The sequence below is a fragment of the Tasmannia lanceolata genome, unplaced genomic scaffold (genome assembly GCF_043159265.1).
Source record: "Tasmannia lanceolata isolate RefF3 unplaced genomic scaffold, GAP_Taslan_0.1 ptg000012l, whole genome shotgun sequence".
NCBI classification, from domain to species: domain Eukaryota; kingdom Viridiplantae; phylum Streptophyta; class Magnoliopsida; order Canellales; family Winteraceae; genus Tasmannia; species Tasmannia lanceolata.
In genome coordinates, this window is record NW_027518689.1 from 31,590,364 (window position 1) to 31,662,452 (window position 72,089).

A 72,089-nucleotide genomic window follows, 5' to 3' on the forward strand; every position below is an offset into this window, starting at 1 on the left:
TTCACTCTCCTATTCCCACATTCTTTCTTGTTCTACAATGACAAGTGCAAGTGCTGATTCAAGCTCCCAATCCCTCATAAGCAATGGAAAAAGAAGCAGTAGCAAGGGCAAGAAATGTTGCTTAATTGGATCAGCGGCTATTCGGCGTGTGATCGGTGTTTTTCGATGCCGATCCTCGGCTGAGGCAGCCGAAAAGAAGCCTATATCGACTTTCCGGCGTCTTGGGTCCTCTTGATCTTCTGTGAAAATCTATAAGGCCTGAGCAAATTCTGATATATTTCTGTAGATTTTTCTTCATATATGAAGAAAGGTAGATTGTCAAAATACCCACACACGGGAGATATGTGTAACAAAAGCTTCAACATTGGTTTTGAAACTGTGAAATGCCAATGAATTAATCGAGTTGAGGTACTGGAAAATAGTCATGTTAATGTTAGTGCCATGCAAGTATGCAACAATGTTATACGAGCAATGATATTTCCACCCCCTTTTGCAGCATTTTAAACCCCTTTTGTTTGTCCTTTCCTAAATATGGTTTCACATTTCAACCCCTTTGGACTCCTCTTTTCCTGGAAATGAAGACGTGTGCAGGAAAATACAAACAAAAGAGGGTGGAAATGCTGCGAAAGGGGGTGGAAATATCATTTCAAGTGTGTAGGAAAAAATATAGGTAGTGGTATGGTGAGAAAAATAATCACTTCCATTTTTGGCTCTTCTCAACAAAAGCGATAATTGTGCAATGGTGTTAGATGTTTTTGGTTCGTTCCTTGTTATGATCTCCAATTTGTTTTGCCTGAGAAATGATAAATGTGTCCCCTTGTTTTACTAAGAATACCCCCTTAATAAGTGGGAAAGTGAGATACAATTTGTCATATTGCTCCATTTATTTCTTTATCCCCTTCTCATCTCCCTGATTATCATATGCCAGTGTCCATGTAAGAATATGTGAGATTTTACCCTTAGATTGGGTTGAAATAAACTGTTGGTTCATCTTAGTGGCAGATTAGGCAAGTGGGTCAAATGAGGTAACCTAAATTAGATTAAAATAGTAATTAGGTTATTATATTCTTAATCATCTCTTTCTATCTTTATCATAATCTTTCTTTCTATGTTCATCATGTAAGTGCTAAGTTCTCTTTGTAATTCATCCAAGAATTAGTCAAATTCCTAATTTTTATCAGTCGAACTACACCACTCTTGGTTCCCCATCATAACCTATCTGCAAACAAAAGTGGATAGCCAATTATCCAATCCTAATATCTAATAATTTTGAGGATAGGTTATGCTGGAAAAGTCACATTCCTGATAACAGGCGAGAATCCAGCCATCCCTGAACTTTCATATGCCAGTGTCAAATAGGGCCATGCTTGCTGGTAGTTTTGCTTGCCAATAATACACATGTTCCATGCTAAAGAGAGCTCACCCCTTGCTTCAATTTAACCCTTCTCGGCAGCAATCTGGTGGTTTTTTGTTGAAGTAAAAAAAGAGAGCAACCATCTGATTAGTGACTAAGATTATCTGACATATTCCAATCGGCTTTATTCATATCAGTTACATAAATTATCCATATCAGTTACATAATCTTCATACTCCCTCTCTACTCTTACAGAGATAAACACTCCTAGCTGCTGCTTCACCTCAATCTTGTGCTCCTTCAATTTCCCAAGGCATCATACAAGATGGATAAACCATATACTCTGCCTTAACAAGAATGAGAGTTACTGAGACTAATTCCAAAGCTAAAAGGATTCCATTTCAATCATGTCGTAAATCTGATGTGTGGATGTCTTGTATTCTGATTTCTAAACCCGACTTGGGTTCTCTTCCATGGGGGAGATGGGGGATGCAACCAAAAATCAGGAGAGAATTTCTGGTATAAAAGGAAGATGGGCATTGCCGAATTTTGTGGGGGTAAACAGGAAAACTCGACCGAGTGAGAGACCCATTACTAGAGAAAGGCAACATCACGAGATGGATGTAAACGGCATAATTTTCGCTGAAGCCATTTTCTACGTAATGTAGGATCTAGTAGGATAAATGCTTCCCTTGCGCCCGGATCCTCGAGCAACTCCACAACATCTAGATACATCTCGCTATCAATTGAGATGTCCTCCATCTCTTTCAAGCACTTTAAAGCATCAGACAAACAACTTTGCACTGGTAGACGGGCAGCTTCCTTAGCAGCCTCTCTTTCTAATCGATCTTTCTCCTTAGCAGCCTCCCTTTCCAATAAAGCTTTCTCCCTTGCAAACTCCCTTTCTAATAGCGCTTTCTCCCTCGCAAACTCCCTTTCCAAACGCGCACTCTCTCTTTCCAATAGAGCTTTCTCCCTTGCAAGCTCCCTTCTTAGTCGAGCCTTCTCCAGTACAGCCTCCCTTTCCAATTGAGCCTTCTGCCTAGCTTGCGTATGGTCAAAATAATTGTTGAAGCAATTGCCAGGTTCCGATGTCCTACACTCCCTCCTTATCCCAGTTCTAGAACTCGGTGACTGAGAGCGCTGTCTAATTGTAAGTGGTGCGTCCCCTTCAACCGCACCTCCTTTATCATCATCATCAAGTGGCATGACAGTTCCCTCCAAAGGAGTCTCAGGATCGCCATCGTCCATACCCGGTGATGAGGATTCCACATGATGTGCGTCATCCATAAAAGCCCAATCTGTTTTAGTATAATGCAATTCCCCTTGCGCAGATGCTCCACCAAATATAATATCCAACTCCGTGACATTTTCCAGTGGTTTCGAACGAAACTGGGCTGCTTTTGAATTAGTCTGCATTGGACACAACATTATATTTCTAAAGTAGAGCTTGGGTTTAACTATATTACTACAATTGTATAAGAAATAGAATGGAATGATCTAGAAGCTACCTTCACATAATCCTCCCACTGCTTATCACTTGCTGTAATAGTCTGCTGCACCGGGTCCCATCCTAGTCCAGTGGTGTTCGAAATGAGCTTCTTCCAAGCACTCCACTCTTTCTTCAATTGTGCATGATAATTCTTGAATTTCATTCGTTCATAGTTCTTTTTTGTCCTTTGGTTGAACGTGTCTCTGATGGTTTTCCATCCAATTTTATTAAATGAAGTTGTAGGCCTGTTACCGGATAGGGTTTGCTCTAGCATCAGTTCAATGAAAATTTTCCTATGCACTGGGTTCCAAGTAGCCTTTTCTTTGCATTCGTAACGGTGAGCACTTGAACTGGCCATCTGATGATCATGGAATCGCATTACAAAAACAGACTAGAAACCAATGCAAGCTAGACATGTCAATGCCATATAACTTTCGAAAAGAATAAATAGGATATGAAATTGTCAATAAAAAATAAATAGGAGATGAAAAGATTCAAACTAAAAGTAAATTCAGCTATTTAGCTACACCAGGAAGAATCTGACAGATAATTCTAACTTGAGCTAAATCCAACTTCAAAATAAAACTAAATTTAGTTATTTAACCACTGACTTGGCAACCATTTTATCGAAGGGTAACACTGAGCTGATCTGAGCTTTCCCAGTTCCAAATTCATTTGCTACACCAGGCCAAAGGGACGTAGATCTGTTCCAAAAAAGGGGTGTAGAACTACTGAACTATGCCTCATTTCTAGGTAAAAGCTCGAGCAAACCAGTAAAACCAAAACATATGAACTCAACAGAAAACATGGATCAGAAGCCAACACAGACAAATATGCTGGCTGAAGATGTTTCGGTGTTGGTGGTGTAGAAGTAGAACCACAAATTTTATATATAATGGCTATTTTTTGGATATATCAGTTGCTGTTTTTACAATTTTATGTTCTTTTGTTAAGGTCGGAAAAGAAAGGTTTTTGTATCTGTAATTTTGTAGATGTGGTTTACATGTTTTTAAGGGTTGCTGAAAGCCCACGCAAGACGCTTACCTGAAAAGAAGGTTTATGATTTTTGTTTTTGGGTATGAGATCAATTATAAATTATTTTATGACATATATTCATCAACATTATCACTGCTGTTACTTATTATTGTTTATTACTAATGTTATCATGGTCTGTTATGTGTATGGCACTCCAATTTGTACAAGTATTTTTACATTCCTACCTTGGCTTTAAAACCAAAGTCTTTGCCTTTGCCATTCTAAAAAAGACAAAAAACAAAAACAGAGTCATTTATTTCATTCTTTGGATTGTTTTCAGACATTGACTGCATAAAGATTGCTTTTGCTTTTGGTTCTTGTGATAGGCTATGAACCCATAGCCATATATATGACTCTTTTATCGTAGGGTTGCTCATAATTCTTCATCTTTTTGTGAGTACATCGCGAAATCATGTTCATGAATAAGATTTCAGATATGGCCATTTCATATTTTCATATTTGTCTGAGCTGGCTTCTGATCCATATTTTCTGTTTAGGTCGACTTGAATTTCCAGAAAAAAGGTTAAGTTGCCTTGACTCTAACCCCACAAATTTCAAACACTACAATTGATGCTTTGATACCAATTTAATATGCAACTTATTATAACAAAAACAGGGATCCAAGAGTCGATGGATAGTTGGTGGTTACAAATATCAAGATACTTCAAATCTGGAATCAATTAAGTAAAATTATAGCAGAAACAATTTCAGCAACTAGCCTTAAATTGATAACCAATCCAAAAGAATAAATTTATAGCAAAAATTTGATCAAATCTAGGTTGATTACAACTATATATCAAATCCAAAAAAACCAAAATTGTTGTAAAAAACCTTCACAATCTTAAAAGTTTTCTTCTCTAAGAAAATGCCATGAACAACAAATAGGCAGTAAAAGCCTAACTCATTTCTTAAGAAAAGAAGATAGAAAGCTCTAAAACCTAAAATAAAAACTCTTCAATTTTGACAAAAATACTATTGGTATTCTCTTTGCACTTTGCATAGCTAGCCTCAATGTTAGCTCTCTCTTATTCATAAAAATATATACCAAATCTTCTATCAGCTCATTTTCAAACACATGCCTCAGACTATTCTCTTTCCCTTTGTGAAATTTGAATCACCTTTGGAAGGCATCAAGTTGAACTTCTCACCAATCAAAAAAAGTATAGCCAACCTTTTTACCGTATGCATAGCATCCCTATAAAATTGCCAAGGCCTCCTAAGCAAAATGTGACATACATACATAGGTACTATATCACACCACACTATCTTTGTACATGTTTCCTAAAGAAAATACAATCAACCATGCTAGGTGTATTTCCATCTTCAAGTTGAACCTATTCACAGTTTCTTGAGAAACCACATTCTAGCAACTACCAGAATCACTTATTTGTTTGGTTCTATGTCCTACAATAGAACACATGGTAGAGAATAAGTTATGTTTCAGCCAATGTGCCTCCTTAAGAGTATATAGAAGTCTCCTCACCAAAATAAGGTCATAAGAGAGTTTTTAAAGAGTATTAACTTCCTCTCCTAGAACGCCTCCACTGCCTTGTAAAATTCTTCCTCAAACTCTCGTTCTCCCATGTCTACACCCATTTCTTCTTGCACAGGCAGTTGTTATTGAGCTTCAGGACATTTGAATGAAATGTATCCCGTCTTTCGACACAGAAAAACACTACCTATTGGCTTTACTTAGGACCTTTTTTGGATAAAGTCGCTTGTAGAGCCATGGAAGTATTAGTGTATGGTTTAGAGGCCTGAAAATTACCTTGATTTGCACCTTGTTGGTCCATATTTGAGACCAGAGAGAAATGTCTATTGTTATTGATTAATGGAGCTCTAAATGGCACCCTATTTTGGATTTCCTTGATAGCTTGAGCCTCAAAAATAGCTCCAAAACGTGTGGATGCGCAAATTGTCATGGATGGATGGCTTCAACTTGCTCGAGTAACCTTGCGATTAGCTGCTCTTGGGTGTCTCCCACCTGATTTCAAACAAGTAACTTGTACATTTCCTTTGTGTATTAAAAACTATCTTCGTATTGAGTAAGTTTATTGAGTCATTCGCATAATGCTTATTAATAATTTAAGGGTGGGAATTTCCAATTGGAAAAATTGAGCTCTTTGAATTTTTCTTGTTTGTCACCACGTCTTCGCATAACCTCTAAGTATCAAAGTAGCTTACGACACCCATTTATGCACTGGCACTTGCAATCAAGAACTTTCTCCAGCATGGGTACCCAATCAACATACTCTTTAACTTCTCATTCTCTATAAAATCCGAAATTTCGACCGTAATCCCTTGTTCCTATAAATAATTTTCTTGTGGAATTTGATTCATAAGTTGAAATTGTTTTCGACCGTAACCTCTTCTTCAACTCCTCGCAAGTTGGTCTCTACGTGTTCCGACGCACCCCAAAGTTTGATGCATCTTTTGAATGATAATGGAAGAGCATAGTTTCATAACTACCCACTTTGTTGTCAGTATCTGTGTTTTTCTATACATAGTCAATCAAAACTACTTTCACTCTCCTGAGTTATGATAGTCAATCAAAACTACTTTCACTCTCCCGAGTTATGACTGCGTCAATCGGGTACTCGCACCACACTGAGTCAACTAGGATTTGCGGGCTCGCCCGAGTCGACTCCCTTTTACCTTGACCGCGTTCTTGTCCGTATCTGTTTTTCCGTACATAGTCAAAACTACTTTCACTTTCCCGAGTTATAACTGCGTCAACCAGGCACTTGCACCACATCGAGTCAACTAGGATTTGCGAGCGTGTTTTGGCTCGCATCTGCATTTCAAAACACTAGTTAAGAAAATAAATTGTGCGAATTGCTCTCTCATCTCCTCTCTTGTTCATGTCTCTCCTTGCTGAATCAATGCCCCTTGTTGAATTAATATCCTAACCTCAATATTCTTGTTTTCTTGTACATCTTCACTAGAGTAAGAATTGGGTCCTTTTTTGGAGGCATCTTGGCTCTGATATCAAATTATGCAGAACAAAACTGCAATCGAAGCCCCGATATCAAATGATGTAGAACAAATCTACGATTGCTACTCTAATATCAACTTATGATGCAACTTATAATAAAAGTAAAAATCCATGAGTTGATGGGTGGAGCTTGCTTACATCTATGAACAAGATACTTCAAATTAATTAAGTTAAATTACTACAGAAAATTTAAGCAACTAACCTTCAATTAATAACCAGTGCAAAAGAATGAACATTGCAGCAGAAAATAGATCTAATCTAGGTTGATTACAACCACAGATTAAAACCACAAAATTCTTGCAAAAATCTTCGTAATATTGTAGTTTTCTTCTCCAAGAAAATTCCATGAAGAGGAAATAGGCAACGGAAACCTACCTCCTTTCTTATTCTAAAAGATGCAAAAACCATCTCTAAAACCCAAAGCAAATACACACATATATAATAGAGAGAGAGAGAGAGAGAGAGAGAGAGAGAGATGAAAAGAACCTAGAAAGATCCAAATTCCTTATAAATCCCTCTGAACAGTGACATGAAAGGTGTCGTGAATGTGAACAGTGATGTGAATCGTGTCATGGGAGTGGAGTGGGCATAGTGTCATGGGAGGGGAGTGGGCCATCTTTTATCCCTATTCACTTAGTGATTAAAGTGAAACTTAAAAAAATACCTATTACAATCTTATAACAAAAATAAAAAGTCAATTGGTACTAAGTATGGGGCCCATTTGCATCAAAACTAGTCTCACGGATAATAGCCTTTCCCTTATGTGGCTCATGTCCATAGTGCTATTCTGGGCCACGAATAATCCCATTTTCGCTCTCCTTCATAGCTTTTAACAACCTTTGGATGTTTCATTCTGCACACACTAAATTCACTTCATCTTCAACCTCAACATGACGTTGTACTTGTATATCACACTCTCCCAAATCACATCTAACTTGAAACAGTCACATCCAAAAGAAGTCTAAATCTTCAAAACTTATAGAAATAAAGCATGAAAACAAATAAAGCAGCGAACACCAATGGTGTTTTTGTAACTGCATAGTCAATTCTGAAAGGAGGAAGATTGTGTACTATATAAGATATCTTCGCTATTGAATTAAATATCCTATAAGTTTAAATTTATCTACCTATGTAGACATCTTTACTATATAAGATACACTTCAATTCGAGTTAGGTCATTTATTATCATTGGTTTCTGTTATGTTCTGAGGATTTTTATGTGAAGATGTTGGAGTCTGGGTATTTGGTGCTACTAAAGTCTTCTTTCTGTCGATTTAGATGTTGTTTGCAATTACATAGCTCAATTCATATAAATTGGGATTAAGGTAATACTTTCTTCATTTTGTTTGGTCGCTGTCAGATTGTATTTAGATTGTTCAGAGTATTATCTGTACTTATCTGTTCCTGTCAAAATTTCTATTTATTGGAGTCTGAATTAAGTTTATTTGATTTTATTATTCTCAATTATGAAGAGCTAGTGTAAAATCATGCCATGGATTGTCAAGTTGTTATTCATTGATTCATCAAAGGGCTGTAGTAGATTTTGTATTTTTCAAAATTTGTCATTTTCTTCTGGAAGTAAAATTTACCACTAACCTAATTTGATATTTTATGGTCATGCCCAGTTCATTCCACTTGTCATCCATATCTAAGGTTTTCATGTTTGGCTGCTTTGTAATTCCTTCTGCTCCTAATTCATAACTATCTGAAATAGGTTCAACTCATGAAGTGTGTGTTAGTTGATCATACATTCATCTGAAATGTAATCATTTTTCCGTAGGTATTTGCATTTCTAAAACAAAAGCATGGTATTATGTGTCGAGATTTTATATGATCTGTGGCCGAATAAACAAGTGTTTTTCAAAAAGTACTGCACGGACCGCCTGATAGGATGATCCAAAACCGTTCATAGGTTGTGCCCCAAAAATCATCTCCATAGGATGATCCTAACCCACTGCTCTATATAGGGACTACAAATTATGGAAACATGTACAGATCAGAGGGTTAGATTCATCCTATGGAGATGATATTTGGGACACAACCAAGTTACGATGTGGCCCTACAAAGGAATGTTTTGGATCATCCTATGAAGTGGACCGTACAGTACTTTTTGAAAAACACTGGTTTATATGGCCGCACATCATATAAAATCTGTGTTGATTACCATTGTCTATAAACCATGCTTTTTGTTTACTTGCTTGATTTTATATCAGATCATTTTCATACCATTCATTTATCAGAAATGAACTAATGGATTTAGGTGTTTGAATTTGTGTGCAAGGAAGTTTGGTACGAGTTAGACATATCAATAAATTGTGATATAATTTTTGTGATGAAAAAGAATAGCTGATTGAAATCATGGTTTTAAATTTCCCCAAAATTTCCCCGAAATGACCGAAATGTTTCCATTGCCATCCCCATTGAAACAAAATCTACATGATTTCCTTTGACATCATTATTTCCCCAAGATTCAACCGAAATTCCCGAAATTCTCAAAATTTGACTCAAATGGTTAGAACGGCAAAAATAAAATAAAATGGAAAGATGTTATTATTTGAATTTCATTTCATTTCATTAATGTAGAGAATGATATTTGGTAGGCAACATCATTGAATTGCACAACAAAGTAACTGTATCTTATGCATGAAATGTCAGATCTACATGGGAAAAATAATACCTCGTGACTCTAAGTGGTATTGACATAGAGTTGGCGTCCTTGTAGGGGAGACTAAGCATTGTACTTTCTTATACTTTATTACAATGTACTTCTTTATGGGGGCTTTCCACTGTCCCTACCCCAAGTAGTCACCAACCAAATAGAGGAAAGTGGTCAATTATGGGGGCTTTCCTAGGGATTTCCCCAAAAGGATAGCAACCAAACTGTGCCAAATCTAAAGTAAGAAAGTAAAATTAGTGAAGACCAACTCGTGCCCTTATCTATATTCTTATTTATTTTTCTTATCAATAATTTTTAATGGTTAACGCAAATAGAAAAATAAAAATCATTGAGAGCATCTCATCCAAATTTGTCCTTATCTTTATTTATTCTGCTTATTAATATTTTCCTTATTTATCACTGACAAAAATTGAAGACCGAGATGGTGTTTTGGATGCTAAAGTGGGGACTTGTAACCAATTTCAAGCCAACTATTATTGAATCGAAATGTATATAAAGCTTCAGCATACGGATAGACCATAGAAACAGATATGCTACCATATAATACTTAATCTATAACACAAATGCCTGCCTAAATTCATCCTTCGAATAAATAAAATCATGCTTCTACAAATCTCATGACTTCATCTAAACGCCACAAACTTTCACTATCTAAAACAAGTTGTCCTTTCAGTTAATATAAAAGGCGCCTCCGGTGATATGCATATCAGAAAGTAATCAACACGCATAAATTTTCAAATAAACAAAAATGATGAGCTCAGTAAGTGCAATAACATAACGATACTGTTCCAGAAAGAGGGATCCTAATTACAAAATTTGAAATAGCAAGAAAATATATGAAAATTACCACCACAGCTTTGCAGAAAAGCTAATGCTATACCAATAAGAGCTCAATCAATGAAATAAGATCCTTGTTTCTAGATGGAAAACTAAACCTAATTCAACTCTCAAACACCTAAAATGAGAAATTTGCATCCATAACTCAACAAACACTCAAATGCAAAGGAATACACAAAGTCCCGAAAAATCCTACAGCATTACGACGATCTGGAAAAAGCAGATGACTCTGTTAAATGCTTAATTGGCCGTAACACAAATAAACAAAATAAAAGATAGAAAAAGAGAAGGTTAGGGTTGATTCGAGGCAAAAGGACCTCCCAACGGTTCAATTGGAGAGCAACCATGACTATCCTTTTCTCTTTTTTTATTTGTGTCACAGCCAATTAGGCACTTAATTCAGATAAAATACACAAGTATGAATCCAGTTTCCACTTATTCAACTGAAAAAATTAGGAATTTCACTAATTCTTGGATGATTTACAATTAGCTTAATGAGTGTTTATAAAAAAACACTCAAATGATAAACATAGAAACAAATCAAGGTAACAATGGAAAAAGATAAGTATGTAACATTCTATTCTAACCTAATCTACCACAAGAAAATCCAACAGTGAGATCACTCACACTCTAACAACAACATTGGAAGAATTAGAAAAAGCCTGAGAAACAAGCAATTTGATGGTGGGGAAATAGAACTTCATTAGAAAACCCTAAAAACCCTAATCCCGTTTTGAAATTTCGAAACAAAAATTTCCATAAGGAGGTGGTAAAGAAAGCATAAGCCCTAAACCACTCATCTGAGAAATCGGAAACGAGAAGGAAAGGTTTGAGTCAACTCACGTTTTAACTCTGCAAAAAGCGATCTCACAAAGATGGACTGTGATCTCCCCTTGCAGGCTCTATCTCTGCTTTGCCTTTCCGTTTGGATTGGGTTTCTCCGTGCAGGAGTACTTTATTTTTGGAGGAATGTTTTGGTGGCCCGCGACCTCATTGTAAGACTCTCAGACTCTTCACTATTATGCCAAAGTGGACCCCATCTTAGATTCATCCTAATCGTTCATCCTAAATAGTTCTACTAAGGGAAATGTTATCAGCACTACTGTATTTTGATGAGGGCACTCCTCACTTTATTAAAAGTACGGTATGGCTCGTACCATAGGATGATCCAAACCGTCCATTAGATGGGCCACAGCCTAAATAGGTTGTACCACAAAAATCATTTTCATAGGTTGATCCTAACCCTCCGATCTATATAGGGCTAGGATCAACCCAATCCGAGTTTTTAAGCTTACAAAAACAAATTTCATAAAAAAATGTCGGGTTTCACTCGTCAGGTTGCTCAAACCCTCAACTCGAGCCCAAACCTGAACTCAACCCGGGTTGGGAAAACTCAACCCGAATCTGAACCCAACCTGACTTTTTTTCCGGGTTGGACCCCTAGTATAAACAATATAGACACTTTCCATAATCAGGAATTGGAATCGGCATTCAATTTCTATTCTCCTTAAAATCAGGGTGAAAAGAAATTAAAAAAAATTAATTCAAAAAATCAACAAAAAATTAATTTCAATTGGGACAGGGGATCAGAATACGACCTCTTTGGGTGGAAATAGATTCTATTATTTTACACTTCTAATTCCGCCAGTGTGATAATTCTACCCACTTGATTTTAAAAATTATTCTGCCAATGTGTTAGTTCTACCCTTTTAATTTCGCCAATTCGCCAATTCTAGCATTTGCAATGGCTTTGATTGTCCAGACATTGCCCTTGCTGTAAGCAAGCTAAATCAACATACATAGGCAACGATAAGAACACTGACAATCTTTAATCACTTTTAAGATAAGCTGCATTTTAAAGGGTATCTCGTTGCTCTAGAAGGATATAGTGATGCAATTGGATTTCTGATTCAAGGTTTCAACGAGTAGATATGTCTTCCCCTTAGGTGGTGGTGCAATTTCCTTGAAATATGATAAGTAAACGTGTGTACTAGTTTTATTATAGAAACAAAATAGATAACCTTAGTCATAATAGGAGCTGAGGCAGAATGACTCAGGAATTTTATAACATATGTGCCTTTATGGCTAAGGCCGGTTTCCTAAAACTCTCAGCATTGTGATAGTCAAACTTTTTTAACCAAAGCCAAAAGTAAAACCTACAATGATAAAATGAGGCATATATAGGCCTAGGTTATAATTTGGTAAAATAGTATTTGAGTGAGAGAGCCAACCCCAACTAGTTTGGGACAAAGGCTTAGTTGAGTTGAGTATTTAAATGTGACAGAATGATAGCACTCAACTTTTGTAAGGTCGAGGGGAATTTGACAGATCCTCTGACAAAATTACAAGGCATCACAAGGAATAGTGTTGAAGCCCGTATCATAAATCATTAGTGATGCACACCTAACCTATGTGAAAGGAGATCCTTGGAATTAGGTTCAACAGATAATAATGAGCCACTAGATGGTTTGCTAACACTATCGAGAACCCCTACTCATAGATTCAAAAATGGAAGACAATATTCTCTGCAAATGGGAATGGTGGGTTTTAAACTCTTAATCCGTTCATAACCTGAAAAGGGTGGTATGAGAATTTGACCCAAGTGAATGTGGAGGTGTGGTTGCTTTCTATGAGAATTTAAGGGCCATTATTTAGAATCTACATAAAACTAAGATGAGGCATGACCAACATGTTCTAAAAATAAGAAAGAATCCCTAACTCCGTTTGGTTGCCGGAATTTTTTTGGTTTTTGGAATTTCTGTGGAACAAAAAACTCCCTGGGAGATTGGTGGAACACAAAAACTCCCTGGAAGTATCGCGGTAAAATAAAAATCCCATGTTTGGTTGACCGGACTATGGTGGGAAAAAATAAATGCTTTGTTTGGTTGCTTGAATTGTTGGGAAGAAAAAAAATTCTTCTACAAGCTTATTTTTGGTTCCTGGGAGTATTTTTTTTCTAGGGTAGGGTTTCGTGCGGGGTTATTTTGGTTCCTGGGATTATTTTGGGCCTAGCAACCAAACGTGGGTTTCTTGCGGAAATTCCACAAAAGTCCCAAGAACCAAAAAAATTCCGGCAACAAAACAGAGCAATCGAAGGTAGAGCGTGGGTGATAGGCTAGCTGGTTACTTACACCTACAGGAAAGGTTGATGGAATCTGACTCCATTCCTAATCAATAACGTGATTTGACAACCCTAACTTCCTAAGTAACAATTTAAGTCCAAAAGACAATAGTATGATTGCATTCTATCATTCTAATGTGCTCCAAATACTTTCGGTTTTCACATTTGAGTCTATTTTGAATTGGGCGCTGATATCCCCCCCAAGGCTATTCCCCGCCGCCCCCCCAGGCTATTCCCCGCCCCGCCCCGCCCCTCTCTCTCTCTCTCTCTCTCTCTCTCTCTCTCTCTCTCTCTCTCCACACACACACACAACAGGAACAGTTGGTGGGCCCAACAAAAACCGTTGGTGGAATGGTGGGCCCATCTTTGAACATCGTAAGCCCCGCCCATACCACACCATATGATAACCGTCCATTTGATGGGCCATATATGTAAATAGGTTGTGTCCTAAAATATTATTTCCATAGGCTGATCCTAGCCCTCCGATCCAAATAGAAACTACATCTTATGCAACCTCTATAGATTGTAGGGTTGTGATCATCCTACGGAAATGATTTTTGGGGCACAACCTATTTACATTGTGGCCCATCAAATGGACCACTCGGATCATCCTATGGTCTGGACGGTACATTTCATTTTCAAAAATATGGGTGGGGCCTAAATTGGTGCGAACCACACCATAGGATGATCCAAACCATGGACGGCTTGGATCATCCTATGTTGTGGACGGGCCTTAATGTTACTGTACGACCACAGGATGATCCAAACCATTCATTTGATGGGCCAACCCTTTTGGGGGCACAACGCATATACATTATGGCCCATCAAATGGACGGCTCGGATCATCCTATGGTCTGGACGGTACAGTTCATTTTCAAAAATATGGGTGGGGCCTAAATTGGGCCTTAATGTTACTGTACGAACCACACCATAGGATGATCCAAACCATGGACGGCTTGGATCATCCTATGTTGTGGACGGTACGCTTCAATTTGAAAAAATATCCGTGGGGCCTACGATTGGGCCTTAATGTTACTATACGACCAACTCCATAGGATTATCCAAACCATGGATGGCTTGGATCGTCCTATGTTGTGGACGGGCCTTAATGTTACTTTACGACCAACTCCATAGAATGATCCAAACCATTCATTTGATGGGCCACAATGTAAATAGGTTGTGCCCCAAAAATCATTTCCATAGGATCACAACCCTACAATCCATAGAGGTTGCATAAGATGTAGTTTCTATTTAGATCGGATGGCTAGGATCAGCCTATGGAAATATTATTTTGGGACGCAACCTATTTACGTTTATGGCCCATCAAATAGACAGTTTGGATTATCCTATGGTGTGGTATGGGCGGGGCCTACGTTGTTCAAAGATGGGCCCACCATTCCACCAACGGTTTCTGTTGGGCCCGCCAATTGTTCCTGTTGTGTGTGTGTGGAGAGAGAGAGAGAGAGAGAGAGAGAGAGAGAGAGAGAGAGAGAGAGAGAGAGAGAGAGAGTGACATATAGTTAAATCCTAACATTTAACGTTAGCCAGCCGTCGGGGGGGGGGGGGGGCGGTGGGGCAGTTGCCTACAAGGGGTGAGGGGAAATATCAGCGCCCTTTGAATTTTGTGATGGATTGCTGGAATTTTTGGTTAAAAATTTGGAGGGAAGATTCAAAATAAGAATCTCACTCTTGCTTTTAAACTTGTTGCATTTCAGTGTCGCATTGAAACTTGAACCCAAGACCCAAATGTGTTGTGAGAGTGTTTGAAATCCATTAGAAAAAGTTTAGTCTCACATTAAAAAGTGAAAGTAACTTTTGCCTCCTTACAAAAGGTGGTGTGAAGAGAAAAGCTTGGGCCCCTCAAAGGGCGCGTATGCGTATCTTATTTTAATTACCATTCATATGACTATTTTCAAAACAAATGTTTCTTCTTCTCCAAGGGGTGTGTTCTTCTCTATGAAGAGGGAAGAATGCCTATGCCCAGAATATACAAACATACACGAAAAAAATTTCTTCTCAACAGAGTTTCAAAGTGATTCGAAGAGGACCAGTAAGTGAGTGTACATCTACTAAAGCTTGCTACTGGCTGTTTTATCTTAGAGGTCGGTCCGCAGATTCCAGTTGCACCGTAGGGGACAAATACAATTCTCAAGGAGAGTGGTGAAGTGGCACAGCTTAGCCTCCTTCCTTTTGCAATTGCATCTTCTTCAACAGTCAGCAAACAGGGTTTTCGATATGCTTTAGACGTCACAATTCTTTAATACTTAGCTCTAAATCTTAGAGAAATACCAAACTTCGATACTTCCATAGCTCTTTGGAGGCAAAATCTGAGAAGCGCAACTTTGGACCCTTGCATTTTTTTATCTCAATTCACATGTCCCAAGAGTTTTTCTTTCACAATCGATACCTGATAGTGAATCCTAACCAATCGATCAAGTTGCAATCAGAGTGAATGCGCAGGACAGTTCCAAATTTTATTGGTTCTTGTTATATTTTCTTTACATGATGTATAATAGGACACGCATGTTGTGTGCTTTAGATTTCATATTCTGTCACGTTTAATTCTGGATCCATTTTTGTACTCACGATCAGGTCTCAAAATCCAAAACTAACAGGGCCTTTGTTTAGATTTTGAGAATTGATTATAAGTCCAAAACTGATTATTGGACTCAAAATTAAATGCAATTTTGAGCTCACAATCAATTCTCAAAATCCGAAACAAAGAGGGTCTTAGCATTGTTAAAAATTTCTTAACATATAAGCCTGAATGGGCTAGAATTTGATTGAAAAGTTGGGAGAATTTTTTTTTTTTTTTTTCCAGAATTTCCTGTTTTTCTTTGTTTGATTACACATTAACAAAAAACAACTTGAACCACGACAGTTCAAGTTTTATTTAGAGGGATATCCACATTAATAAGCCACAGCCATACCATTTCCCTCGAAATTGTCGAAACAAAAATCATTTTCACTCTAAATAGTGGAAACAAAAAACAAAATTTTGCAAGAAATATTTTTCTTGCAACCCAAACAAGGCCTAAGAGAAAGTCATGCCATGTTTAGCAACCATGAATTTTTTTTCATGGAATATTGCCTTACCAAGTATTGAGAGAGGGGTAGGGAGAGTGCGAGAGGGAGAGACTTGAGTGGTTACGAGTGAGGAGAAAGGATAAACCACCAAGGCATGGAACTATGAACTGGCACGTGAGTACATGGAAAGGCAAGCTTTAGAGAAACCACTAAAGCAGCTCCTTTATAATCTGAACTATGAGCCCAAGAAATAGGCTGTGCTCATCAAGGTCAACTACGGCCAAGATAAAGTTCCCAATAAAGGAGAGGACTTCCCTTCATAGATTATAACAGGATTAATCTGCCAAAAGGCCATGGGCCAATAGAGGAGAGGACTTCTACTTGACCAACCACCATTTATAAAGGCCATCCTATAGTTTTATGTGCAATTTAATGGCGTTTTCTGTACACCCACCAAGCCTAGTTTCAAATGCAACCCTAGTTTCATACCCGGTAACAACGTATCGGTTCGATAATCAAAACTCTGCCATAAGAAATTTTCAGTCTCTTTCCCAAAAAAAAAAACAAAGAAAGTTGGTCACCGACTCCTTCCTCTAAGATCAAGATTTCTGGACAACTGGATTGATAGCCTTCGTTTTGTTCGTTGGCCAAACAACACCATCTGTCCTGTTGAAAACGACAAGACTTCCATGCTCACCAACCTTCAAAACACTAGGGGGCTGTTTGGATACACGGATTTTAGAATCTTTGATTTCCTCAAAATTGTAGTTGGGAAGAGAGAGAGAGAGAGAGAGAGATCATTTCACTTCTCTTTAGAATCTTGGATTTTAAGTAAGAAATCCAGGTTTTAGAAATCTCTCCCCCATCCTGAGATTTCTAAAACCTGGAAACATGGGAAGATCCCCTACTGTCTTGTTGACGTAAAGAAAAGCGACAAATCAGAAAACAACAGCAGGTCTCTGTCTCTCGTCTCCCAACTACAATTTTGAGGAACTCCAAGATTCTAAAATCAGCGTATACAAACAGCCCCTAGAGGTATCTGTAACCCACATCACTGTTGGAATAGAGACTTTCCAGGTTTGGAGACTAAGGACGAGCAAATGCCCATTAAATTCTGACTTTCTTCCTCCAAATTTGAAGAGGTTTTTGGGGATGAGGCAGGGTTGTCACCTCAGCCAACAGCCCCCCGACATCCCTGAAAAATGCCTGGTATTTCTACTTTCAAATGCCAACCAAAACAAGGCATTTTGATGACATGACACCCAAAATCCCAGGATTTGCCAGGATATTGGGCAACCAAACAGTGCCTGAGGTATGTAAGGGGTGCACCCAATTCACTCTTCTGCTTCTTCCATTTCTTTTGGATTAGACAGGTGCAAGGCTAATCGTCTCATCATCGCTTAACAGCCATCCGATGGCCAAGCCATGAGAAGGAGTAAAGGACCTGCTCACATTTTCCCCTCCCCGGATTCTCTCCTAAACTGATCTTAGACAATATTTTGGGACCATATACACTACGTAATATATCATCAAGTACAAATACTGTGTACTTGATTGTAATTTATTTCCTACAACGCTCGCTACCGACTATAGAAAATACCTAAGCAGTATATCGAGCAAGTCGTCAATTTGGCAACCATCAATTGTTTTCCCATATAATATCAGTTTATCCAATGGCGAGGGAGGGAGGGAGAGGTAGAGAATTGAGAGGGAGTTAGGGACTATTGAGTGAAAAAATGCTAAAAAACAATGGAAAAAAACTCTACTCAAAATATAAATTATTTTCCCCCAATTTTTTACCCACTTCTCACCCTCTCTTCACTCATGCCCTCTCAAGACCCTCACACCCTCCTCACCCGTCTCTTACCACTTAGTAAACTAATATTCCAGGGGGGAAAAATTATCAGGGTTGCCAAACATGGCCTAAGAATCTTCAGCTCCTCTTCAGAAGATTTTGGTCCAGAAGGTTATTTCATGAGATTGCAAAGATATACCAACGCATAACAAATGAACAGTTGCTTGCCGCTGACTTACGTGCCATAACCTGATTAAAGAACCATGGGTGGCAATGATGAGAATGGCAAGAAACCAGAGAAGCTATTTCACACCATACTTTGTCTTTAAATCACTAGCCAAAGGAAAAAACAAATGAATGCCTAAGATTCACCAGCACTTCCCCCCTTTGTCTAAACTATATATATATATACACACACGCCCCTTTCAGTTACAACTTCTTTACGAGGACAACGATACTATATTCCATTATTTCTTCCATCTACTGAAGAGTGCAACATTACTTCCCAATGTACATGTAGTTTGAATATTGGTATGACACAACCCCTAATCAGTTTCTTTCAATAGGCTCTGATATAGTCTCATAATTCTTTGAAGTGCCAAAGTACCACCATTTCGATCTCCATAGTGATCTTCATCTACATTTCCAAATGTTTCTTTTTTCGGGGATTGATTTGTGTTTTTCTACATTTTTTATTCATACTACTGCTCCATATTTCGTTCTAGCCTCCTTCATCCTCCGCCAATTTGATTTTTGATGACTTGTTGATTCTGGGGACATTCGAATGCTCTACGCCCAGCCGATGACAATGCAAACATTCTGAGATGCACTGAACTGTTCATAGGCATAATAGTCCCTTGTCCAACATTTCCTCCCACAGGTTGGGGTTCAACTTATGTTCAAAGGGCGGGACTAGTTTTACACAACCAGCTTTAAGTTCACCAAAATTACATTCCTTGATCAACTGCCACTAGGAAAGAACATCCTCACTACCACCCAACTGATGATCTCTTAGACCTTGAAATCCAAGTGTATATGCATTGGAGACCTTTGAGAGCCAATTCATTTTAAATAATTTGATTTAATCCATTAGGATAATGTGATATTTTTAGAAACTTAAATTCATGCAATCCATATGGAGATATCCTTCGATGTAGACCCCTCAGCTTGAAAATGTATATCTCATGAATTGGTTCACCACAAACTTCATCCTCTTTTGGTTGCTTAGGTTTTTGTATCAAAAAAACCTTCTCCAACCAATAAAAAGTCCAAACATTAATCCGCGCGCAAATCTCCATGGAAGTCTAGGATGCCTACCTCCACTTCTGATTTGTCTCCAAAAAACAACCGCAACATACAATCGTAGACTTCGTCCTTAGCCAAACCCATCCATTGTTTGTTAAAAAATGGTAGGGATGATGTCCACAACCAATACATCCTTCGTCTCCAACTTCAGTCTCCAAAATCACTCTAAATTGAAGCTCTCCCAAATTCAGTCGACACTCTGAATTTATTGCTTTCCAACACGTGTGTCCACAGCTGTCGACACTCATTTCGACCCCCCTCCCCTCTCCAACGTAATGAGTTTTACACATTGCATTCCTTTCATTCTTTACTATTCATATCCAGATCCCGACTATCAGCGACTAAAGTGTACTAAAATGACTTGACGCCTAAGAAAGAAAAGAAATCAAATTGAATATAACTATACTATTTTTTATTTTTTTTTCAATAAAGGCAGATTTATATAAAAACAGAACTGAGATGGTCCTGAAGAGAAAAAAAATACAAGAAGTCAAGAAGGAAGATAATCAAAATACTCTAAATCTGCCCTAAAAACACCTCCCATAACTAGAGAATCTGCTTCAGCATTGGCTGTTCTCCTTACATGATCAAACACAATAGAAGAACCCTGAACCAGGTCCTCAATCTCCTCGAAAAAAGGCAAAACTCTCCAAGGAGGGATCGCCTTACCCGAAAAGCCAACGAATTACATTTAGGGAATCCCCTTCCACTATGATTTTGTCAAAAGCCGATCTATCCAAATACTTGATCCCGCTATGAACAGCTCTGACCTCTGCTTCATTTGAGTCTGCTACTCCGATAGGTCCCGAGTAAGCCCAAAGAACTTCCCCCTTGTCATTTCTACATAAACCCCCAATTCCTGCTTCTCCAGGGTTACCAAGAGACGAACCATTGAAGTTAAGCTTCATTAGCCCATCTGAAGGAGGATGCCAAGATTGGATGATTTTCACTTTGCTGACCCCTTCCTTACAGATGATTGCCCATCCTTCCCAAAGGTCAAAGGCTGAAACAAAATGAAACAAAGGGAGGCTCCTAGCCCAAGATACAACAGCAGCTATCAACTTTACATAAATCCAATAGGTAGACCTAGCCTCTCCTTCAAAAACTCGCGCATTCCTCTCTTTCCACAAGAACCACCACGTAGCCACAAGGCACATTTTCCAGAGAATCCTGCCTTTCTTTCTCCAAGGATTCCACTCCCAACTCCTAATGAAGTCAACCATAGTTTTGGATGGGACCCAACAGACCCCAAAGCGAGAGAAAATGAGACCCCAAATGTCTCTAGCTACCTTGCAATGGATGAAAAGGTGATCTATTGTTTCGCCATCAGATAAGCAGAGAGGACAGCGATCCACCAACCACATTCCATGCTTCCTCAAAAAATCCATTGTCTGAATACGACCACTGCAAACTGACCACCCAAAGAAAGCAACTCTCGGCGGACAAAAGAACTTCCATATTGAGGAAGACAGAGGCTCCGCTATACTAAAAATCATGTGATGGTAAAAAGTTTTAACTGAAAATAAGCCAGAAGGGCTCCAAATCCATACTCGACTATCTGCTCCCGATTTCTTAATGTAGTAAGCTTCTATTAGAGACAGGAATCCTTGAAGATAATTTAATTCTCTATCAAAAAAGACTCTTCTAAACTTCGGAGTCCAAACCACTTTCGCATTCACTCTTTCGAAGCAGTCCTTTACCCAAGCCCCTTTCTGAGACGACACCATAAATAACTCTGGAAAAAGCTCATTGAGAGGCACAGTCGAGCACCAAGGATCCAGCCAAAAACGAATCCTATCCCCCACATAGACCTTGAAACGAATGCCTTTTGTAAAAAGAACCTCCACCTTCAAAATATCCCTCCACACCGAAACACCTTTGAATTTATAATTTTCAGCAGAACACCAGTTTCCTTTCGTGAAACCATACCTACTTCCAATAACTCTAACCCACAAAGAAGACTGTTCTTCGCCAAACCTCCAAAGCCACTTTCCCAATAGAGCCTTGTTAAAACCTTGAACCCTCCTAAGACCCAATCCTCCAATTTTTATAGGGAGACAAACCGCACTCCATTTAACCAACAGAATCCCTTTTGAAGAACTCGATCCTCCCCACAAAAATATTCTCTGGATTTGCTCAATTCTCTGAGCTACACTCACAGGACATTTAAAAAGAGAAAGAAAATATATTGGAATATTTGATAAAACTGCCTTTATGAGAACCAGCATACCACCTTTGGATACCAAGTTACGCTTCCAGGTGTCCAATCTCCGCTCAATTCTGTGAATAATGGGGATCCATAAATTTTTGTTTGGTCTTCCCACTCCTAGCGGAAGGCCAAGATAAGAGGCTGGTAGAAAATCGAAGGCACAACCCAGGATACCTGCAAAGGAGGAAGCGTCACACTCGGGAACGTTGATCGCATACATCCTGGATTTCGCAAAATTAGATCTTTGGCCCGAGACCATCTCATAACACCTTAAGATTGCTTTAAGATTTAGAATCTGGGAGACAACCGGAGGGCAAAACAGGAGAGTATCGTCCGCAAATTGAAGAATCGATACTTCAACCCTATTGTTGCCTATTAAAAACCCTTCAAAGAGACCCAGCTCACTTTCTTTTTTCATCAATCTGCAAAGGGATTCTGCTACAATCACGAAAAGAAAAGGAGACAATGGGTCCCCCTGCCTCAAACCTCTAGTTGATTTGAAAAAACCTTTAGCAGAGCAGTTTATCAGAACAGAGAACCAAGCGGACGCTAAACAATTTCTGATCCACCATCTCCATCGGCCACCAAAGCCCATTCGATCCAGCAGATAATCTAAAGCTTCCCAGTCCACCCTGTCATAGGCCTTCTCCATATCAAGCTTGCATAGAATCCCTCCTTCCCCATTCCTTCTGTAATAATCGATATCTTCATTAGCAATCAAAGAGCAATCAAGAATTTGTCTGTTACTTATGAAAGCGCTTTGACAGTCCGAAATAATTGATGGTAAAACCACTTTGAGGCGATCCGCCAAAACCTTTGCAAGAACTTTGTACAGGCTACCCATCAAGCTAATCGGACGAAAATCCGAAACTTTTGACGCCCCTTCGATCTTTGGAATTAGGGAAATAAAAGTAGCACCTGTCCCTTTGTCGAGAACTACTCCCTCAAAAAATTCATGGAAAAATTTTAGTAAGTCAGATTTAACAGCTTCCCAACATAGTTGAAAAAAGGCCAAACAGAACCCATCTGGACCAGGAGCTTTGTCTTCCGCTAAAGAGAACAATGCTTTCCTAATTTCCTCCTCAGAGAAAGGAATTTCCAGCCTAGCAGATTCCTCCAAGCTTAAACTATCAAACGGATTCTCTTGAGGAATTGGACGAAGCATCCCATCAGCTGAGTACAAAGACCTGTAAAAATCAATAATTTCTACAATAATCTTCTCCTTGTCCGATACACAAACCCCCTCCACCACTAAAGATTTAATTCTGTTTCTTCTCCTGTGGGCGCTAGCCATGGCATGGAAGTAGGCTGTGTTTTTGTCGCCCTCAAACAACCACTTGACTTGGGATTTTTGACGCCAAGAAATTTCTTCGAGCAGCAGCAGCCTTTTATGTTCTTGGCTTAACCTTCCTCGTTCCTCATAGTCTTCTTCCGACGCCAGACCACACTTTTCTAGGGCATTTAGCTCCAGCATTCTATCCTCCAGGATCCGCTTCCTGCCGTGGTCAAGCTCTTTCTTCTCCTTAGCCCACTCTTTCAATTTTGACTTAAGGAATCTTAATTTTTTGCCAATGATTACATCAGCTGGACCTTCAAAGACACAATCAGACCACCATCTTACTAATCGTGCCTCCATAAGGGAATCTTCCAACCATGCTAACTCAAATCTAAAAGGAGCCGGACCCCACGACTCCATTTTAGGATCTAAGAGAATAGGGCAAATGATCAGAAACTGAATGGGCTAGAGCTTTCTGATAGACCTCCGGAATTATTGCCAACCATTCTCCCGAAAGTAAGAATCTATCGAGCCTGCTCCTGATCGATCCTCTGGCCCAAGTGAAAGATGAACAGCCCAACGGCAGATCCACCAACTCATTGATCGCAATGAAGTCAGAAAAATCTCTCATACCCGTAACCGATCCCCTATTTCTAAAATTTCATTGAAATCTCCCCCGATGCACCATGGGTAAGAGCAGAGATTTCTCATCTTTGCCAATTCCTCCCAAAAAAGACTCTTGTCAGCTGATAATGTAGGACTGTAGACTCCAGAGAATAACCAATCAGAATTGTCATTCGTCTTTCGGAGAGCTACAGAGAGAGAAAAAACTCCACACCATACATCCTTAATGACCCATTTAACCTTGTCCCAAGCCACCAGAATGCCCCCCGAAGCTCCTTTAGAAGCTAAGAAAGCAAAGTCCCACTCATTTTTGAACCTCATTATTCTCATGTCTATTCTGCTAATGTGCGCCAACTTGGTTTCCTGAAGGCACACAACTTCAGGTCTCCAAATTTTAACTGATTCTTTAATTTGGATTCTTTTCTCCTGGAAACCCAAACCATTAATATTCCAAGATAAGATCTTCATTAAAAACCTTAAACAGCGGTAATCTTCCCCGCCCTCACACCGAGGGCTCTCCCTTTTTTCTTTGAGTTAAGGCATTTACTGAGCGACCCTGAATCATAATTGATATTAGATTTTAATCTTACCAGCTCTCTTTCCTTCCTTTTCAAATTTGCTTCAGAATGGGTATTTGAACTTGTAACACCCCCAACCTCCCTCAGCTCAGCCTCCTTGATACTAGATCTGTATTCCTCTTCAGGACCCGTAAAAACTAAACCCAGATTATTGCTAATTTGCAAAGTGTGATCAACCATCAGATCAACAACATCCTTATGAGAGCCAGACCCAAGAACGTTCTCAGACAAAACAGGAGAAAGCTCTGAAACGAAAGGTAGTAAAAAGGACACCGCCTTGCTACACCACCTCATAGAAGAGAGATGAGAGAATCTTCCGGTCGATACCCTTACGAGGAATCGAAGAGGAAGCTCCCTAGCGCAGCCAGAGAAACAATTCACCAGCCCTCCAAGACCACTGTAATCAATCAACACCTTTTTGTAACCCAAAAAACAAAGAAGGAATGTACTGCCAACAGGAAGAATAAAATTTGAAACCCGGAGCTCGCATCGATTCTCCACCAGACTACTCCCCCTCGGTCCTTCCCCCTCAAGCGCCTCTTCTATCTCGAAGTTCAATCTGGTTCGAAAACCACCCGCTAGAATTAATTCATGAAAACACCTCTAAGCCATGGATCCCTTCAAGGAAGAAGAAGGAGAACCATATGAAAAATCCTCCCCACAGACGGCTAGCTGCAAATGTTCTGCTGGAGATCCATAGGTTCGATCCCGGATTCTATCGAGAATAAAAGCCTGGGAAGGGCTCGAACCTTTTTCTAAGGTAAAAGGAGAGAGAAAATTAGGCCCACTTCCATACTCCGGATGAGACCATGCGCAAGGCCCATAAAAAACGACTGGAGAAAAAGAGGCCCTAGGCTCCTCTGGACTTTTAAGGCCCACAGATGAATTATCTAGAGGGCCTACTGATGAAATATCTTTTCTTCCAGGAATATCTAGAGGGCCCACTAATGACACCTCAAAAACCGAGCCTCGAGATGCATCCCGACTAGTCGTTGGGGATAAGGCAGAGATAATATCATAAAAGCTGTTTACCAGAGAAGTGGACCCCTCCCCTGATGAGACGACACTGACAGGACCACACATACTCCTCCATCTGTAGACTTTTGGGGATCCGGATTTTTGAATTTCAAAACTTCCGCCAGCTGTAGCACCACTAACCTGCGCCCCATGCAGCGCACGGTAGTCTTGATTCGAAATGACCGCCGGATCCACCTCCCCTTCCTCCCTATCGGCGATCTCCGGCTCAACTGTCGAGGGAGATTCTTCTTGACTGGCATTGAATACTTCCTTATCCATATTAAAAGGATTTTCACCTGCTTCATAAACCCCTTCAATATCAGATTTAAAGGAGACCCACCTCTCGTCATTCCTAGCCAATCTTTCAGCCGCAGAAATTGCAGAGACTTTTATAGCATTCTCTTCTTCTTCATCTCTTTCTCTTGAAGCTAGAATCCACCTGAGAGCCCCATCAATAGAACTTTGAATGGAGAGCTCTTTACCAGGAATGCCTTCGGACAAAATCAGCATTCGCCCCGCCTCATAACCATTCCCCGCGAAGCAAGACGAGTCAACCTCCATCACCTTACTTATTTCCCCCCCTATTCGACGAAAGTTGTCTGCGCACCAAGCTTCAGGCGGAACTCCTTCTATCTTCCACCAGAATGGTTTCCCAGGCTTAGGAAATTTTGCATCCCACAACAAAAGTTCCTCAAGAGGAGAATTAACTGCAAGGTTCCAATCCCTAATTAATTGAAATCTGTTAATGCCCGAGGAAGTGGAGATTTGAATTTCCAGCGTTGCAATTTTAAAAACCACTACCTCTACCCCAAAACTACTATTTCGAGAAAGCCAGGCCTCCATCGCCTCCAAATCACCGTCCCATCCCTCCCTCATCTTCCCCCATAAGCCTAGATCTGCATTGCTAATAGACTTCAAAGGAACCACTTCGATACTGAATGCTATACCTTCCGAAGTAGCAAGAAGGAATTTCTCCACTCTAGCTCTCCCTACATCAACCTCTATTGGAATAGAAACAGGCACCCTTCTCCCCATCACTTCTGATTGCACTGGGAAATTGAAATCCAAATTCGACCAAAACTTGTTACATTTCCAGCATCTGACCCTCTTTCTGAAGTTTCTGAAAGCACATTTACAACACCTCCAATCTCCCAGAGCCCCATCCTTTCTTCTTTTGGAAACACTTTCAACTCTTCTCCCAGATTTGCTTTTCACTGGAAACCAATCTGCCCCCTCATCTTTTTGGAACCTATTTCCCATCCCAGTATCAGATACAGGGCCAAGCGGTAACATATTGGCTCCTGAAGCTACAGAGTTTCCTCCTTCTGCAAAACTCCTCCGATCCCCTAGAGGAGTCAAGTTTGCCCCACTAGCCCATCGAGGTCGAACACCCACTGCTCCACTTACACCGATTGAGGCCTCCAGAGGGACTCTATTGGCTCCACTCATAGAGGACATGCCTCACTAAAACCTCCTCCTTTCAGAGAAATGTGCAGGTCACTAGACATGATTAATCCACCAGACTCCGATTCCGAAACCCACGATGACACAGAAATGGAAAATGACACCGAAACGGAAGATACGGAAGTAGAAGAAGCAGAAGAAACAGATGAGGAATACGATGAGCCCTACGTGTACAACGTAGAAACCTCTACATTAGAAACATCAGTAACAGGATCGGAGAGGGAAGGAGTTCGAGGCTGAAATGGAGAGAACTAGAGAAGGTGACCAAGCTACTACGGCTAGCCTGAGAAGTACTCCCACTTCAATTCCACCCAACTCCGAATCTCTCTGAAGCGTTTACCAGCCACCCCTCAATCGCCAGAGAAGAAGATCACCGTGGCCACCAGCTCCCATGGCATTCATAGATCTATCCACTGATTCTTCCTCGGATTAATCTTAACACGAAGCCCCAACTAGATTTCGCTAGAGAAAGAACACGCCGGAGAAGAGAAGGAGCTAACGAGAGAGAGAGAGAGAGAGAGAGAGAGAGAGACGATAACTATACTATTTTCACAGACTATTATTATTGTAAAATCATCAAAGATGGATATCATTTCTAATTATCTCCAAAACCCATGAAAATTTGTTACAGACCTTATTGAAGAGAAACAGCTTACTTCTTTTGACTAGAAGCTAAACACGGGTCCTTTAACCAGCATAAATATGATATGTGACTCGGCTGGTGATGGCACTAGAAAGCTTGATTTAGACCCTGCTTTTCCCCTCCGTTTCTAGTCTTTTTGAGCTCAGAATATGGGAAGCCTTGCGGCCCCTTGCGGCTACATCACAATCAAAAACTGAACTTCATATGATATAAATGATCACCAAATTATCACTAGACTCAATAACAAAGAACTTGAAATCTATATTCAGTATGAACATCAACGATCGAAGGTGAAACAAAACAGCCAATGGTTCCTCTAGCATCAGATAACTAATGCTAGTAATACAGCTAATATTTTATACAGATATCTAATATGGCTAACAAACTTTAAAGAATTTAAAATTGCATTAGGAAAGACACAAATTGTACCCAATTTGTAATTTGGATGAAAATTGAAACGCACACTAAAGATTGCATGATAAAAGCAAGAACCTTTAGAAGAACAAGAATAAGCAAACAGAGACATCCCTCCTTTTTATTGGAAATCAGATTTTATTAGGCAGCAAAGATTACAAGAGAAGAAAAGGGAGAGATCTAAAACAAAAATGCAGTCCTCATGGGGGTAGAAAATCAAAGATCTCTAAAATACAGATCTAGTCACACCCGACCTAGCTACCCTATCCGCCTCTCCGTTAGCCGATCTCTTGACATGCTGGAATTGGACTAAACGACCATGTACTTGATTGAGGATCTCATCAATAAGCTTTGAAAATCTCCAAGGGTGAGGAGATCTCTCGCCCAACCACCTGATGACATTGAGGGAGTCTCCTCCACTATAAGGTTGTCCAAGTCTCTTCACACCACCAGTCTAATGCCCTATAAAACCGCTCCGACTTCCACCTCATTTGAGTCCTTAAAACCAAGAGGCCCCAAGAAGGCCCATTTAGTGGATCCCATCTCATCTCTAAGAAGACCTCCAATGCCTGTAGGCCCCGGGTTACCCAAACTAGAACATTCTTGTGAATGTTGTTTTTAGGTGACACAGTTTGCCCAGTGTCTGTGGCCCAGCACTAGTTCGGCTCACTGCCTAAGTCCCACTGTGATCAGATGACTGATGACCCTACCCCTCCCCAAACATTTCCTTGATAAGGAAAAAAAATACTTGATTCTAGTTTTTTTTTTTTGAATGAAACTTGATTCTAGAATTTTAAAAGAAGTTTCTGTCTTATCACAATGTTCATCAATGGCTGTGGATCATCCAACCATGGTGGAATCAGGGCAATGAGACACTAATGGCCAGCCACAAGAACAACAGAGATGATCAGCATAAAGTGTCAAATATACTGTATTGCCAGAAAAAAATGGTCACTTGAGTGTTTTTTTCTTTATATATATATATATATATATATATATATATATAGAGAGAGAGAGAGAGAGAGAGAGAGAAAACGGTTCCTACACATATGTGTAGATAAGTTCTCTACACACTAGCTTAAAATACAGTGGAGGCCACATTATTTGGGTGATCCAAACCATTCATTTTTAAGGCCCTCACATAGATAGGGTGTCCATAAAAAATCAGATCCATAGGATCATCCTAACCATTCGAATTGTGGAGGCAAAAAATGGACTAATTTTTGAAGGTTTAAAGACATCCATTTTACCTCCACAAATCGTAGGGTTGGGATGATCCTATGGATCTGATTTTTTGTAGACACCCTATCTATGTGAGGGCCTTTAAAATGGATGGCTTGGATCACCCAAACAATGTGGGCCCCCACTGTATTTTAAGCTAGTGTGTAGAGAACTCTCTACACATATGTGTAGGAACCGTTTTCTCATATATATATATATATATATATATATGAGAAAAGTGTACCTGCGCAGCTGCTCAGATAGCTTATTTGAGCAACTGCTTCAAAAACTCATGTGGCCCCACATTTTTGGGGTGATCCAAAGCATTCATTTGGAAGGCCCTTCCATGAATAGGGTGTGTACCAAAAATGAGCCCTTTAGGATCATCCTAACCCTGCCATTTGTGGAGGGAAAAAATGGCCAGAATCAATGTCTGTCCATTTTCCCCTCCACCTTTGATTGGGTTAAGATAATCCTATAGGGCTGATTTTTGGTACACACCCTATCCATGGAAGGGCCTTTCAAATGAATGCTTTGGATCACCCCAAAAATGTGAGCCACATGAGTTTTTGAAGTAGCTGCTCAGATAAGCTATTTGAGCAGCTGCGGAGGAACACTATTCTCTCTCTCTCTCTCTCTCTCTCTCTCTCTCTCTATATATATATATATATATATATATATATATATATATATATATATGAGGAAAGTGTTTCTAGTCCGGCAGACTAGAGATCATTCTCTAGTCCGCCACCCAAAAACACATGGGTCCCACATATTTTGTGGTGATCTAAAGCATTCATTTGGTAGGCCTCATCATAGATAGGATGTCCACAAAAATTCAGCTTCATAGGATCTTCTTAACCCTTTGATTTGTAGAGTTAAAAAATGGACAGATTTGTGGCGGTTTATAGCCGTCCATTTTAAGATCCACAAATCATAGGGTTGGGATGATCCTATGAAGCTAATTTCTTGTGGACACCGTCTCTATGTCAAGGCTCATCAAATGAATGCTTTGCATCACCAAAATATGTGGGACCCATGTGTTTTTGGGTGGCGGACTAGAGAATGATCTCTAGTCGGCCGGACTAGAAACACTTTCCTCTATATATATATATATATATATATATATATATATATATATATATATATATATATTCTTCGTAAGTGTGGCTGTGTCTTCCTAAAAAAAGGGGAGGCACGGTGCATGAGGCTCCCGCCATTGCGGGGTCTGGGGAGGGCTAGATGTACGCAGCCTTACCCCTGCTTTGCAGAGGGCTAAATGTACGTGTCTTCCTAGCATAGCTTTTTGAAAATTAGCAAGGAACGTGATTCCTAAAATGAGATACTTGATTCATTGAAAATTAATAATTAGATGAGGCCTGGCTTAGCATAAAGTGCAGAGTATACCGCATAAACAGAAAAAATGGTGACTCGACTGTGTCTTCATGTTTTTAAATTTTATTTATTTTAATTTTTTAGGTGTGACTGTGTCTTCCTGGCATAGTTCTTCAACAATTACTAAGGAACATGGTTGCAAAATGAGATACTTAGGCTTGACTATCGACAATTAATAATGGGGTGAGGCTCGACTTACCAAAGCATTTAAATGAATGGAAGACGATTTGGAGATAAAATCATAGGCAAATAATGTGATGGTTAAAGTCTTAAACAACCCCTAGTTAACAACTCAAGAATGTGTTATACAGATTAAATTACTTCATAAAAACCTTAATTCATAAAAACCTAAAGGTTTAGGCTTTCAGGCACCAAATCTCTCATTAATGGTTACCAGAATCCATATATTACAGAATTCATAATTTTTTTTGAATGATAAAGAGTTTTATTAAAGAAAGGAGAAACGGGGAGAACCTTAGAGACAGAGACATGAGAAATGATGAAGGAATCCTCAAGGAGGGAGAAAGTCAAAAAGTTCAAGGGCACCCCTCTCCACTCCGGAGTCCTGACCTCACTCATCTATCCGCCTTGTAATTAGCAGACCTTATTCACGTGGCTAAAACAGATAGCAGCGCCATCCACCCAATGACATTAAGGGAGTCCTCCTGTGTGATCAAACAATCCATGATAGATCTGTCTACTACCCTCAACCCCTGAAGGACTGCTCTGACCTCAGCCTTGTTGGAATTGGTGATTCCAATCGGGCCTGAGAAAGTCTACTTTACTCTTTCCTCATCATCTCTCAAAACCCCTCCTACTCCTGCTGGCCCGGGGTTACCTAGGCTGGAACCATCAAAGATGAGGTTTAATTTACCTTGGGCTGGCGGTTGCCATTGAGAGGATGGAGTCTGAATTAGCTCACTACCACAGAATATCCCTAGCCATCCATGCCATAGATCGAAAGCTGAAACAAACCTGAAGCTTGGTAAGATTTTAACCCACGATATTGTTATTACTACCACTTTCAAATAGACGAACTGGGCTGACTTACGAAGGCCCCTAAATCCCTGAGAATTCCTTTCCATTAATACAGCTTTTGTGGGAAGACCCAATCAAGACCGAACCTGCAAAGAACTCTGCCCCATACCTAGCCAGTCTGCAGTGGATAAACATATGGTCTACCTATTCGCCTGCATCCACACACAAGGCGCAATGATCGACTATCAGCATATTGTGGTTCCGCAGATGGTCTACTGTCTGGATCTTGTCAATGAATGCTGTCCACCCAAAAAGGAACATCGTCCAATCCCGAAAAGGCACCCTTAGATGCCCTTGAATGGAAAACAAGAGAGACTATGGGGAACCATATGATAATATAAAAGATCAAAAGAAATGGAGAATTGTCCCAGTGTTCCATAAACCATTGCACACTCCGCATTTTTCATGGACACAAGTCAGTTTGGTTCTAGTTTTCACTTCGCCAAGTTGTTGACTTGCTCGAGTCAGTTTCAATCATGTTAGTTTTAACTTTCAAGTGGGGCTCATCAGGTGGCCAAGTCAAGCTAAGGAAGCAGTCTTTCAGGATGTTCTTGTAATAAACAGCTCCCATCATATTTGTAAGCAGGCCATCTATTTCCAGTCCTTTCAAATGGTTGTGTATAAGAATGCTGTCTTTTCAGAGATTAAAAAAGCAGTTAAGAATTCTTACTTAGCAAAATTAGACACATTTAACTAAATTAAAATTAAGGGATGATTGGCACCCCTAGGTAACTTAATGTGTTATTTCAAATCGATGCCTTCTAAAGGAATTCTTTGAAAAATGTGTTTCCACAATATGAAAGCAAAGTAAATGACATATGTTAGATGCAGGCTCCAAAACCTTAATGAATCTTAATATAATTAAAGAATGTGAAATAAATTACTTAAATTAGAAGTAGAATTTTACAGCTCTGATACCATTAAAAAAAAATTATAGCTCTGAAGTGCAATACTACAATAACATTATTTATAATCTGACATTGGAGATGCATGGCACAGCAAGCCAAAATTCAATAGGCAGAGCTCCTAATTCATAAGACCCTGCCTCAGAGGAGAGAACTCAATAAATAAACTGCAACCCAAGGAGAGACAGTTATCTTTAATCAAACTTGGTTCATCCAGTATACATACAACAATGACTGCTTTTAAATCACACATATAGCACTTACAGAGCTTAAAACAGTTAGCCATTCATTTAGAAGACAACTCCAACAAGCCATACAGTGGAGGTATCTCTACTCTTCATGCTACAAAGACCCAAATTATATTATACAAGAAAACCTTTTAATAATATCCCAACTTACCTGATGTTGGTGGTTTCCCGTGTCTTGAATTATCGTCCACAAAATCCATCGGCAAAGGTGACCATGCCATCGGATTCTTCAAAATAGAACTCCTCCTCAAAAGCAGCATAAACGCAGTCACCACCAAGCTCATAAAAGCAAATCCGCCAAGAACCGAACACAAGAAAACACCAACGGTTCCACTAGACCGTCTCCCCGAAACCATATTCACCGAGAATTCTCCGTCGAGACTCCCCATGGAATTGTTCATCCTCATGATCTCCAACCCATTCAATATAGCATTAGCTCTCGAAGGGCTACTCATACTCGAAGGACCGATAGCTACCCTAACAACCCCCGGGCTCTCAGGTGCAACAACAAAGTCTACATAATAAGGGGAAGCCAGCATTTGGGTCGTCATATCAGACAGATCAAGATCTTTATACGCCAAATACCCATTAATGAACACATTGAAATACAGCTCATTAACCGCTAAGCTGATGATGTCACAGAAATGTAACCTAACAAGGTACTTATAACCCAAACTCACAGGAAAAACCCATGTTATAGGAAAATCTGTCCCATTCATTACTCGACCGGTATTGTAGACATTATCAGGAGCAACTTCGCGGGTTGCTCCACCAATTTGGTACTTAATTCGTCCGCTAAACGAAACAGCCTTAGAAAATGAACTTACTTTTAAAAAATTCTCATCTGGAATCCAAGTTCTCCATAAAGTATCATTAAAAGGGGTGACTTTAGGACCTCCTATATTGATCCTATAAATAGTCTCTAAAGCTTGTTTAGACAAACCATTATAATTCTCGATTTCTAAAGGAGTAACAAGCTTAGCAACATCAGAAATAAGTTCTTCAGGAGCAGTAATAACCTCTATAGCATTAACAAAAGCAAAAGATGATTTGCAGAATGGTACAAACGAGATTACCAAATTCTCTTCATCAACCCTAATTATATACTCCTTTATGACATGGGCATTGGTTGAAACCCTAAATTCACGCAATAGCAAAAACCCATTTGCAGAAACATGGAAAAAAGCAGAGCTGAGATTGTATTCTTGAGATGAAAATGGGGAAAAGTGAAGCCTTACCAAATGGGTCCCTTTGCTCTTGATTTGAAAACCATAGGATGAGGGTTTTGTGAAAAGTCTCGCTGTTTGGTAAAGAGATGGAGAATTTGGAGATGGGTTTTCGTCTTTCAGAGAGATCTTTCTGGTTGCAGAGAGACGGACAGAATCGGAATCGGAATCGGAATTTGAATCGGAGATGAAAACTCGGTTGTCAACGGTGGAATCAACGGTTGATCCGCAATCGAGGAGATAGTTATCGGAGGGAAAGAAGGCTGAGGAGGAATTGAAAAGGGTGGAAAAGAGGAGGAAAATGAAGGAAAAGGAGAGGAAAAGTTTTGATGGGTTTTTGTGAAAATTTGCCATGGAGAGATTTGGAAGAGAGATTTAGAGATTCATTAATTTATCTCTGCAACGAGTTTTGGGTGTTTTTGAGGGTTGGAATTACGCGTTTGAGAGGTGGAACGCACAGAGAGGAACATGGAAGGGAAAGAGAGAATTATTTTGGTGGGCCCCGCGACTTTTCCTTGATCTCCACCGTACACTTTGTTTGGGGGATTGATGAGTGGACCCAATTAAACAATCTGAATCGTTCATTAGTAAAAAAAAAGTATATGAAACGAACGACTAGGATTGTCTAAGTAATGTGCTTTCTTTTGATCGTATCAGATGTATAGGGCCCACCAGATGGACTACGAGGTAATAAGTAAGACCATTAGCAACATGTACGGTGGTGATCCAATCTTAAAATTAAAAGCAAAACAATCGAAAGGTTGTAATGTGATCGAGACCTGTCACAATTTTAATCAGAGAACCGACTACTGGTGAAGCGTTCAAGGTAGCAGTAGCTGTTTACAGATGTTAATGTTGACTTCGTCAGCGTCATGAAGTTAAACACGGTTTTCTAATGTCGTGACACGTCACCAAAAAGACAAGAAAGAGGGCTTAATTGTCAGTAAAATGACCAAAATATCCCTATTTTTGGATTAATTCTTAAAAGGGGATTTTGCAAAAAAGAAGTCTTCTACTTTACTTTATTTGCAAAAGTAGCCTCCTCGTTTCACAGTTTACAAATGAAATCGCACCCCTTGAATGTGAATTGACATTAAAAAGCGTTAACTAAACTGAAGGGAGCCCTTGCAAAAATGCCCATTACACTCGGTGATAATTTTTTGATAGAGTGGGTCTATTGAATTCTAGATTTCTGCTGATTCTCAAATCAATTTCAATAACAGTAAACTGTGCTTAAATAAGCACTTAGAGATGAGATAAGGATAAGCATTGTGAACGATAAGATCCAAAGAGATAATCCTATCCTAATCTATCGTTATTAGTAGCCCATCCAACAAACTTCCTAATTTAATCTAACCATATAGATGCAACGGTCAGATTGATATAATCTAACATGCCCCCTCAAACATATGTGGATTCAAAAATCTACATATGTTTGATTACAATAAAAATATCACTAAATAATGATAATAGAAAATCCCAAAAATAATTACCACACTGTAGAATCTTGATGATCTATGTGTTGAAGATGCTGCCGATGTTGATGAAGACGATGACTTCTGTCTGTAGCCAGATGACTGATGCCAATTGCCGGAAGATGATGTCACTTGGAAGATGAACGCTTGATGGAACTCTAGCCTCGACGGACAAGTTTTTATGGATCGATTTTGGATATCGATCTTCAAGGATGGATCGGTTTTAGATACTGATCTTTAAAGAAATGGGTCATAATGGACCAAGCCTCAATGGGCAAATCATTGGTCAGCTTTTGGTGCCAATCATCATGAAATTTGGCTCTCTCAGACACGAACCTCAAGTAACCGAGGCCTCTTAACTGAGTAGAGCTTCAATTTCAGGCACGCATCTCAAAGGTACCTCAATTGAAATATACAAAAGAAGAAAATAGAGGGAAAAAAAAGAAAAGGTGAAGAGAAGCGACAATTTTTTGCTAGAGATGGTGATGGCATTGATCAATAACCGTAGGATAATGAAGCGCAACAACGGAAATTTTCTTTTTTTGGGTTCGGACTGCAAATATATATTTTGGGAGTACATCAATGGCAATAGAGTGAGCACAAGAGAATTAAATCCAAGAAATTGAAATGAAGGAGTGCAGATATCAACCTTGGGGTGAGAATTTTATTAAAGACAAAATGGGTTGTGAGGATCAAATTAGAGGATGAATCTAAAATGCAAAAAGAAAAAAGAACATGAAAAATTGGAATGCAAGGGAGTGCAGTTATCAGATTTGGGGCATGAGTATTTGGGTATTGGCAAAAAGGAACAATGAGCAGCAACCCTAGATACACTGGAAATTTTGAAAAACGGGAAAGACATGCCAAAGACAGGGTGTAAAGATAAAAAAGAGGGGTGCTGTTTTCAACCTCCTTGCTCTAATGCGGGTGGACGTACAAATGCAGATAAAGAAAGATTGACAGGCAAAACGCATTCTCCCAACCCATGCCATGAGTCATTCTCCCATACCTTTGATTTCATCCCTAGCTTCTAAAACTCCTTCTATTTTTTGGGAAATGATACATCCGCCCCTTTTGATCAACAGGAACACCGACTGTCAGTGTATCAATGACTAAAGAAAGGCTGTTGTACTTATGTAAGAAGAATTCAATGCCCTTGATTGCCACAGACACTGACAGAAGGTGTTCTTGGTGATCAAAAGGGGCGGATACATCACTTCCTTATTTTTTTATTCTTTTCACCTTCAACCATAATGGGAAATGATATCGTGCGCTCCACTTGTTTGTCCTGTAGTATTTAAAAGGTTTAAAGAGCTTTCTGAGAACTATAATATCCTATAAAATCCCTTTAAATACTACACGACAAACAAGTGGAGCACTAGTTTATTGAGACACCTTGACGCATATATCATTTCCCACCATAAAATGAGATGTTTTGAGCCAAAACTAGTATGTCTCTTCATGGAAGTGATTAGGGTTCAGCCGTAGGATGCCATGAAAACCGACTTTCTGAGATTGATCGGAGAGGTGGCGGATCCGGAGTGTAGCAAAAGAACAACTAGCGGAGGTGGAATCAAGCAGAAGAGTGGGGATATGGATTTCTTCTCATCTCTGTTGAACTTCATCTATCAGGGTCGTGACGCAGGGCGAATAGCGGAAGCTCTATTACGACTAATGTGTGGAAGTGATAATGCGGAAGCTTAGGTATGAGGGAAGGTTTGTATGGGGTTTTGGGTTAAAGGTGTAGGTAATTGATTATAATTCTTGGGCTTGTTAGGAGGTAGTGTTAATAGGGTTTTGAGTTAATTCAAGAACTTAAGGGGCTGCTAAATAAATATGAGCTTACTGTTAACAAAGATGGGAGGTTGGTTATGGGGTAAGAGAATCAAGAATTGTTTGGGTAATTAATCGGTATGGGTCTGTTGGAGCCAAAGGTGGTAGTTTCATGAAAATTTGATTGTAGATGTAAGTAAGCGAACCTTCATCCATGTCAATAGGTTGCTGTTGGTGTGAATTAAAAGGGGTTTAGGATTCTCCGTTGGGATGTGATTTGGAGTTTAAGGGCAGCTAAAAGATGAGGGTTGAATGCAGGGCGATGCCAGAAATTTTGCACAAGGGGGGCAAAAATTATAATAATTTTTTTTCTCCAAACAAATGAAAGCACTGTTATAGTTTCCAAAAAAACCCCTCAAATGTTCATTGTTATATCCTTTTATATCCCTAAAAGGGGGGCATATTTTTTTAGAATGAAGGGAAAAACCTTCGCTTGGGAAGAGAAGAAGATATTTTTTATAAGGAAGGGAAATAAAAATGGTAAAATTAAAATTTTAAACTTATTTTGTAATCGGGATTCTATTGGCCATAATACTCTTTGCTGGTTTGCCCTTCTCTAACTACGATTAATACATCGGCAAAAAAATCGTTCAAAATAGTCGGCCTTGCTCCATTCTTTAATGCGCCTTTCTCGTTATAGTGTTATTCTTGACGGGCATTGACGGAGTAAATATATACTTGAGACTTCTATGTTATCACGTGTCAACTTGTTGGGGTTTATTTGAGTCAACAAAAAAACCCCTCTCTCTAACGAGATTATATATGGTGGCCGCCCCGCATCATTTGGCTGATCCAAACCATTAATTTTTGGGCCTTACGTAGATGTAGATAGGGTGCAGGGCGATGCAAGAAATTTTGCACAAGGGGGACGGGGCAAAAATTATAGTAATTTTTTTTCTCCAAACAAATGAAAGCACTATTATAGTTTCCAAAAAAAACCCTCAAATGTTCATTGTTATATCCCTTTTATATCCCTAAAAGGGGGCATATTTTTTTAGAATGGAGAGAAAAACCCTCACTTGGGAAGAGAAGAAGATATTTTTATAAGGAAGGGATATAAAAATGGTAAAATTAAAATTTTAAACTTATTTTGTAATCGGATTCTATTGGCCATAATACGCTTTGCTGGTTTGCCCTTCTCTAACTACGATCAATACATCGGCAAAAAAATCGGTCAAAATAGTCGACCTTGCTCCCTTCTTTAATGCGCCTTTCTCGTTATAGCGTTATTCTTGACAGGTATTGACGGAGTAAATATAGTTACTTGAGACTTCTATGTTATCACGTGTCAACTTGTTGGGGTTTATTTGAGTCAACAAAAAAACCCCTCTCTCTAACGAGATTATATATGGTGGCCGCCCCGCATCGTTTGGCTGATCTAAATCATTAATTTTTGGGTCTTACGTAGATGTAGATAGGGTGTATCCCAAAAAAATTTCTCCATATTGTTCATCCGAACCCTCACCCTCTATTATGTGCAAATTTCTATATTGTACCGTCAATTTTAAACCTCCATAAATTGGAGGGTTAGGATCATCCAATGGAGAAGATATTTTGGGGCACATCTTATATACATTAGGGCCCAACAAATGAACGGTTTGGATCAACCCAATTGATGTGGGCCTGGGCTGCACCCTCATACATGACTGGCCATCATATAATCTCCCTCTCTGAAAGATGTCTCTCAAGGGATCTGAGACCTTTCAATTAAATGGAGTGCAAATATTAGATTCTGCGTGTGTCCTATTAGTACACTTTGATTTAGGAATCATAGGTGAAAAAATTATCTCCATAGGATGATCCTAACCCTCTAATATGTAGATAAATTACATTTAGAAATATCTATAGATTGAAGAGTTAGGATCATCCAATGGAGATGATTTTATGGGCAAGGGCGCAACAAATCAACAGTTTGGATTGTGAGGAAAATGCCGACTATTTAGGATTCTATTGATGGTATTTAGGAGAATGATTTATTTCAAAATCAATGCCAGCCTATCAGTTTTAGCATCAAGAGGAGATGGGCGATTTTTTTTGCCGATGTATTAATTGTAGTTTTAGAAGGGAAAGCCAGCAAGGCACATTATGGCCAATAGAGTCCCGAATGGCTTCATATTGTCCCCCTTCCCTATTGGCCAATAGAGTCCCGAAACGCTAGACTTCCTCTTTTTTTTTCCCCAAAAATTAAGGGGGGCAATTGTCGCCCTTCCCTTTCATGTGCCATCGCCCCTGGTTGAATGGGGCTGCTTAATAGCTAATGAAAACTTGCATAAAAACAAGTTTAAATCTGCATAAAACAGAGTTAAATAACGAAAGAAAAATCAGAAGTTTTCATTCAAAAAACTTACGTTCTTCTTCTTCCAAAATAAAAGATAAGCAAGTCTTTCTCCGCCCAACGAAACTCTTTTTCTATATTCAAAAAGCACTAAAACGTTTACAATAGATGGCCATATTTATAGGCTTTCATTGGTAGATTTCCTGATCCTACTACAACTAAAACTAGAAACCAAAAGCCTAAAATCTCTCCTAATCTCATCTTAAAACTTTCCTATAAACTCTCAAAATTCCCTAAAGCTTAATACTCTTTGAACAATCAACCCTATGTAAATATCGTTCAACCCAAAATCCTAAGAAAACTAATTAAAAAAAAAGAATTTTCATCCAATAGAAACTTCTAAATAAAACTAATTAAAATTGGGGTCCTTGGTTAATAAGGGCCGTTGGTTTTAGCGCAATCTGATATTTGAATAATCTTGTGTTGATTGGCCTCGGAAAATATGATATTGCATAATCTCGATCTCAATCGTCAATTCGTATCATTACTTGTGTGATCTGACGGTCCAAAATAACTCGATCGTTGATTTGATGTGTTTGGCTTACGAACGGCGTAGATGCACTTGCATCAGCTCAGGTATGGCTTTGGAGAGAAGGAAGATGGCCTAATGGTTTGAGAATAAGAGATTTGGGCCAGGCAGTCCGGCGGATGGCTACATCCACCGTCCGCCGGAGAACGGAATTGCGTGGGTTGTGACCAGTGTCAGGCCTAGGTCAGATGGACCCGCTCTGATACCATATTGAATGCTAGATTTCTGCTAATTCTTAGATCAAATTCATTAACACTAAACTATGCTTAAATAAGCACTTACAGATGATATAAGGATAAGCATTGTAAACGATAAGATCCAAAGAGATAATCGTATCCTAATCTATCATTATTATCCCATCCAATAAACTTCCTAATCTAATCTAACCATATAGATCCAACGGTCAGATCGATATACTCTAACAGTCTCATGATCTCAACTCAAAACCAAGCATCAAATGGGGTCCAACATTTTACCTACTTGTTGAATTGGATGTCTTGAATTCAACCCGATTTGGATCCGCGATATTGTGAGTGACCCGGAAGTGGCATGCAAAGCCCCCATCCGCTCAGCCCGGCCTGTTATTTAACTAATTTCGGCCCGATTAGAATAAGCTTGTTTTAACCTAATTTTAGGGCTTATTTCCGTATTCATGTCTTAGAAGAGGGTTGAGAGCTAAAAAGGGGAGAAAAGGGTGTACTAGGGTTTTTTGTGATTTTGGTGAGAGATACTGATCTTCTCTTATAATCTCCTGTTTCTATAGTGGATCTTCTCGTCGTCTCCACCGTGGATGTAGACTTTGCCGAACCTCGTAAATATTTTTGTCTCTGTCAGTTTGCTTGTGTTTGGTTCTTTTGTTTTGCTTTGCCATTGAAATCGCTGCTATCTGGGGTTTTTTATGACACTACTATACAATGAGATGAAAAATCTGCTTCTTACAAACCGTGTGTGACATCTGCTTCTTACAAACCGTGTGAGCGTGCACGAGAGAGAGAGAGAGAGAGAGAGAGAGAGAGAGAGAGAGAGAGAGAGAGAGTTTATTAACACACTTTTTGTTACACCATAAAGACTCGTAGACTCTCCTTAAATCTAGCTTTACATGAGTATCCCACTATTGTTTCGTTCACTTCATAGCGACATCTCTTTCTTGTTTTAACAGTGTTTTTGTTCATCGAAAGCTCTCTTGTCATTCCCCTCATCACCAGCTTATTAACACACTTTTTGTTACACCATAAAGACTCATAGATTCTTCTTAAAGCTAGCTTTACATGAGTATCCCACTATTGTTTCGTTCACTTCATAGCCACATCTCTTTCTTGTTTTAACAGTGTTTTTGTTCATCGAAAGCTCTCTTGTCATTCCCCTCATCACCAGCTAAAGCTGAGAGACTCGAAATGTAGGTTATGAGCCAAACCAGATGAGCAGATAGTTGCCACCTCATGGCGCATCCCCTTCGGCCCACATACCAAAACGCCGACACTCGATCCTTCACATTCCAACAGCATCTCTGCAAGGAAAATGCACAAACACCCATATGATTTTTCGAGACTCGCTGAACGAAATGATAGGTAATCCCACTGGATGTGTGCTTTAAGTTATAATGTTTTGATGTGAGCATGGACCTGGTGAAGTAACTATTGAATTCAATCTCTCTTAAAGCAAAAGTGAAATACCAAAATATTCTTAGGGGCCGATTTTTTTTATTTTTTATTTTTTTTCTATAATTTTGGGGCCGTTGGGATAGCATCATTTTATAATCATGGATTTTTTTGAGAGCGAGTGACAGAAAAGCCATCCCGTGTTTTTCTCAATCCAAGTTTTAGAAATCTCAGGATGGGAGAGGGATTTATAAAACTTTTGGAATATAAAATCTAGGATTTTAGCTATCCAAACAAGAGAAATTATACGGTGACCGACCGTGAAGTTAAGTGTAGGTGGTACTTATAAAGTACCGCCCATGATATTTGATCCAACAACAGACTCTTAAGTAGGTGGCCCTTAATAAGTCTATAAAAAACCAACCAAAACAAGGGTAGTTTTGGGTTTTTCTTTGTAATTTAAAACACTTCTAACAATAACCATTTTAGTTCTTACTTTTGAGATCAGGCCTGGCGCCAAAGTGAACCTTGGTAGCTTGAATAAGGGATTGGTGTGGGAGACTCTCCAGCTCTCTATCTGCATTGTAGAACCATGATCCCGGTGACGCAGTTGGTGTTGCCACCTCCATGTTCCCTATCTGCTTCCCTTCCATTGCATTTTGTTTCTTGTTCCACAAAGTAGCACCACTAGCAGTCACAACTATTGAGACACATAAGAATAAAATGTTCAAGAGAGATCTTGACGAATACGAGAAGATCTGGTCGGTGTTTTGATCAATTGGGTATATGTAGTAACGGGTGACAATGCCCATAAGTATTAGGAAGATGACAAAGGAAGTCGAGATTATGGCACCTAGCCATAGCCAACTGTTTGGACCTAATATTGGATAGATGGGCTCATCAGCTGGGCTCGGTTTGAACCAGATGGTTCGAAGGAGCTTTTGGTTACCGGTCGCAGGCTCTTTCACTCTTGTGATGAAGGCCTCGAGTTGGAATTTGGTTCGGGAAATGTCGGTGGGGGTTCCATTGATAGGGAGGACAAGGTCTAGCATGGTGAGATCCTCATAGTTCTTGAAGCAGGAAATAAGGAGTATACGAGGAGTTGGGCAATTGGGTGTTGTGCTCTTGAAGATGAGTTCTCGGATGATTGAGATGAAAGGAGTAATGCCACTTCCTCCGCTTACCATCACTAGTGTGTCATGCCTGCAACCATAGAGTTTTTCTATGTCAATCAAGCTAGTAGGCCATGTGTTCATAAGATGGGAAATGATATTTCCACAACCATTCTTAGTATTTCCACAACCTTTTGAGCATGTTTGGCAACAATTGAAAAAAATATGGAATCATGGTTTGCCAAACATGAGAATGAGTGAGCGGCTGAGTCGGGCACTTTTTTTCTTTTCCCTGTTTTCCTCTCTCTCATGCCATGGCAAATCAAATTCTATGAAGTTCTTTTTCATGGTAGATAAACATGCCCTTTTACTTAGTCTTTTCCTAAAAATGGTTGCATTTTCACTCTCTTTGTTTGTTCATTTGTCAAAGCAAAATCCTTTTCGGAAAACAAATTAACAAACAAAAGGGGGTGGAACTGCAGGGATAAGGGGGCAGAAATATCATTTCCCTAATAAGATATATGTATATTTATGTGAGCCCGACAAATCATTTTAGTATCCTAATGTAATCATACTCCTAAGTCATATACTATATCAGTGACTAGACCTAATCAATAGCTAACACAATTTCCTCTCAGGTTCTCTTTCATGGTATTTGAGCATGATCTCTACGATCATTCCCAACTGCTTTGGAATTCTCTTTCAATATTGAATATCTTATGTGGATAATTCTATAACCTTAAGAAGTGAGTTGAAGGATGTCCGTAGGGTCCTTCGATGGAAACATCCAGGCGATCGATAGGAGAAGGTGACAAAAGGGTTTCATAGAGCTTTCGCGACCAACTGCCTTCACTCTTGATGATGACACTAAGCTTATCATGCTCCATGTTGCTATTAGAGCTAATTGTGAATGGGTGCCATTGCATATTGGAAATGCTTGGGATATTGACAAATACCATGCTTGTTGGAGTATAATTCAACCCTGCAAGAAGGAAACTTGGAGATTGGTTAGTGATCTAAACCATAGTTACAAAGTTAAGATTTAGGAACAAGTTGGCAATTGATCGAAAAACTGTGGAATGTTTGGGAAGAGTTTGAGAAGAATTAGAAAAAAAAAATGCATATGCTTTCCTAATTGTATAGCCTTTGAGAGCTCGTAAAATGTAAAACAAGGTGAGTTAGTCCCATTATCCAAACATGGCAGTGCGGATATTATGTGTGTGCGCGCGCGTTATTATTTAACACAACGCACTTAAGGATGGTTAAGTGCATGTGTTTGCTATCTTAGGATGTGAAGTCAGTTTCACAATGTTTTTTTCAATAATTTTTAATTTCCCAAGATATTTACGATTAATATATTAGAATTTAAATTGATACATTATTCTCCAGCTTTGCATTTAATTTGAAATTTTGGGTTTATTAATAAAATTCACATTTAATTTGAAAACTCACGATTTTTTTAATTTGCTAATGAGTTTTTAAAATTCCGAATGAGGCATAAAATGTGAGATATTTAAAAAAAATTCAATTATTTGAGGATTGTTATAACTATGATTTAAACAAAGTGCAAATTGACCCAAAAAAACATTCTATCTATGATCACAGCCTCACCTGGGGTCTTGGAGAAGTTCAGCTCCACAGTTTCACAAGGTAAAATACGGGCAGAAACAAGTCGAACACGCCGTCTTGATTGTAAGAATCTTAAGTATCGATCGACCAAGAAAAGGAAAACTCCAGGTAGAATAAGGCAAAAGAACGAGATCCCAACGTGCAATACGAAGAAGAAGAGGAAAAGGAAGTAGAGGTGATGGGTGTAGTAGAAGAGCTCAAACATCTTGCGCCTTGTGCAAGAGGAACTAGTAACCCACATGACTAATCCAGAGAGCAAAGCTAACTCCCCTGCCACATTTGCAACCCCAACTTTATCCCATTTTAGCATCTGCAAATGACAAAGAAGATGAAGATGTGCTTAATTATAGTTGATAATGATCATAATTTTTTTTTTGTTTCCACGGGGGAAAATAATCTGTGGCTTATTTTGTCAAACAACCGATAACTCCAAAAGCTTAAGCTATTAGAGTTAGTGTTAGTTAATCATTTATATTTCAACACTCCCCCTCACGCGTGGCCCCTTTTTTTGGGGTCGACCGTATACGTGAATTTTTAATATCAAAGAGTTGTGGGGCTTTGATTGAACCTAGGACCTGCCCCGAGGCAATAGCTCTGATACATGTCAAACAACCAATAACTCCAAAAGCGTGTTAGAGTTGGTGTTAGTTAATCATTTATACTTCAACAAATTTAGAAGGATATCGTTATAAATTAAAGGCTGACCTGTGGCGGTTCAATTTACTTTGTTTCATGAGTAATTAAACAATGGATAATCAGGAAATTCTGGAAAAGGTTCTCTTTTCAAAACTTTTTCTAAAAATTCCTACAATCCAAACAGGGGCCTTAAGTGAAATGATGCAAATTGAGGTAAATGAGGCCCTGTTTGGGTTGTAAGAGTTTTTTTTTTTTTTTTAGGAAAGTTTAGAAAAGAAAATTTTGTGCTTTCCAATGTTTGATTACATTTTGGAAAAAAGTTACTCTAAAGAGTGGACACAAAAAAGAAATCTCATGAAAAAATTATCCACAAGAAATGTTTTTCTTGCAATCCAAGCTGGGTCTTGGTTGCCAAATGAACCATAAAGAATGTTCTTTATGGATGATCCCATTACCGTCTGATCAAGATTGGACGGTGATGACACTACATATAATTGCAATCTAATCTAGATTGGATATTTATTAAGCTCTTTTAAATTGGAAATTGGTGTGAGTTATTACACCTGATCAATCCTCTTATTATGAAAAGACAAGTGATCTGATCTGGTACGGAACGCTATAGCAATACTTCCCTTTCAATGATTTAGATTAGGAAGGTGATGAAAAGCGAGCCCTACTTGTCCCATGTGGGCCCAAAAGCTTTAACAACAAATTTCATCATTTTTTCCATCTGATGACACAGCAAAAACGACTGAGGAAAAAATGGGTTTAGTCTCCGGGCCCACCCTCAATCCCATCTTTATCGTCAGCAACAAACAGATATAACAACAAAAAATCAAATATCAAAACAAATAATTTTTTCTTGTTTTTCTTCTCTGCCACAGACAAGTGGAATCACCGACCTCCCAACAGCCGACAAAACTATAAGGAGCTCAGCTTGCGTCAGTAACCATAGCAAAACTACCACATCCCAAGGTTAATTAGATTCTTGTAAGGAAGATGACATTAGTAACCATAGCAAAACTACCACATCCCAAGATTAATTAGATTCTTGTAAGGAAGATGACATTTATACTAATGCAAGTGAGATCGTATAGCAAAGTTGAGTATGGAAGAATTGTGAAACAACCATCTTACTCCAAAAGCTTTAGCTGATAGAGTTAGTGTTATTTAATCATTTATACTTCAACACTACCCCTCATGTGTGGCCCCCCTTTGTTTGGGTGTACACGTGGAACATGTGGCCCCTCTTTTGGATTAGCCGCACAACTCAACTCAACTCAACTCAACTCAACTCAACTAAGCCTTCGTCCCAAACTAGTTGGGGTCCGCTAATGAATCCTTTGGAAAATTTTCATGAAGAAGTTGAAAGGATGTACCTGGCTCAAATTGACTAAGTCTAATCCTGACATTAGTTGGGTTCGTCTTCATGGATCATTTTCTTTCATTCTCTTCTGTCCAAGGTCATGTTCCCTGTCATGTTTCTAGCCCTCAAGCTTTTCCTCACTATTTCTACCCAAGTTGTTTTTGAGTTGCCACTATCTTTTTTTACTCCATCAACTTGGTGTTTGGTATATAGTATAATGCTAATTATGTTATAATAAAAGCCCAATAAGATAATGGACCGGTGTAGTGGGCCTACATAGGGCTGGCAACGGGGCGGGGCGGGGCCAGATGTTGCATTCCCCGTCCCCACCCCACGGGGGAAATCTAATCCCCATCCCCGCCCCGCGCCTCCGGGGAAAAAATCCCCATACAATTCCCGCCCAATGAAATAAGAAATGTGAAAACTACTTACATATAGAATATAAGACAAACTTAAATCATAAGCATATTTTTATGGAAAATGATATTTGCACAACCTCAGTTGTCTTTTCTTCATTAATTTGCTCGTGAAAGCCTTTTGGAAATGAAATGATCATTTGATAGATCTTCAAATTTTAAATAAGTTATTTTTTATGATGCAAGGTACTAGTAATGAATCGGGGCGAGGCCAAGGTCCTCCCCATCCCCGCCCCCTCATCGCACCGGGGAATTTTTTAAATCCCCGTCCCCACCTAGATCGGGGAATCTCCGCCTCGAACGAGGCGAGGCGGGACGGATCCCCGGTTTTCCGGGTTAAATTGCCGGCCCTAGGCCTACATGGGCTAGAGTCCAGTAACCAGTCAATAACCCTAGTGTATCTCTATATATAGGGGCTGGAGGCAACAAACTAGGTATTCCAAACTAGATACCTAGGGTGTAATGCTTCAAGATTGTTAGGTCAAGCAATGATCATTTACTTTCGTTATGTGTTGAATAAGGTTGCAATTATTTGCTTGTATGTAGACGACATGTTGATTCTTGGTTCCGATCTCTCTGTAGTGAGTGACGTGAAATCAATGTTGGCTAAAGAATTCGACATGAAAGATCTGGTGTGGTGGTATGAAAGTAAGTTTTGATAGGCAAGGGATCACTCTTAGCCAACCCCATTACATTGAGAAACTATTTTCTTCATGGGGATACATTGAGTGTACACCGATTGAGACACCATTTGATTATACCAAAAAACTGAGACCTAATGAAGGAGACAGGGTTGATCAGTTGCATTATTCTAAACTGATTGGTAGTCTCATGTATGCGATGAGTTGTACTAGACCAGACATAGCCTTTACAGTAGGCATGCTGATTCGTTTCACTAGTAATCATGACCATGAGCACTGGAATGCCCTTATGAGGCTGATGAGATACCTTAAGGGTACTCTAGGTTATGTTCTATGTTATAGTGGTCATCCTCCTATACTAGAAGGTTATTCTGATGCATCATGGGGCTCAAAATTAGGAGATAGTAAATCTACCGGTGGTTACATATTTACACTGGGTGGAGCAGCAGTTGCATGGAAGTCAAAGAGACAGACTTGCATTGTTTTGTCATTTATGGAATCAGAACTTTATGTTCTAGCTTTTCCAGGAGATGAAGCAGAGTGGATAAGAAATCTCATCATGGACATTCCATTGATCCGTTTAAAGAGTAAATCTTTAAGTTTGTTCTGTGATAATCAAGCTACAATTACGATTGTAAAGAACTCACTCTTTAATGGTAAAAGGAGATATGTCAGGCTAAAACATGCCACGCTGAATTACCTAATAGAACAAGTTATTATCACTTTGGTCGATGTGCGAACGAAGGATAATATGGCCGATGCTCTCACAAAGGGACTGAACAAAGATTGAATATTCAAAATTGTGGGCGAGATGGGTTAAAGACTGTATAGACATGTATTAACCTACATCTATGTTATTTTGAATTTTTTGACTCTCCCTTTTTTGGCTAAGATAAGCACTTGATATGTTTCAATGATATTTACAGTTATTTTGTGTCATTCCACATTTGATGACATGTCATTTTTTGAAAAATTTGTTTCATTCCAAACTTGATGATACAACTTAACTTAAATTTGGATATGATGACTGTAACATTCCAAATGAAAATATGAAATGGTTAAAAGAAACTATTTAGGTCTTGTTCTTGTATTGAAACTTGACAATTATGCTTATTGATATTTATTTTTCAGCCATTATGAAATTGCACTAAATTCTTCTGGTAGAACTATACACAAATGATTGGATTCATTTTCATGAAATTCATATTTGGTAATTTACAGGGATTGACGAAAATGGAGGAGCTTGCCTCGATTTGAATTTTGATGAGGATGACTTACTTGATGAGTGAATCCTTATAGAGCAATGATGACTATTATTTTCTTTTCAATTGAATAAATAGTTCACTTCCATGCGAAACTGCTTTTGTTTGAGTTTAGATTATTTCTAAAACTCTTGGTTATTCTTAAAAGTATTTTTGTTTTCAGTTGGATTACGGATCTTTTTGATATGGTGATATGGATGATTCAATATTTTGTTTGAACATTACATTATCTATTGGATTGTGCTATATGTAGAACAAATGAGGAGATTGTTGGGTATATAGTATAACCCTAATTATGTTCTAATATAAGCCCAATAAGATAATAGACTGGTGTAGTGGGCCTACATGGGCTAGAGTCCATTAACCAGTCCATAATCCTAGTATATCTCTATATAGGGGCTGGAGGCATCAAACTAGGTATTCCAAAATAGATACCTAGGGTGTAATGCTTCAAGCAATCCTTGCTTGACCTAACACTTGGCACGAGTCACCTCTTCTCAGTGGAGCATCCAAAGGCCTACATCAGATATGCCGAAACTATCTTAAGCTGTGCTCTCTCATCTTCTCGTCAATTGGTGCCACCCCCACCTTTTTACGGATGACTTCATTTTTAATTAAATCTAACCTTATGTTGCCACACATCCATCTTAGCATTCGCATCTCCGCTACACTCATCTTATGCACATGCTGCTTCTTGGCATTCTGTTTCTATCCATGGGTTAGCCGGACATGTGGTTTTTTAATTTCAAAGAGTTATTGGGTTTTGAGCCAGGACCCCAATAACTCTGATACCATGTGAAACAACCAATTGCCCTAAAAGCTTAAGCTTTTCGAGTGGGTGTTATTTAATCATTTATATTTTTACAGTAATGCCGTTTCAAAAAAAGCAATCTCTGATCGACCTAGGGTTTCAAGAAACAAAAGAAAAATCAAAAGTCATGGGCTAGGGCACCACAAGTCTTTCACAAAACAAAATTGTAAAAAAAACCTCAAAACCAGACTACAAGCAGATATAAATATTAAACGAAAATAGCAAATGTACAAAAGCTTCTATCAAGCGAATTTGGATCGATCCGAGAGGCTCGATATATGATACAAAAATAAAGTATCATAACTAGATGCCTTGTCTCGAGTAGCCTCAAATTGATATAAAATTTACCATGATTCCACACTCAGATCAAAAGTTATGGCCAAAATGGTATCATCATACGTGTAGGCACTGCATATCATACCCTTTATTTTGATAGATACACCCACTAAAAGAGAGGGCCGTGTCTATCGAAACACAGGTGTGAACATAATAGAAACATCACACTGGTGTTTTGTTCAACATTAGTGAGATAAATAATACTTATATGATACTAATTACCTGTGAAATCTGGCTGGTCGCAGCAAATAAAATTGTGTAACATATGCCATGTGCGGTGAAGAGAGTCATGACTATGTGTCCCAGCCATATATGATACTTGATACTGGCTTCTGAGGTAAGACCCACAAGTGGCAAGATCGACGATCCTCGAGTGATCGGGAAGAAGAGAAAGGCACAACAGATGTTCCCCAGCAACCCTAATCGTAGAGCCGCACTGTCCAACTTAGCTTGCCATCTGCCAGTTACCACCCTTTCAATTGATTAGAGTAAACCAAGGCAATAGCTTAGTTAAATAGTTACAAAAGTTTTGATTCCCCTGTTTCTCTAAGGCTCTGTTCACTTGTTTTCCAGGGAAAGAAATGTTTCCCGGGAATATGACGTGGCATTAGGAAAAGAAATCCAGGGAATTTGTGCAGGAAAAGGTTTCCCTGGACTGTTTCTGGACTATTCACTTGCGCAGGAAAAGGTTTCCAGGGAAACTGCTTGGCCTTCTTTTTGCACTAGTTTTCCCGAGAAACAAAATCCGAGTGTTTTTGGTCGGAAATGAAATCCCTTAAAGGGTGGGAAATGGGCTTTTCCATGTCATTTTTGACTTATTGTAGAAATTCCACATGTGTAATTCTATTTTCCCTGGAAAGCAAGTGAACACCAGAATTCTGTGTTGTCAAGGAAAAAAGAGGCTGTTTTCCAGGGATTTGCTTTCCAGGGAACGCAAGTGAACAGAGCCTTAGGCTCCCTTCCTTTCGACGTAAAAATGGACATAAAATTTGTTTTATGTTTAATTTTTTAACATTAAACAAATTTTACGTCGAAAGGAACGGAGAGTAAAATGGGCGTAAAAAATTTGCACCCGTTTTTAAGTGAAAAAAATAGGCGTAAAAAATTTACACCAATTTTTAAGTGAAAAAATAGCTGTAAAATTTGTTTTATGCCCATGTTATGTTAAAATAAACAGGACCTATGGAACAATTTTGCTTGGTAAATGTTAAAAAAATTCTGGGAGATGGTTGGGAAGAGTTCAAGAAAACTTTGGACAGAGCACATGCATTTTCCTATTTTCACCATGTATATCTAATTTATATACTTAGCTTTCTAAATATGACAAAAAACAAAACAGAAAGCATGGAAGGATGTTTAACTGCATATGTTAGATGAGAAATGGCCAAGTTATTCATCGAATTCAGGTTTAATTCATAAAATTTTAATGTAATTTGAAAATTCGGGGATTTTGAATTATTGGTGATTTTTAAAGTTTTAAATAGGGTAGAATTTTTTTTGGGACTTTTCAAAAAAAAAAAATCCATAAATGAGATTATTTTGTAACTATGGATAAAAGAAATGCATATAATTGAATTTGACCGAAGGGATCTTACACTAGCACGCCAAGCTGGTCGGGCGTTTGCGAATTGATATCTGAGAAGCTGATGCTTAAATAGGAAGAGAAGGACCAGATCAAGAGTACAATAAACATGGAGAAAAAGGCCAGCTCAATTGCAGAAACAATCCCTAAAGGACCCTTCACAAGAACAGTCGCTTTTCGCAAAGCAAGCCAATGGTTTTTGTCATTGCTACCATTAAGTCATGCAAGTAAACATTCAATTGATCATTAAGAGAAGAAATACTGAAACATAACAACTAATTATTGTCATTATCATATTATTAGGAGATGTTTCTTAATATATTGTAGGAATTTCTTTTCTCATGGATAGCTTTTTGGGAATTGAAACAGCTAATGAGCAATGTATGAAACAAAAATAGAAGTGACAATATCAGATCAAGGGGGTGAGAGTATCAACTCCCTTGCTTCTTTATCAAAAAGGAAAAAACTTGTTTTGAACACACACACACACACACACATATATATATATATATATATATATATATATATATATATATATATATATATATATATATATATATAACGGTTTCTACACACATGTGCAGATAAGTTATCTACACATTAGCTTAAAATACAGTGGAGGGCATATTGTTTGGGTGATCCAAACCATTCATTTGATTGGCCCTCACATAGATAGGGTGTCCACAGAAAATCAGCTCCATAGGATCATCCCAACCCTATGATTTGTGGAGGTAAAATGGACGTGTATAAACCTTCACAAATCTGTCCATTTTTTGGCTCCACGGTCTGAAGGGTTAGGATGATCCTATGAAACTGATTTTTTGGGCACACCCTATCTATGTAAGGGCCTATCAAATGAATGCTTTGGATCACCCAAACAATGTGGGCCCCCACTGTATTTTAAGCTAGTGTGTAGATAACTTATCTACACGTGTGTAGAAACCGTTTTCTAGAGAGAGAAAACGGTTCCTACACATATGTGTAGAGAGTTCTCTATACACTACCTTAAAATACAGTGGGGGCCCACATTGTTTGGGTGATCCAAGCCATCCATTTTAAAGGCCCTCACATAGATAGGGTGTTTACAAAAAATCAGATCCATAGGATCATCCCAACCATACGATTTGTAGAGGTAAAATGGATGTCTTTAAACCTTCACAAATTAGTCCAATTTTTGCCTCCACAGTTCGAATGGTTAGGATGATCCTCTGGATCTGATTTTTTGTGGACACCCTATCTATGTGAGGGCCTTAAAAATGAATGGTTTGGATCACCCAAATAATGTGGCCCCACTGTATTTTAAGCTAGTGTGTAGATAACTTATCTACACATGTGTGTAGGAACCGTTTTCTCATATATATATATATATATATATATATATATATATATATATATATATATATATATATATATATATAGAGAGAGAGAGAGAGAGAGAGAGAGAGAGAGAGAGAGAGAGAGAGAGAGAGAACATTTCCTACACACTTGTGTAGATAAGTTACCTACACACTAGGTTAAAATACAGTGGGGGCCCACATAGTTTGGGTGATCCAAACCATTCATTTGAATGGTCCTCACAGAGATAGGGTGTCCACAAAAAATCAGATCCAGAGGATCATCCCAATGTGGGCCCCCACTGTATTTTAAGCTAGTGTGTAGGTAACTTACCTACACAAGTGTGTAGGAAATGTTCTCTCATATATATATATATATATATATATATATATATATATATATATAATCAAATACAATAAGCTGGGATGAAAAGAGGAGAGTTTTTTCCATTTTTTTGAAAATCACATGAGAATTACACGTCACATTTTTTGACTTTTTTGAACAAATGCACCCATTCAACTCATATAATTTCAATCCTACCCCACCCTTTATGCTTTTAACAAAGGCACCCATTAAATCATATAATTTCAATCCTACCCCCCCCCCCCCCCAACTTTATGCTTTTAACAAAGGCACCCATTAAATCATATAATTTCAATCTTACCCCCCTCATTTATGGTTTTTTAATCTCTCACGTGTCCCCTCTACACATGCAGCTTCTGTGTATATCTTATACACTGTATTTCTGTGTATAGAAATGAATTCGATAATTTAATGCTCCATTCAACTCATATAATTTCAATCTTACCCCCCTCATTTATGGTTTTTTAATCTCTCTGGAACTCACGTGTCCCCTCTACACATGCAGCTTCTGTGTATAGATTATACACTGTATTTCTGTGTGACGTGTAATTCTCATGTGATTTCCAAAAAAATGGAAAAAACTCTATTCTTTTCATCCCAGCTTATTGTATTAGATTTCTGTTATCACCAACGAGATTAGAAAAAGTAGCTATATTTTTTTAATATTTTTTTTGCTAATACGACGACTGCTCATATCAAAATCTCTATAGTTTGAAGAGTTGGGATCATATTAGGGAGATAATTTTTTCGGCGAGGCCTGTATGGTGGGTCGCAACAAATGAACGGTTTGGATCTTTGAATAAAGTGACCTCATGCAATAATTTTTTTAAAATGCACTATTTATGGTGTGCACTTTCTTCAAAGATCTCAAGTGTTCATAATTGGGTCAAGCTAAGGATTCATGATCAATTAGAGAAGGCAGGGAGTACTGGCTATGAGAGAATGGGTGGGGCCCACCTTGAAAAAGGCAGCACCCTTGATATTTGATCCAACAGCAGCCCCTTAAACCGATGGATACTCTGAGCAGTTTTACAAGGCTTATTAGGTGGGATTAGGGGTGGCAATGGTTAAGTTTCGGTTCGGTTCGACCCCCAAAACGAATCGAACCTAAATTTGAATCGGTTTGGTTTTACCGAATTGAAACCGAACCGGTTCCGCCAATTTTTATATCTACTCGATTTTTTAATGAACACTTAGCTCTTTTTAAAAATAACTTACTTTTGGTTCAAGTAACATAATCGTCTCCTATTAATTCTCTTCATGTGAAACATGCCCCTATTAATTAGGTTATTAATTTTAACGATAAACAAATCGTATAGGAGAGAAAATCACTCTCAAATTTTTTTTTAGAGATACCCCTATTAATTAGCTTTTGAAATTCCTATTAATTCAGTTTGAAAATCACTCTCAATTTTTTTTAGAGACACCCCTATTGATTAGCTTAGTGTGAAAACTGCTCCTATTAATTAGCTTTTTCTAAAAATAAGCTATAAAGCATTCTTTATACTTTTTTAATAAAAAATCTATAGGGTGATCTTAATCATCCGATTGAAGATGAATTATGGAAACATCTATAGATTGGAGGGCTATGATCAGCCTATGGAAATGATTTTTGGGGCACAACCTATTGATGTTGTGTTCCATCACATGGACTATGACGTGGTCCGTACAGTTCTTTGTCGGCCCGTGCATCGCACGGGGTTTTTTCTAGTACTATATAGTAGAAGAGAAAATAAGAGAATTTTTTGTGTAATTACACATTACTTTTTTGACTTTTTTTAACAAAGGCGCCCATTCAACACACATATTTTCCATCCTACCCCATCCTTTATGCTTTTTAACAAAGGCACCCATTAAAGCCATAGAATTTCAATCCTACCCCCTTCCTTTATGCTTTTTTAATAAAAAAATTTATGGGGTGATCTTAACCATCCGATTTAAGAGGAACAACATATTATGGAAACATCTATAAGATTGGAAGGCTAGGATCAGCCTATGGAAATGATTTTTGGGGCACAACCTATTTATGTTGTGTTCCATCACATGGACGGTTTGGATCAACTTGTGATGTGGTCTGTACAGTTCTTTGTTGGCCGCACGGGGTTTTTTACTAGTATATATATATATATATATATATATATATATATATATATATATATATATATATATATATGAAAAGGTTTCTGAGCTCGAGCTCAAAACCCACATCTCCTATTATTGTTTGAGTCATCCAACCCATTAGTTCTATAGGCTATAGTTAGGATTATGGTTATGGTTAGGATTATGAGTTATGGTTATGGTTATGATTTGTGGAGGTTTAGTATGGATGGCTAGAAATTATGGTCCTATAGATCGGATGGTTAGGATTATGGTATAGAGTTGCTTTGTTAGGAACACCCTATCTATGTGAGGTAGTATAGAATGAATGGGTTGGATGAGTCAAACTACTATGGGAGATGATGTATTCTAAGCTCTAGCTCAGCTTGAGCTGGAGCTCAGAAACCACGCTCCCATATATATATATATATATATATATATATATATATATATATATATATAAGGAATAAGTTTGTGCGGTCGACCCCACCTAAGCTTAGGTGCGGTCAAGGGCCTAAACACATGGGTCCTACATTTCTTGTGCTGATCAAAACCATTCATTTGCAAGGCCCCATCATAGATAGGGTGTGTAAAAAAAAATCAGGTCCATTGGATCATTCTAACTGCTTCAAAAGTGGAGGGCAAAAATGGGCAGATTTGTGGCAAGCAGTGTCTGTCCATTTTGACCTGCATAAATGGATGGGTTAGGATGATCCTATGGAGCTAATTTTTTGTACATACCCCATCTATGTAAGGGCCTTTCAAATGAATGCTTTGGATCATCCTAACAAAGTGAGCCCACATGAGTTTGGGGCCCTCGACCGCACCTAAACTTGGTGCGGTCAACCGCACAATCTTTTTCCCCCCTCTCTCTCTCTCTCTCTCTCTATATATATATATATATATATATATATATATATATATATATATATATATATCATTTCTTCTTCTTTCCTCTTTAGTTTTTTTCCAAAGAAAAATCATTTTAACAAAGATAAGTCATTGTGAAATCTTTTAAGATTGTTGATATTCTATTTTATTAGGTAGGACTTTCTCAACAATTCCTTAATCAAGATGTCTACATTAGTGAATATGAGTAGCTTTTACCCCTCCATGTTAGATTAATTAATAGCTTTTACCCTTCTAAGTTGATACATTTTGGTAAATAAGTTACTAATTACTTAATGAGTTTTGATTATGAGGAATACAGGAGGTAAATGGATTCCTTATACTCCCATCATCCCCTTTATATAGTTAAAGTACTATCTACAATTAATGCTGCATACCTTTTAATGTAATTACCACTTTTCTTTCCCAAGTGGAGATATACACAGCCTAGAACTGCAATGAATAGGATGGGGAATGTGAATATCAAAATATTGGTCCCTGCAACACCAAAAAAAAAATTAAAAATAATAAAAAGAAAAATCACAATAACCAAATACGAAATCCCATTAAACAAATTAATTTATCTAAATTTTCATAACCAAATCTACATTAGAAGAAAACAAATTAAGTAAATTAAACAAATTAATTTATCTAAATTTACACAACCAAATCTATATTAGAGGAAAACAAATTAAGTAAATTTATCTAAATTACATTAAAGAATTAAATAATTAAGTGAATGGTGATAAATATCATAAAAGAGGGAGCCAATAGACATAATAGATTATTTTATGCTGTGATATTCTTTATCGCACATAGACAAAACAAATCTATGGTGCCTATATATTTGCAATGAAAAAAATATCTTTTAAAAATATTCTTCTCTTTCAATATATAATATTCACTGTGTACATACAATAACAGAATCATGCCAATAGAGAATATTTTTATTATGTATCCAAAGTGGCCAATAAAGAGATGGGTGGGAATATTAAGACAGGGAGGTGAAAATGAGATATTTAAATAAAAAAGTAGAAAAAAAAAACTTTCCCAATTCCCCTTGTTTTTTGATGTCACAAACACCCAAGTTGGCCATAGTTAAAAAATCCTAAAACTATAAAATAAATAAATAAACTGGTATGTACTGGTTGTTGTTTTCCTTCTTCTTGTTGTTATCTATTGTGATAGCGTGAATGAATGGCGAAATTGAGTTTATCAGTAGGTTAGTGTAACGTAAGATAAACCCAGTGAAAAATCCCCCATATCTTGCACGTAAGATATCGGGGAAAATCCCCCAAGTGTCAAGGTGGAAACAATCCCCCATATCTTGCACGTAAGATAAACCCAGTGAAAAATCCCAACCTTGTGTTCCGAAATAGGTCGAATTGGTATCAGCTCGGATTTTGGGTAGCCAAATCTTCTTATAGGTGTTTGTTGGCATCACAATCCAAATCATCAGCCACCCAACAGACACTACCCCGAGCAGCACTTTGATTGCTGTTCGGGCACTCCTCTTCTCTCCACTAAAATCCCCAGACCCATTCACCATAGAATCCATCTGTATTTCGTTCACTACACCACTCAAACCCCTTGAGAGGAATGTATCTAAGATACCCTTTATTTATAGAGGTGCAAGATACCTCATTTTTTTTTTTTCAACTAAAAAAGAAAGAAAGGGAATGTTAAAGAATTTTTAAAATGGCATGATTCACGTCCATATTAAGAAGAAATTCCTTTGGCACGGCAAATTACTAGTCAACCTTTGCTCCTTTGATTAAACAGTGATTTTAGAGTGTCATGTATTATTCTTTATTCTCTTTGTGTGGGTTTATTTTATCTTTGATGGCAAGATTCATGCAGCAAATCATGAAAGGAACATTTTCTTTTTTAATGTTTCAACTTGACGACAATACAGTTGGTGCGGTTATCTGAATATATGAGTTCAAGGAATCACGAAGGAATGACTAGTTGATGGTGTGTGTTGGGTTTGATGTTCTAATTTTGTACTTGATTATGATGGTTTTCGTCATCTATGGTGGTACATAAGCTATCTTGTTTAAAGGGAAGTGATATATTTCCCTCTCATTTTTACTTGAAACAGCCCCTTTTGTATAACAACTGTGTTGTGAACATGCCCTCAAAAGGTAAGTGTAGCGAATGTAACTTTGCACGTGGTAAGCAACACGTTCGCGAGGAATAGCACACGACATACTCAGCATGTCTGTGGAGGGCACATGCTCTATTGAGATTAAGTGTGTCCAGATTATTTATCAGCCATTCACATTTTTGTAAATGGGTGAGATTTAAAAACATATTTTGAGTGGAATTAATCTCATTCTCAGGCGCAATTAGTCGGGATGAATGTGAAACAGACTCTCTTTTACTTTGAGGGGTTTAATTTATCTTGATGTCTCTCTATATAATCAAGAACCTTATCATCTTGTTAACTTACCAACTTCTCCAAAAGGCTTAAGCTGTTGGAGAAAGGCATTATTTATCTTTTATACTTTAACACTCCCCCGCACGTGTGGCCCACTTGGCAAACACGTGGCACATGTGGTCCCACTTTGGGCCGACCATTGCATGTGGATTTTTTGCTATCCGGGAGGTTTGAACTCGAGACCTTTGGCTCTGATACCATGTTAACTTACCAACTTCTCCAAAAATTTAAGCTAAGCTTAAGCTGTTGGAGAAAGGCGTTAATCTTTTATACTTTAACACATCTCTCCCTAAATTGTTGGAAAAAAATTTCCTCCAAAATTTATCTTCCTGTCCAAACTTGCCTTAATGAAAAAGAAAATGTGTCATGGTGACATGATAGAGGGGAAGAGAGATATAAAGAAATTTCCTAGGTGTTAGGGAGAGATGTTAAGGGAGAGATACGTGAAGAGATTTTTTAGGGAGAGAGAAAGATGAGATAGAAGGGCGGGGAGACGCGTGGGGTTGACCTGAGGAAATGCCAAGCCAACCCAAGCTGAAATTGGGTTGAACCCGTCGGGTTAGGGTAGAGCCAGGCCAAGTTGAACCTCTATTTGAGAGAGAGAGAGAGAGAGAGAGAGAGAGAGAGAGAGAGAGAGAGAGAGAGAGAGAGAGAGAGAGAGAGAGATGTACAACAACGAAAGAAAAACAAAAACATAAGAAAAAAAAAGGAAAATATTTTGAGATGGTCCATGATCTTATGCACTCCTCACTTGCTCAAAAACTACCTAATGAACCATAGTCACAAAATTCTCCGAAGAATGAAAAAATCTTAAAACAATCCATAGTTTTTATTCCCCGTTTTAAACTTCAAAAAATCCCAAATATTTCAAAATTTTAACATTGATTTTACGAATTAAATGCGAATTTGACTAATATTCATCAATATAAAATTTGTAAATCTAGTTAAATTTACAAAATTATTGAAAAACATTGTACGCGAATTTGATGAATATTCATCATTATACAATTTGTAAAGGGAAATGATTTCCGTACTCCAGTGTTTTGATAAACATGTGCTCCACTTGTTGGTCGTGTAGTATTTAAAGCGATGTCAGAGGATATTACGGTTCTCAAAAAGCTCTTAAAGCCCTTTAAATACTACACGACAAACAAGTGAGCGCATGTTTATTATAACCTTGGAGCGCTGAAATCATTTCCCTTTGTAAATCTAGTGAAAATTTCAAAATTATTGAAAAAAAGTTGTACGGAAAAGTAAACTCACATGCTTCATGCAAACAATTGCACTTAGCTATCCTTGTATGCTTTATGTTGTGTCTATATCATGGTTTTAAATTTCGGTTTCGGCTAAAATTTCGGGCTTATCCGAAATTTCAGTAGAAATCCCGAAATTTCAGGTGAAATTTCGTACACGCACACGAATTCCAGATTTTTGGGACGAAATTACGATAATTTCGTTTAAAAGCTTTCATGAAATAAAATAATATTATTTTATTATCAATTTCGACGAAATTCCTGAAATTTCTTAAATTTCGAACGAAATTTGGTAAATTTCGGGAATTTCGGTTTCAGTCCTCACCGAAATCGAAAATTCGGATTTCGGTCGAAATTTAAAACCATGGTCTATATATAATAAATATATGAAATTTAGATAGAAAAATACACCCTCCATTTACCCGAATTTTTCTAACATTTGTGTTAAAGTATAAAAGATTAAATAATTCCTTCTCCAACGACTTAAGCTTTTGGAGTAATTGGTCATTTCACATGGTATCTGTAGACACCCCATTTTGACCGTAACCTAAACCTTCCAAGTTTGAGAAAAATCCTATCAAATCAATGCTTTAGGAAGTCAAATTTCACCCCAAGGTAGGTTAGGATCCCAGCTAGGTCCCTACAAAATTTCGTCGAGATCCGAGCCTGTTTGCCTAGTGAACGAGCCGAGAGAAGACCGTAGTGTAAACCAGAAAGGGGGTGATTTTATCCTGAGAGGGGGCGAATTTATACTGGAACGGTGTAATCCAAATTTGAAAAAGACACGATTGTGTCGTGCACCTATCAAGTTTCGCGCAACAGCACGCCTTATCCACTGGTAGTGCCAATATCAGCAGCCTCTATTTTCTATAAATACTAGCTTAGCTTTTTTTTATTTTTTTTAATCAAGATTTTCCATCGTTTTAGAGAGAGAAAGAGAAAACCAATCTAGATCTCATACCCTCTTTTGTTTTTCCCTTATTCTCCGATCAAGTTTCATCTTCTCCGGCAAAATCCGCTTATCTTCTCCGACGATCTCCGTCAAGACTCCGGCTACATCGTTACAACGATCTTGCAGAAAGAGAGAGAGAGAGAAAGACAGAGAGAGAAAGAGAGATTTAGTGAGATCTGCCATTCATCTTCCCCGATCAACTTCCGGCCTCGTTTCGGTCAAGCTTCGGTCAAAAGATTTCTTCTATTTTCTTCTCATTTTTTCATTACAATGGCTGATCTTTTCATCTTCTCATCTTAGAAACCCTAATCTAAGAGTTTAAACCTTAGATTCGAGCTCCTATTTGCATTTAATCATAGATCTAAACCTTTGAATTTAGATCTAAACCTTTAAAATCTAGATTTGTGAAAAGAAACCTCAGATCTACACTCCTCCGTTGCTATTTTTGTTCATCTCACTGTTTTGATCTCTCAGATCTGTTTTAGAAGCCCTAAATTTTTCGATTTTCTAGGCTTGAACCCTACCTCCTTTGTTCATTTCCTTCTTCTCTGATCATTTCTGTTTGTTGACTCACCGGAGCTCTGGCGAGCTAAAACTCCGATAAAAAAAATCCCGGCCAATTATTTTACTTCAAGCTTATTTTTCCTTTGCTAGATCTATAGCTATAAATGTTATTTGTCATAGCTCAAACCTGAAGTATCCTTAGTTCAAGATCTGTGTGGTTTGTTGAAAAGAGGAAAGAGCTGGATTGAAGAAGAAGATCAGTAGAGTCTATTTGATTAAAAGTTCTAAACGTCAAATTAGGTAAGTAATATCATCAATTTTTTTTTAATTACTTGCTAAGGATAAGGAATATGAGGATTCTTGTTTAAATCACTTTGCTGAATATGTGATGCATGTTTTGCTTATCTTGTTTCCTTATGAAATTTTAATATATGAATGTAAAGATGATTTAAAATTGTTGCCAAAGCATTATAGTGTCTGTAGCTATGTCTTTGCAAATTAAAAAATTTATGTGTCTTATTTCAACAAATGCTTTTGGATTTTATTTTATGAAATTCTAATACAGTTTCTGTTTAGTTGAAATTTTCATAGTATTCATCTGGTTTGTCAAATTTACATGCTATGCCAGGTTGTTTTCTTTGGCAATACAAATTCGAGCATAAGAAATTATTGTGTTTATATAAGAGTCGAACCTATAAACATCATTTCCTTAATTTTGTGTTTTAAAAGAAAAGTATACTGTAAATCCTGAGTTTATCTCTTAATTACATGACCGATCAATTCCATTGCTTAGCATTGCTAGGGCCTGTATTGAAGTCTTAAATCAAAACCCTAACTACTCCATCCAATTCCTACAAGTTCTAAAGCATGTTGATGTCTGTAACTCAGTCTGACTAATCCTTAATGTTTTAATGTCATTATAATCTCGAATAGCTTCATTTGATTATATTTTCTATTTGATGCTAAAGAGAGCAATGTTGTTGACAATCATGATCTAGTACATGCCTAATTTTGATTTATGTGTTCATGTTTCTATTGTGTCACATCAGTCCAGTTATGTCCTAATTAGTATAAGAGTCTATTTATACTTTTATAGTCTATTTGAAAAGGGATGAAGGATTCTAGTGAAGATGTTGAGGTCAGCTAGTGTGCAGTCCATTTGATAAGTATTTGGGGGATAAAGTGAGTCATTGAATCAAATAGAATATTGGTTGGGCTGGTGATATCCCATAAATTCGGCATGTTTAGTTCACTTGATTATTGTCACTTATTCTATTAATGGCTCCCAATGCATTGAATATATCGGGTAACTGTCATTGATGCTGATTCAATATTGATTATTCATTCCCTTTGTAGTTGATTTGTAAAGATCTAGGAGATGCTTTTGATCTTAATAATTTTTTTTAACCATGTCTCTTAAGTTTCGAATTATTTATATTGGTCTGCTAATCATGCAAGTCTGTATTTTGAGAAGGACAAATTCCTAGTACCTTCTAAAGCTTAATTCTTAAAGCTTCATTGTATTCCTTCGCTTTCTACTCAGATTTCCCATCTGTCCATGTTTATTTGGAGTTCAATTTATTTATGCATATAGTAAAAGTGGTTGTACTATAATTGCTGTCCATTATTTCATGAAAACTGCTGCCCATTGTTTCGTCTCACAAGCACATAGTTGATGTCCACTGTTGTTAACCACTTGCTGTCCATTTTCTGCACATTTCTGCGCTGTGTTGACATTGGTCCAGCTCATTTTTTATGCACATTTCTACCCTGTTTGGACATTGGTTTAGCACATTTTCTGCACATTTCTGAACTATATTGACACTGGTCCAGCTCACTTTCTGCACATTTCTGCACTGTATTGACACTGGTCCAGCTCACTTTCTGCACATTTCTGCCCTGTGTTGCCACTGGTTTGGATCATTTTCTGCACATTTCTGCCCTGTGTTGCCACTGGTTTGGCTCATTTTCTGCACATTTCAACCCCTGTTCCATTTGTATATGGACAGCTCTCATGCCCCATTTGATATGCACACCTCCATCCCCTTGATAATAACTCAGCCATATCTTGATAAATGCTCAATCTTGCCCTGTTTTCTTTCAATGGTAACTTAAAATTTTGATGTGTGTATCATATAGCCTTATTTGTCCTCATGAATGTGGATGGAATTGTGTGAAATGAAAGAACCAGGAGTTTATGTATAATGTCTATGGTTGCGGGTGCGAATTGTTATATAACTATAGTCTCTATTTATGGCTAAATAATCTGTGATTTGTGTGTGTGTGTGTGTGTGTGTGTGTGTGTGTGTGTGTGTGTGTGTGTAGGTGTGTGTAAATTTATGTGCGTCTGGATTGCTACCTGTTGAAACTTATGAAATAGTAATGTTGGTACATTTGGAATATTGATTATTCTATCTTGGATAAGAGAAGCATGTACTATAGTTGAAGTGAAATTGTGATGTTATCAGAAATTTGATGTATACATTATTATATTTAAAAAAAAATTACCTGAAATTATTGCTTCATATCATGGAAACGTTATGAAAGAGAATATGTAGATACGAGAACATCCGGATTTGAATTGATCATTAGATGATGTAGTTCTTGTAATAATATTTCTTAGTCATAGACATTGATATCACTTAAATTCAACTATGCCCATTTAGTCAAAAATTGGCAAAATCACATTTTACATAAAGCAAGCTGAACTCTGTATGGTTGTGTAAATGATTGTAGGTGTTGGTGTTTTAACCTATCATTTTTTTTACGCTATCTATTTTTAGCATGGCTGTTATTATGATAAGTTCAATTGGAAAAGAGTTAGGGTCTGGTTCATGTTCATTTTTAGTTTTGGTACAAAATCTGGGATTTACAGATACAAGAGGTTTCTTGTTCAATGATTGGCAGATGTTGTCATTGAATTTGAGAAAATTTTTGAAAATAAAATTGCATTAGATATTTGTGGCTAGAACATAATTGGTAATGATTTACCCAGAGAACTTCTATCTTTAATACTGAAATTCATGTAAGATTCTAAGGTCTTGTTAAAAATATCAACTTTCACAATCTCATTGTTTTCGTACAGAGAATCATTTTCTGTTGGTTGGCATATGGAATGTCTATGGGTTTTCATCTCAGAACTGTGTGTCAAATAATCGTGTTGGAATTGATTGTTTTGGATTTGTCTAGGTTAAGTACAGGCCTTGCTCATACATTTTTGTTTCAGCCTTTGAAATTAGATACTTACTATATGATAGTGGGTACAAGTTTAGTCTTCCTTTAAAAATGCTTGCACTACAGCTGTTAAGTTCAGTTTTTCTTTTCAAAATATTACATCACCAGTTGGTACAAGTTCACTTAGCTACCCAATTAGTTTTGTATTGCAACATATGTACAATTCCATACTTTGGTATAACTTGTGTTCATTAGAATAGAAATTGAGATTGTATGAAGAGATGGGCATGTTTAGGTATGAAAATAATGCAGCATAGTTATCAACCAACACTTGATGATGTCTTATGCTTTGAAACCTCAAGTTGGGATCTTGTTTGTTCTGATCATATTTAAAGCTATATTTTTACATGTCCTTACCGCATTTGACATGTATATCTCACTATTGTGTTCTTTCAGACTGAACAAGGGTATTAAATGTTTGGGTATAAAAATAGATATTATGATAGTATTCTTGCTATGTAAAACTTGTTTGAGTAGTAAACTAAATATATTGAATGTTTAAGGTCATTACTTTTAGCTCATCCTTGTAGAGACATAATAGATTATGGTAATACTCATTGTTCTTCTTCCTCTTTCTTTTGGTAGAAAGTGCTTAATCTTTTAGGTGCTCTTATACATTAGCAAGCCCACTCCATAGGGGACTCGCTTAGTCCAAGTAGCATTCCCCTCATTTATTTTAAGACTTGCCCAGTCTTTTGTATCCCTTGAAACATAAGGTCCTTCTCATTGCCAGGGCGATGAAAGAGTCATCTAGAGCCCCTGTTTAGGGAGATAAGCTATGTCTCGTGCAGAGAAAATCATACCTTTTGAAGACAATCTTTGTCTCATTAGCGAGTCATACATAGGAGACTACCCAAGTCTCAAATAGAATACCTCCTTTAGGTTAAAGACCGACTTGGTCTGTTAAAAACCGTACCCATCTTGTCTTTGCAAGGGCAATGGAGCCCATCTTTGTGTTTAGGAGACTATCCTAGTCTCACTAGCACCCTTCTTATCTTCTCTTCTTTTAGGAGACTGGCTTAGTCTCATTGGCACTCCCTTCTTAGGTTTGTGCACTAGGAGTCAGTCCTTTCATATAGGAGTTAATCCTTTAACTAGAGTGTCAATCTTTCAGGAGTCTGTCTTATCATCATAGGGGGTTAGTATTCTTTCCAAACCTCTCATCAAATCATGTGATTTTTATCAACTCTCGCAAGGTATAGGATGCTGTCGAACCCTTGCAGAGTCGTGATTCTGTCTTTTTTCCCGCAAAGCATAGGATGCTGTCTAACCTTTGCGTGATATTCAAGAGTTTATCCTCCTCTTATGATGATAGGATTCTTTCCTCTTGTGTCAAAAACATCAAAAATATTTTAAAAATCCAAAAATCTCAAAAAAAATCTCGAGTCATTAGGAGTAGCTAGGAATTCTGTTTCCGAACTACGTTGGCTTGATCCCTTTCCACGGGGCACGTAGTGCAGCTTGGGATTCACATCCCAACTCCAGCCAATAAAAATAAACATTTTAAATCTTCTAAAAATATAAAAATTATTCAAAACCTTTTCAAAAAGATCTTTCTCCTAGAGTTAGGAGTCTGTCTTAGCTGTTTGGGGTATTTTAGAGTTAAGAGTCTGTCCTGATTTGTTGATATGGTGTGTCCAGTTGTGTGAGTGTCCCTAGAGTTAGGAGGCCTCAAGTTGATCGGTTAGACATTTAGTCGAACCGATGGCTAGACTAGGAAGCATATAGTCAGCCCATAGTTTTCTTTAGGATGCACAGCCTAGTAACACATAGGATGTAGGGCCCACCTGCATTAGCTTAAGGCTAATCAACTTGCATTAGTTAGGGCATATAGAGAGTCCTAAAAATTACAATTCACTTGAACGTAAGCAATTGTGCAAAAAGCTTTAAAAATCAGTCGAGTCTAGTGGATCGAGTCTAGGATAGCGGTTCTAGATGGTTAGGCATCGTAGTTTAGAATAGGTCATCGAACTACGTTGACTCCGATTCTTCCCGAGGCCGGGATACGTAGAACAGCTGGGATGGACGGCCATCTTGGTCCGAGTCAATGCATTAGAGTTTTAGGATTCATTTTATCCAGTTATGTTTAGAATTGATTTATGTTGTATGCTTTGCTGTGTTTTCTTACTTTCATGTACAGATCCTATACCTTTAGCTGTAGCATGCATGTGTTTGCACACCAGAACTCAGACACCAATTAGGTATGCCACTCATAACCTAGCTATTATTAGGCGACACTTCTTTCATTTCTTTTATGTGTGCTTATTATTCATCTCCGAGACATGCATGATTAGATAGACGTTTCCTCGGAGATATTTGTTCCCATTTCATATGACTTTCGCCCAAAACTCTTCAAAATTATTAAGTAAATGGCATAAGAGACCAGGTGTTTGCACTTGGGCGGATGAGGTGCTCTTTAGACCTTCCGAATTCGTAACTAGGCACGAACCTTCTTTTATATCTCTGGTTATCCGTTGCAACAGAGCACAGTATGGGATCCTTGGCCCACTTCCTTGGATGTCAACTCTTCTTTGTTTAAGGTACGCCTCGAATCTGGGCTAGTCCCCGAATCGAGAGGTATCTCACCTTTGTATCGCCACTCATGCTGTGAGGGGCACTTCTTTTGAGAGTTCCTTGGTAGAGCTCTCCATTCACGTGGATGATCCTGAGACTCGCGTGGGGGCACGTCCCCCGCCCCTCTCTCGGATCGGGGTCCACAGTTTCAGAGAGAATGTCATAGGTTTAAAACTCCTTGATATATATTAGAAATCCACATTGAATGGCCAACCCAAACGAGAGGCCACATGTGCCACGTGTAGGCCAACCCTAAAAAGAGGGCCACACATGAGGGGGAGTGTTAAAGAACAAAAGATTAAATAACTCCTCCAACGGCTTAAGCTTTTGGAGTAATTGGTCGTTTCACAATTTGACTGAGGCTCTGTTTCTTTCGATGTAAAAGTGGGTAACATAAAACAAATTTTACATCCATTTTACGCCGAAAGAAACAGAGCCTAAACGAATTATTCCCAAATCCAGTAACTATTATCAAGATCAAGAGGAAAAGCTGCTTACTTTTGAGATTAGGCCTCACACCAAAGTGCACCATGGTGTTTTGAGTAAGGGATTGGTAAGGGAGACTCTCGGTCTCTCCATCGGCATTGTAGAACATTGAACTTGGTGATGTTGTCGGCGTTGCCACATCCATGTTCTGAATATGCTTTCCTGCCATGTCGTTTTGTTTTTTCTTCCATAAGGTCACTACACTTGCTGTGACAACTATGATGATACAGATGAATAGCATGTTAAGAAGGGCCTTCGCCGAATAAGAGTAGACATTGTTTGTGTTGTGATCAATGGGATATATATATATATATATATATATATATATATATATATATATATATATATATATATATATATATATATATATATATATTAATGTGTGAGAATTCCCAGCAAAATGAGGAACATGGCGAAGGAAGTCGAGATTATAATGCCTAGCCAAAGCCAGCTGTTGGGGCCTAAGACCATGGAGATCGGGGCATCCGATGGGCTTGGCTTAAACCAGATGTTCGAAGGAGCTTCTGGGTGTCCATGGTGGTGGGCACCTTTTCTCTTGTAACGAAGACCTCGAGCCTGAGCTGAATGCACGATATGTCGGAGTGGGTGCCGGTGATAGGGAGGAGGAGGTCGAGCATGGTGACATCAACGTAGTTCTTGAAGACACAAATTAGGTGAACCCGCGGAACTGGGCATCCTGACATGATGCTCCTAAAGATGAGCTCTCTGATTATGAAGATAAATGGAGTGATACCGCTGCCTCCGCTTACCATCACTAGTGCCTCATGTCTGCATTATGACAAATTCTTTTTTCCATTAGTAAAACCTTTACGAATGAATCATTGCTAACCACAATCAGGTTAACAAAATCAAACTGAAAAAGACAGTACAGAAGGGAAAAGAAACTCTGGGTTTATGATTCCCTCCGTTGTCCAACACCGTGGAGCGCCAAGGCTCTATGGTAGGACTGAAGACAGAGTGGTGAGATAAGGAGAGGGAACGTAACCCTATTTACAGAGAGGAGAGGGGTTTACGTTACAAGATCTAAGGCAAAAAGAGCCATAAATTCCGTAACTACCCTGCACCGAGTTTTGTAATAGAAATCCAAAAGCTGAGAAATAAATGTAAATTTACGAGAGGAGCGAGAGAGCATGTCGAGAAACCGCCGGCGTAACGGCATTGATTAGACGAGAGGGGTTCGGGTTTCTCGAGATTTTGGCAGAACAACGGCGCTGTTTGGTCGAAGGAGCTTCGGGTTTGCCGAGATTTTGGCAGAACAACGACGCTATTTAGATAATAGGGAATCGTGTTCTCCGAAATTCAGCAGAGTAACGGCGCTATATGGACGAAGGGGCTTCGGGTTTGCCGAGATTTCGGCAGAACAACGGCGCTATCTAGATAATAGGGCTTCGCGTTCTCCGAAATTCAGCAAAGTAACGACGCTATATGAACGAAGGGGCTTCGAGTTTGCCAAGATTTCGACAGAACAACGACCCTATTATCGAAAATAGCTCGTAGTTCTGCAAAATTCAATAGAATAACGACGCTATTTGAAGGATGTTGCTCTGAATCTTCCGAAATTCGGCAGAATGCCAACGCCCAGTATAATACCTAAGAATTTCTTTACTTTATCTCTTCTAAAGCAAAGAAACTAAGATTTTATGATATTCAGAAGGGTTTTTGAACTGAAAAACCAGAAGTTTAAAATACTAAAACAGAGAATAGTTAAAACTTGAATTCTGATTTTTACTCTTACCCCCCTATTTATAGGGGTTCGGGTCACAAATTCGTAGAGTGCGAAATTTTCGCACTCTACAAAAATTGGAATTATCCAATTTTGCAGAGTGCGAATTGGGACCTAACAGGTTGGCAACATTTTAGAAAATGTGAATTTTCATCTTTTTTGTTTCGAAAAACGTGATTTTTCGTCTCTTTTGACAGGTTTTCAGGGAGTTTCAGCAGACCGTAACTCCACCATTTGGACTCCGAATCGCGTGCGGTCAGATCCGTTGGATTCATCATTCTGAGGATATTCCAATGAACCTAATATCGGTAGTTTTCGGAACACGGGGTATTTTTGGGTAAAAACAAATGCTTTTAACTCAAAGCTAACTTCTCGGTTGAAAGGCTGTGTGAAAATAGGCTTTTTGGCCGTGTCATGAAAGGCGGGATACCGTGTAAAGACAGACTTTTGTTTCACCCCTGCGGTAAAGTTCTTTTTTGAAAAATTATCCTAGTTTCATAACCTAGAGAAAGATTGAAAGAAAGACTACAGGTGCTCTAGGACTCGTCATGAGACTCTTCCTCGTGAGAATCTATCATTTGTTCCACCTTGACAAAATTGGGTGTCTACAATAGGCAAAATTAAAAGCTATTTTTTGGGGGATTCCTGTAGATATGTTTTCATCCAGGGGGTTTCTAGTAGTTTCACCTTTCAAAAATTCATGAGCCACCCTCGCCATATTACAGTGATATGGTTCACACACTCCCACTCCCACTCCCCCACACCCCACCACCACCCCCTCTGCAAACATATGCAGGCGCACACACAAATGCACACTCGCTCACACACATGCACACACACAAACACATGACACCCAAAACACTCACACACCCCGTCATATTACAGTTATACTATTTGCTTTAGAGAAATTTAGTAGAAAGGGCCCTTTTTTTCACCTGGAGAGAACTTTCTTTGGAATGCCTTTTAATTTCAATCGAGAGAAATCCATTTTATCTGTTTGTGAAACAAACATGGGCCATGGCAACCATGAAAAATATTCCATGGATTATTTGTGGTTCTAGTTGTGACTTGTGAGTGATGGGCGGAGAAGGGAGAGACTTTGAGTGTGTGTAAGGGGGGGAAGCATAAAAAGCTCCTAAAAGCCAGGAAAATAAAAGAACCAAATTTTAATAGATGATTTTTGGGCACTAATATGTTTTGATAATTGCACAGATCATCATGTGGTTAATTATTTAAGGTAAGTGATATATCTACCACATTTTTTTACTTGGGACAGACAGCTGCAATGTATCTATGACTGCAGAGGGGCTGATGTACTCATGTACTTCATATGGGAAAGATTCAATGCACCTGATTGCCACTAACACTGCTACAGGCTGTCCCATGCAAAGAAAAGGGGCCCATGTATCATTTCCCCTATTTAAATAGTTATCAAAGATTACTACAGTTCCCGAAATGTTCTCAAAATCCAATTAAAGAAGAAAAGACAAGCTGATTTTATGCAATTGTTAAAACTGCGAGTGCCAATATCAGTATACTAATATTTTTTACTAGTTTTAAGGATCTTTTATGCTCTCTCCACTTCTACAAACTCAATTCTCACCCTCTCCCTCCTCCTTCACCCCTCACATAACTGGTCCCACAAGTATTTCATGAAAGAACTTTTCATGGTTGCCAAACATGGCCTAAGTTGTTCCTTTTGCTAGGCAATTCCGCAGCTGACTTTTGCATAAGATAATAGCCAAACAGGCTCACAACTTATTAGAGAATAAAATCAGATTAAGATCAAATCTCCTCAGATTTGATTTGATTGGACTATATTGAGTAGTTGTGCTAGATTAGGCAAGTGAATTAGATTAGGTTTATCTCTTTCCCTTCTTCTCATGATCTCTTTCTATGTTTATCCCTATGAGTGTGTTTGGCTTGCCGGAATCAGGATCGGTAACGGTATCACATTCCAATCCAATTCCAAATCACGGATATTGATTCCAATTCCAATGTTTGTTTAAGCAATAGAATTTATCTAGGGGATCAATCCTGATTCGCATTTTAGTGTTTGGTACTGTCCAGACCGGCCTCGGAATGGAATTAAATTTTCAATAATTATTTCAATCAGTAATACTTGTTCTTTTCTAACAAAATATAAAACCGTATATCTATCTATCTATCTATAATATATACTAAGCATGTTTCTTTCCATTGTCATGTCTGTTTTCCAAGAAATTTTTTTGTTAGAAAAGTTATTTCCTATTAAATCTGTTCGTGTAAGACATGCCACTATTAATTAGGTTAAATTTGACTATAAGCAAATCGTGTGGGAGTGAAAATCTCTCTCAAATCGTTTTGAGAGATGCTCTACTATTAATCGTCTCCTCTTAATTTGTTTAGTGTAAGACATACCGCTATTAATTAGGTTACTTTCGACTCTAAACAGAGCATGTGGGAGTGAAAATATCTTCCAAATCGTTTAAGAGAAACCCCCATTAATTAGCTTTAGAAAAAAAACTAATCCCGTGGATACAAAAATCCATTTTTACTCTTGGGTGGGGCCATTGTTTTAATTTTTGAACCTCATGTATACTTGACCCAAACCTTGCATAGAGTAGGCCCCACCATTTTACGCCTCAGGTTTTGATGGGATAGAGCTACCGTCTCCACCCAAATCATTAGGGGTGGCCAGAACCGAACCAGAACCGAAGAACCGAACCGGAACTGAAGAACCGAACCGGAACCGAACTGTAAAAAAATATTTTTGGTCCGGT

The 72,089-nt window shown here is 38.3% G+C and overlaps 4 protein-coding genes and 1 pseudogene across 6 annotated transcripts; all 5 read right to left on the reverse strand.

The window, feature by feature from the left end:
* Nucleotides 1-1,514: 1,514 nt before the first annotated feature.
* LOC143887840 (uncharacterized) lies at nt 1,515-11,370 on the reverse strand. The gene is made up of 3 exons (XM_077392054.1): nt 11,234-11,370; nt 2,866-3,204; nt 1,515-2,767 (listed from the first exon to the last, which is right to left on the reverse strand). The coding sequence occupies exons 2-3, from the start codon at nt 3,202-3,204 to the stop codon at nt 1,949-1,951; spliced, it is 1,158 nt and encodes a 385-aa protein (XP_077248169.1). The 5' UTR covers nt 11,234-11,370; the 3' UTR covers nt 1,515-1,948.
* Nucleotides 11,371-20,303: 8,933 nt separating this feature from the next.
* LOC143888728 (uncharacterized) lies at nt 20,304-23,543 on the reverse strand. The gene has a single exon (XM_077393149.1). It carries the CDS (start codon nt 23,541-23,543, stop codon nt 20,304-20,306), a length of 3,240 nt encoding a protein of 1,079 aa, XP_077249264.1.
* A 3,793-nt stretch (nt 23,544-27,336) lies between these two features.
* On the reverse strand, nt 27,337-34,363 carry LOC143887841 (receptor-like kinase). Of its 2 annotated transcripts, none has more exons than XM_077392056.1 (2): nt 32,822-34,362; nt 27,337-27,624 (listed from the first exon to the last, which is right to left on the reverse strand). In XM_077392056.1, exons 1-2 carry the CDS (start codon nt 34,248-34,250, stop codon nt 27,551-27,553), a joined length of 1,503 nt encoding a protein of 500 aa, XP_077248171.1. In that variant the 5' UTR covers nt 34,251-34,362; the 3' UTR covers nt 27,337-27,550. The 2 variants fall into 2 exon arrangements, with proteins under 2 accessions (XP_077248171.1, XP_077248170.1); XM_077392055.1 differs by lacking the exon at nt 27,337-27,624 and adding an exon at nt 30,797-32,150 and having other exon boundaries at nt 32,822-34,363.
* A 6,855-nt stretch (nt 34,364-41,218) lies between these two features.
* Nucleotides 41,219-57,693, reverse strand: LOC143887192 (ferric reduction oxidase 2-like). 2 transcript variants are annotated; one of them, XM_077391295.1, is made up of 8 exons: nt 57,503-57,693; nt 56,563-56,638; nt 51,471-51,668; nt 50,098-50,332; nt 44,390-44,717; nt 43,517-43,760; nt 42,163-42,869; nt 41,219-41,575 (listed from the first exon to the last, which is right to left on the reverse strand). In XM_077391295.1, exons 1-8 carry the CDS (start codon nt 57,687-57,689, stop codon nt 41,436-41,438), a joined length of 2,115 nt encoding a protein of 704 aa, XP_077247410.1. In that variant the 5' UTR covers nt 57,690-57,693; the 3' UTR covers nt 41,219-41,435. The 2 variants fall into 2 exon arrangements, with proteins under 2 accessions (XP_077247410.1, XP_077247411.1); XM_077391296.1 differs by having other exon boundaries at nt 51,471-51,665; nt 56,539-56,638.
* A 5,220-nt stretch (nt 57,694-62,913) lies between these two features.
* Nucleotides 62,914-72,089, reverse strand: part of LOC143888729 (ferric reduction oxidase 2-like) — a 20,245-nt pseudogene continuing 11,069 nt past the window's right edge.

What these genes read in the sequence shown, in the direction of transcription:
- LOC143887840 (XM_077392054.1), bottom strand. Translation starts at nt 3,204, where the DNA reads ATGGCCAGTTCAAGTGCTCACCGTTACGAATGCAAAGAAAAGGCTACT. An exon ending in AGTGGGAGGATTATGTGAAG is followed by an intron (nt 2,768 to 2,865) that starts GTAGCTTCTAGA and finishes TGTCCAATGCAG; the next exon opens with ACTAATTCAAAAGCAGCCCA.
- LOC143888728 (XM_077393149.1), bottom strand. Translation starts at nt 23,543, where the DNA reads ATGGAGTCGTGGGGTCCGGCTCCTTTTAGATTTGAGTTAGCATGGTTG.
- LOC143887841 (XM_077392055.1), bottom strand. Translation starts at nt 34,250, where the DNA reads ATGGCAAATTTTCACAAAAACCCATCAAAACTTTTCCTCTCCTTTTCC. An exon ending in CGGGAAACCACCAACATCAG is followed by an intron (nt 32,151 to 32,821) that starts GTAAGTTGGGAT and finishes ATCTCTGAAAAG; the next exon opens with ACAGCATTCTTATACACAAC.
- LOC143887192 (XM_077391296.1), bottom strand. Translation starts at nt 57,689, where the DNA reads ATGGTGAATGGGTCTGGGGATTTTAGTGGAGAGAAGAGGAGTGCCCGA. An exon ending in AGTGGTAATTACATTAAAAG is followed by an intron (nt 51,666 to 56,538) that starts GTATGCAGCATT and finishes ACTTAATGGTAG; the next exon opens with CAATGACAAAAACCATTGGC. An exon ending in CGACCAGCCAGATTTCACAG is followed by an intron (nt 44,718 to 50,097) that starts GTAATTAGTATC and finishes TGTCATTTGCAG; the next exon opens with ATGCTAAAATGGGATAAAGT.